The sequence below is a fragment of the Ascaphus truei genome, chromosome 10 (assembly GCF_040206685.1).
Source record: "Ascaphus truei isolate aAscTru1 chromosome 10, aAscTru1.hap1, whole genome shotgun sequence".
Classification (NCBI taxonomy): domain Eukaryota; kingdom Metazoa; phylum Chordata; class Amphibia; order Anura; family Ascaphidae; genus Ascaphus; species Ascaphus truei.
Genome location: NC_134492.1, coordinates 30,821,377 through 30,887,054, shown reverse-complemented (window position 1 = coordinate 30,887,054; position 65,678 = coordinate 30,821,377). Strand labels below are relative to the sequence as shown.

Here is a 65,678-nt window from a genome sequence, read left to right as displayed (position 1 = left end):
TCACAGCCACACGCACACATACACACACTGACACACACACACACACACACACACACACACACACAGACACAGACACAGACACAGACACAGACACAGACACAGACACAGACACACACACACACACACTGACACACACACACACACACACTGACACACACACACACACTGACACACACACACACACTGACTGACACACACTGACTGACACACACACACACACTGACTGACACACACACACTTACTGACGCGCGCGCACACCCCCACACCCACACACTGACTGACTGACTGACTGACTGCCGCACGCACACACTGACTGACTGAGGCACACACACACGCACACACTGACTGTGTGTGTGTGCGTCAGTCAGTCTGTGTGTGTGTTTGTGTTTCTGCGTCAGACTCACTGACGCGCGCGCACACACACTGACTGACTGACGCACACACAATGACTGACGCACACACAATGACTGACGCACACACACTGCATGAAGCTGTAAAGGAGGGAGGGGGGGAACTGGATTGATGTGAATGGGGGACAAACAGAGAGAGGGGGAGGGGTGAGGAGAGAGAGAGGAGCGGGAATATTACATCCCGGGCAACGCCGGGTCTCTCAGCTAGTATAAAATAAACGTAAAGAGAGGGTGCATACCATTCAATGATGGATTCAAAAAAAGGAACAACAGGACAGTCACTCTTATACTCCCAGAAAGTGAATATATATATCATTTACGTGAATCACTATCCGTATTTGAAGTGTGTGTGTATATAAATATATATATACATACAAATGAGCATACAGTAATATTTCCATTTGCTATTTGCCTTGCTATGGAGGGTTTTTGTCACTTTTTTACTCACATAACTTCACATATACATATATATATATATATATATATATATATATATATATATATATATATATATATATATATATATATATATATATATATATATGCAGTGGAAGTGTATTGTGTGTATTTACCTACACACTCACTCCACATTTCAGTAACATACATATACATCTAAATAATATTCACATATACACGTTTGCTATAAATGGAAATTATTACAATTTTACATTATATACACGTGCAATGAATGGAATAAACACTGTAATAAGTTTGAAATCGCCTATCCGAGCTGCTATGCATGGCTGATCCCTTTTCTCCAGCTTCCTTGAATGTACTACTGTATGAGGAAGATCATGTGACCAGATGCTAGTGCACGTTTAGAGAGAGGGAGGGCAGTGCTGCCAAAGGGGTGTGCCTGGGTTTGTGACAGGCATGAAGGGGCAGTGCCTTAGCAAATGCTTGTTAAAATAGAATACAAGAAAATTGGTCTTTCAAAGTTGTTTTTTTAAAACCGAAAATGCTAAAAGTATTTTTTCTTACTACAGAACTGATTATTATATAAAAAAACACACATGCAGGATATAGACTGAACTGCAGCTTTAAGAGCAGTCAGGTAAATCCCCAAATCTTTAGGGGGGAAAAAACAAACAGATAACCTCAGCTAGTAGGAGAGAGTACCTGGACAGAGAGGTGGTGGCTACATATGGGTCATCTACAGGTAGAATTGATTCTGTCCTCTCTCTGCTAAAGGGTGAGACTTAATTTTCCTTGTTGTCCCCATGGCAGTGGGCACCCAAAAGTTACATATCAGAATTTGGGGAGCCCTAGAGCTTTGAGTGCCATGGTTTAGCTCCAGCAGATCCCCTGGTTCATACAAAGGGGGGGGGGGGGGGGGGGGGGGGTGGGGGTGTGTGTGTGTGTGTGTGTGTGTGTGTGTGTGTGTGTGTGTGAGTGTGTGTGTGTGTGTGTGTGTGTGTGTGTGTGTGTGTGTGTGTGTGTGTGTGTGTGTGTGTGTGTGTGTGTGTGTGTGTGTGTGTGTGTGTGTGTGTGTGTAAAATACAATTTAAAAAAATCCTTTTTTTGGGAGGGGGGTATTGCTGTTGTAACATTAATGCTTCTAGTTTGAGCACTATGCAGCCCAAGTTTAGATCTCATAGTTTATGGAAACAGTTTAGTTAGCTGAATATTCCAAAGTAGACAACTACAAAAAATGAAAACAAAAACACCCATTTGTTTGTAATGTATCCAATGTGAGGATTACCACTAGAGAGTTTGCTTCATCTTGGATGATTTAGGAAATGATCAAATAAACCTTCTGGGATTGTGGAAAGGGCAATGTGTTATATAATCATTATTTAAATAAACCTCCCTGTGCACAGTATGCAAGTTTAGATCACCTAGTACAAAACTGTATTAACAAACAGTTGTACAAAAGAAGCACTCAAAAGAATTACCCTCTTCTCTTGGGTGAGCGGTCTTGCTTTGACGTTAACGTCGCAACTGAAGTCATGGGGGTCAATGTACTAAATTGAATGTTCCGTTACGATAGCACCAAGTGAAGGAACTCCACAATCTAACACCATCCAACTTTGTGTGTTTCATAATAAAAAAAAGTGGGCACCAGATGGTTACATAAGCGTAAGCAGCCAAAATACTTGTAGCTGCATAATGGGGCAAACATGTGATAATCAGCATATCTGCATCATTTTGCAGCCAAATTTACCAGGTATCCAGCAGGTGAAGCAGGCTCCAGCAGCTACTGATCTTTGAGACCAGCCGTCTCACAATATTAGGATTACAAGACAGGGTAATTTATTTATATCCCACAAGTGAATTATTTTAAGTTAATGCATTGATCTCAGAAGGTAGCAATGAAAACCCACCCAGAGACCTTATCCTTGAGCATTAGATCGAGATAGCTCGGCCAGGAGAACAATAATCTTGTGCATCAACGGGATACCACTTCAGTCTTTCCTTAAAGATTATCGTTAATGCTTTTGGTAGCTGACCAATTGTGATGGCTGTTGGGTTTATTATAATTTGGGGGAAGTGTACTCTATAAAGTGTTTTGTATTGAAAGAGTCCATCTCTTAGTTGATACCCTGGAGTTGATCGTAATTCCTTAAGGAGACAATACTAGAGCCTCCAGTTGCACCCGGCAATAATACTTGCCCACTGAACACAAAATGGCAACGATGTCAGGCTCAATAGAAAGCCGCAATTTCATTGCAAGAGGGAATTACGACTTTATTGGTGACCCACGGCCATATTTGTATCGTTGCTGTTCAAGAGCCGGCTTTTTTTATTTATATATATTTTTTTTTAATATTGGACTTAGCCATTTTATGTAGAAATAGATCTAAAATACCCTTGAACAAAAAACAAGTATTGTATGTGAAGATTTCACACGAGAGTGATCAGCATAAAAGAAATGCAAAAGGAGTTTGTTTATACAATAAAAAAAAGATGGGACACACCGAACCAAAGATTTGTAAGTAAAGAGCTATAAAATATCTTTGGCTAATTTAGTCTACAGAAGGGGACCGGAACATTCTAACCTTTAGATACTCCATGCTTTAATTTACCAAGCATTTTATTTATTTTTATCTTTAAGCGCTTGACCGATTTGATGGTGAAATTCTACTTGGCTGAATTTGGACGAATCACATGATCAAATAGTGACAAACATTAACACTTACAGTGCCCTGAAGACGTACCCGATACATAATGGGCCTTGGCAAAACAGTAACGCTTCCGACTTGACATGTACGTTATGGGACTTTTTCTCGTTGTTCAAGGGCAGATCAGGCTGACCAATCTCAGACAGAAGGAGCCCGCTCTACTTCTATGTTCGGCATCCGCAAGCCTGGTGGGATTGCTCCTGATCACGATGCCACGGTCCGCTGCTGCCTCTCCCCCCCCCCCCCCAGCACTGTAAAGGTTCACGCAGTCTGCCCGCCCCGCCCCCCTAGAGACAAACATGAAGTCATAAAAAAAGTTTCTGTTTATGTGCTAATTTCTTGCTTTTTTTCCTCCTCTCTTCAAAATTTTTATTTTTTTTGCCAAGTTTGTTTTTTTATTTTACTGGCGTTTTTTCACCATAACATCCTCCACCTTTAATGTGCGAGAGTGGCAGAGGCCAATTTACATTTTCCTGTGAAGCATATTGAGGTCTCCAATGCAAACTAGTGTTAAGAGGGCAGCTTTGCCAAATACAGCTGCAATGTAACTTTACAAATGGGAGTTATTTTTTTTAAATAGTGAGTAAAGGGGTTTGTCGCTTTAAAACAGTTTATTGTGCTGCCAAATCCTGCCAAATTATTTCAATGGTAACAAATCCCACCATAAAGGTGAAACAATGGTTGCCATTTGCTCTCCCAGTCCCCCATCTTCCCATGTGATAAGACAGAAACTTCAGCTTCATCAGATCTCAATTTTGCCATTTTGCTCTATCCCATGCAGCATGAACCGTCAGAGGAACCCACTCAAAAAGGATTAGGGAGTTTTAGGAGGGACCTGCAGGAATGTGGATTACGGTGTTTCAAAAGAGGACAATAAAGTACTTGTTTGAGGACATAATTATGTAGTAGGGCAATTTCCCTGCAGTACACAGTGGATCAAAGTCAAACCAAAATGCTTATTGCTGTGCGACAATGAAAACAAAATTATAAACGAGCCAACAGTGAGTTCATATAGGATTCAATGTGCACACAAATAATGGTGATCAGTATTAGTGCTATACTTCACCTTTTTTTTTTAAACAAATAAAGATTCCATACAGACATTGAGAAAAGATTTACAGAGATCCTATTTATTGCATACTCTGTGCATGCCTTCACTTAGCACATTCCTATGTTACAACATGTGTTCAACCCCACACAACCCATATCTACAATATATGGTTTACTACCCATTCTAGAGATCACCCCCAATAAAACAGCATAAAAGGTCATCCAATTACCAACTACATTTTAAGTTAATGTTTTATATGAAATCACACGGAAGGTATCAGAATGCAAAGTACATTGAAATATGTATCTGGGAAGAGTAATATGGAATATAAAATTCAAAACAGACCAGTCCAATGGACATTACCCTATGCAATAGCTTAGAACTGCCTCTGAATGGTGTTTGGCAGATGTAGTGTTTGTTCAGACTGAAGAGTAGATATTGCACGTGGACATAACGTGATAACGAAGGACGTCTTATCTTCTATTCGAAACATACTCTATTCTCCATTGGCATAATAGACAGGAATTTGGGTTAATCCCATACTGCCGTCTCAGTGCATTTGCTTTTTGTGTTTGTCCTCCATGAGATTTAAATGACAACTCAAAAATTAACCTGAGAATTTTTTTTTAATTATCATTATTATTTTTTTAGGACGCTATATTACGCTTTCCGTCATTATAAGACATCATATTGGAAGTTAGGACGGATTGCTAGCTCGAAACAAACATTTCAGAAGAAATATAGGAAAAGGAAGCTCAGTAAAATCAGGCATATGCCAACCACATCTTCCCCAAGGCAAGCCCTTAGAGAACATGAAACCTTATGGGGCATCTCTAACAGAGCCTTCAGGGAACAGGATTACATCCACTGGCCAAGAAAGTCACAGCAGCCGATTTCTGATGGATATTGTGTTACATTAAACAGTGCCACTGATTCAAACTCAGCTTCAACTCCAACTCGACAATGAGGATTTCATTGTACTTCTAGTACAGTACTAATAATTAAACCAACGTATGCACAATTGTCAATATTCTACATATTAAACATGATTTCTTTAGGATTATGCAATAGTTAGTTTTAAACAACTAATTTTGTATTTTTTTTTTTTCCGCGTTGCTTTCGATTTCTGCGTGTTCTTCATAATTATGAACGCAAGACACTTAAGATCCAAATTCAATTGTGTCGTCAGTGATTTGCTTGAAGTCGTAGTTGCCTCTGCCGTCCATGTGCAGATAGTACTGGGGGAGGGAAAAACAGTTCCATCAGTAATTGCAAAGAGCAATCTTAAATCACCTGCCACAGGTACATTCATCTACATGTAGCATTCCATTCATTGCTCCAAAATGCCGCACTGATCTGTAAAAACTTGCATGCAAACAATAAAAAAAAGCACCAGGCCAGCATAAGGATGGAAAGTAGACCATGTAGAAGTAGCCGTTAACTAAAGCTCAACCCCCTTATAACGCTGGGCTAGGGGTCCAAAGAATCACATTGCATTATAAGCGGATCGCGTTAGAAATAATGTACAATAAAGTATTTAAGATACCAATAATCGTGTTGTAAAGTATTCATAAATATGAAAATTGGGAGCCGCGCTTGCATCGTGATATAAGCGGATTCACGTAACGGGGTTGAGCTGTATTTACAAAAGGTTTATTATATAAATGAAAGATTTAAATACAGAAGTGGACACACCATCATTCTGTTAGGTACCAAGGTGTAAATTCGCTATTTGTCAACATTGGCAACAAGTAGCATTGGCCCCCGGATACCCGGATTGCTTGATTCTCAGTGTATTTATTACTGAAGAATTGGTTGACCAGATATCCAGCAGAAATCTTATAGGATGGCTAAACATCTGTACATTAAAGTGCTTCTAGTGTTTGTAAATACAGGGCAGGACCATTTCTGCAAATAAAGGCAGTAATTGTTCTGTAACCAATTACCAAAAGGTTTACAGAACATGGGGAAATAAAAAAAATATAGGGTGTGGGAATATTTTTATGCGTTTTACCCTCTACAAATGTGAAAAATAGGCTTGGGAATAATGAAAAGCAGTTTTTTTTTTTTACACTAATCCTTATCAAAGATATCAGTTTGCATGAAGAAGAAGGTAACATACTACTGGCATATTGACCCACTAACTGAGAAATATGGCCTAGTTGTTATGCAACAGGTATCTGTACCACATGTATCTGCTTAAAATGCAGTCAAGTCACTATTGCCCTGTTCTTTAAACACCAGGACTTGTGCTTGAAACACTATTTATGAAACTGTATACAATTTACTATAAAACGAGACAGTGTGTGCTCAGAATCCCTGGCTGCAGTGGAAGCACTGCATGCTAAGAGATAATGGGGAGAGACAGGGTTGCAGACCTGTCTGAGACGTGCATGTGCTCACAAGTAGTATTTTTATTTGCTATAAAAAGAACAAATTCTTCAAATAAATTGACAGGAAGAGGCTAGTAACTTCAAAAGAGTGCCAAATCAGTGAATGGTATTCAAAGAAACTTTAATAGTCTGTAACACAGCAACATGGCTTCTAGAAATAATTCCAACTGTCAGCACAAAGGAAGAAACCGAGGTCTGCAATTAACACCCCCACAAAAAAACAACTGATCGTCTTAAAGAGACCGGCAAGGCGGTGTTTTAATATATGTAGCATTTGATGACCTTTAATGAAAACTAATTACCTAAACTGCCAATCAATTTAATCTCCAGTGATCGATCAGCAAAGATCATGCTTCCCAGGGTTTACTAAATGGCTGCCTTCCAGTTTCAATCAATCCGTCAGTCAGTGTAAGGCCGTGCTTATACCCAAAGCAGCCGGGACGTGCAACGCCGCGTCACGTGAGAGGTTCAGCCAATGAGGGCGAACCGCTCACGTGACGTCACGGCCACGCATCGCCATGAGGGATCCTGCGCGCCCGACCGCCGCCGGTATAATCAAGGCCTAGTGTAGTAATACAAGAATACATTGTAGCTGCTAAGGTAACATTATCTATTGTTACAGTTTGCAGCGCAAACTGCCACAAATATTGACAAGAAATTATCAAACAAGAAAGTGTTACAAAAAGATGTTGCACTGCTGGGGAAGGGGGCTAAAGCCCACTAATACACGTCAAAGGATGCTCAGTATATTAAACCAAGCCTCCAGGGGGAAATACAAATACAAGATACACGATGCTGTCGTTCCAATAAGATTCTTATCCATAGTACAAAACAAATGTAATGTATGAAAAATATATACCTCATGGTGCTTCCACAGGGACTTTCTGTGAGACACGGTGAACAGAGTTATTCCAACCTAGGGTGAAATAAAACAAAATAAATGATTCAGCTTCCATCAAGGATACTTATCCTGGCACCTACTAGCAGATGATGCAAAAGGTTCACAGTTGTTTTATCTCTAAATGAGATCTTCATTAAATTAGTGTTCATATACAGCAGGGGTGGCCCCATTCCGGTCCTCAAGGGCCACCAACCGGTCAAGTTTTCAGGATATCTCTGCGTCAGCACACGTGGCTCAGTCAACTACAGCTGCCTGTGCTGAAGCAGGTATAACCTTAAAGAAGCCATCAAAGGCGACCGATTTTTTTTTTGTGAATGGAATATTTTTTTTTTGAAGGTAAATATATCCGGAAGCAGGGGGTCCATGGAGCGGAAATTAATAGGGTTCAGCTCCGGAGACCCCCTGCTTCAATTCTATATTTAAAAATAAATACATTTGCCGTCTTGGATTGCTCCTTGAAAACCTGACCTGTTGGTGGCCCTTGAGGACTTGGAGTTGGCCACACCTGATGCACAGCATCTGAGCAGGGCACAGTTATCTCTCGCTTACCTGGTGAACACACAAATGCATACGTTGACTACATTCATACAGAGCATTGTTTCGTTAACTTAATACAACGCAAACCACCTTTTAAACACATGACTTTTTTTTTCTATTGATGTGATGCCTGTAATGTGAACGTATCACATTGGTTAGAGCACCATCTGCTGGGCAGAGCACACTTGCAGCTAAAAAGTAACCCCTTTGCAGGCAGAGAAGACTGCAACGTATTGGGCTCTCATTATTTCGCTGCAATGCAACGTGTTGCAGGCCCCGCGGATGGCAATTCTGTCAGTTTGGCCAGCATATTTTGCAATTGCTAAACAAAGACTTGAAAGCTTATCAGGGCATGTTTCAAAGTCCCAACAGTCCATGCAAAACCCTCCTTCCACTCGAGTCGTCCACAAATTAACCGTAGGGTTTTATGAGCAAAGTTCGGCAATGATTAACATTACATGGAGATGCAGGAAGCTGGCTTTATTTATAGTTCCAAAGGGCACGATTCACTGATTACTACTCAGGATCCATTAACACAGCAAAACAACTTAGCGGCGTGAATTGCAGCTGCAGCAAATCTAGAGCACTCACCAACCTAGCAGTCTGATTTGTATTATTTTAATAGCTCTACATCCAAAACGTTAAATAGTAGGCAACAGTTATCCTGTGCACTTGCTGAAATAATAGTGAATGGTTCCTGTGATGCAGAAGTTATAACCATATGGTTAATTTCCCTCAATAACAATATTTATTGTGATTAAATATTCGACTAGGAACCAAAGGAAAGAACATTAAAGACAATAAAAACATAAGACATTATTCCAGAATGTTAACAATAAATTGGAAGGTATTTAAAAGGTTTAACATTTATTACAAACGTTCATGCTTTTCTAAATAAACTACATATTAAATTAAAAAACTCAAAAACGTGGAAGAAAGGAGATTAGGGGAATGAAGTAAAAACAAGGCAAAGTGATCACTGTGGCAAAGCAGGGGGGTGCCGCCATCTCTGTAGCAAAAAAGGTGGCGCCAACATCCCTGTGGCAAAGAAGAGGGGCAACTAAACTGCAAGCAATAAATAACCCTGAGAGCACAGATACTATATCTAATAAGCCGACTCCTGAGTGCAGTTTATAAAGCCCCTGGAAATATGCTTTTAATCTGAACAATATTTTCTGCAATATATTTTCTGATGCATTTGTTTTTTTAGAACATATAGTTGCTATATTGCGGTCAGGTCACCTACCTCCCTGCAGTGATTGTAGATGAAACCTTCTACATCAACACTAACCGCACTCGTGCATTCATCCAAAATAGCAAACTGTGGTTTGTGGTAAAATAATCTTGCCATCTGAAATAAAAGGAAACCGTGAATGTATATGCGTTATCTAAATGATGTTTATAGCATCATACAACAAGTACCACATACACTGGTCTGACCACTACTGGCATCATGTACAAATCCAGTATATTAACTTCAACTGAAATCATGAAAGGGAATCAAAGTGTACTGAGATTTGAAGAAACTAACAGACCTGTTTATCGCAGTGAAGTATTAAGTGTAAAATAGTATGGGCTTTATTCACTAAGCAGTACTACGACATAAGACCCTAACATCCATTTAAGTGAGGAGCCATACAGTACTTTACTGCGGTGCACTGTTAAGTAACCTGGCCCTACATATGTTCCTAAGATTCCCACAAAACTGAAAGGCCCCATTTGAGAAAGAACTAGAAAAGAGGACACCCCTAAACCAAAGCAATTTCAGTTATTTGGAACACTTGGGTGCAGCAGGAGCAGTGTTTTTGGTAGATGGAACAAATGGGTGTACAGTGTTAACGTGCCCACATGAAGACATACCGCCATCCTCTGTTTCTCCCCTCCGCTGAGCACGTCCATCCAGTCCTGAACACTATCCCAGCCTCCCTCACGATCCAAAATCTGCCCCAGCTGGACATTGTCAAGGTAATCCTTCAGCACCTGTTAAGTGAACAGACCGTGATCTACTTACAAGTACTCCTCCACAGCACTGCGGAAATACATAGATTTTGTATAGTGCCAACAATGTACACGTCCATTTACAAGGCAAACATAGAACACCTCCACTGCAGAGCAATTCATAGTGGACTCGTGTAGTTATACAAGGATGTATACAAGTAAACCCATAGAGGACATGAGTGGGAGGTATATGGAGACACTGGATGTAAGAGGAAACATTAAGGATCTCGATGTCTAGGTAGGATAAGCAACCCTAGGGAGATGGTGGTAGCGTCATGGTATTCACTATTATATACCAAGGTATTGGTTAGCAGACAATGTGAGATGTTGGCTTAATATGTTGATAAAGTACTGCAAACGATTGGTACAAAATTAAACATCCCTTTGTTTACCCAGTCAACGGAGTAAAGATTAAAAGCTATAGCATCAGATCTACTGGTTGGGGTGTACATTGTGTTATAAACAACTTTGATGCAGTAATTGAATAATTGGTGTAGCTGCCTCAAAGGTGCATTGCCATTTTATGGTAATATTTAAACTGCAGATTTCAGGAAATTACAAGGCTGTACCCATGGTACCAGATAAACAGGTTCTCTTCAGGTTCCTAAAGCTAAAGTCCACACAAGCATCAACTCCTCGGCCACAGTACCCCATTTGCTGTGTCAAGCAGCATTCCATGTGTATCTCCCTCCCCCCCACCCCCAGGTGGGGAGCCTGGGGTTACAGAGATGAACCACAATATTTATGCTTTGGGCACACCCTGCTTCCTAAGATACTTGGCTCCGTAGGTGCTGCCAGTGCTCCATGGAGATGTACATCTCCCGCCTCGTGCGGGCCAACATAGAGAAGCAACAGTTCTGTTGCCGCGGGAGATTTAAGCGTCCATATTGTTCGTCCAGCTGGACATGTTACTGGCAGGACCTACGGATTACGTATCACTGGAAACACGGGGTTCCCGGAACTGAAGTTAATGCAAAAGGGGGAAAAAAATAATAATAAAACCCTAGGTGGAATTGCTCTTAAAGCAACGATTGGAGATGGTCTTACCTTATCAGATATACCTTTGGATTTCTGGTCTTCCTGTGTGTCTGGATAGATGACTTGATCTCGCAGTGTGCCAATGGTCATATATGGTCTCTAGAAAGCAATGGGAAAATGAAGATCAAAGTAAACCACTTGAGAGCCTGATGGTTCTAGAACACATTGCCGAGCAGAGCAGCCCCCACTGCCAGGAAAGTGGTACATTGCTATTGTGTGGAGAAATACATGGAAGTGGAAAAGTAAACAAAAAGGTTTACCTGAGGTACATAAAACAGTTTTCCTCTCTCAGGTTTGGTTAGACTTCCGCCAAAAAGAGGCCACAGCTGTAAAACATAACATTTAAAACAAAAATGGTCAGTTTTATTTCTCACCAACTAAAATCAAATGCAACTTCAGGAAGCACAAAAATGTCATTTATTACGTTTCTTTGCACCAAACCCTCACATAATAGGTATAACTCCAATATTAGGTCCTGTCAGAAACGTATATGTAGTCAAGTGCCCCTGGCTACAGCCTTCTACTGGCCTCAACACTATAAATCCTGATAGGAACAGGCAGTGTTGGGGTTAATCTCCTGCGCAGGGCCTTGCCTGCAGTTGCAGCCTGGATAGGTACTATGTTGCCTTATCCAGGGCAGGCCTAAACCGGTAGTTGGAGTGTCATACCTGGGGAGAGTACTGACAGGGTCACATGTATACGGTGTGATGCCTGTCAGTATCTACACCTGCCCTGTTATGGGGTGGGGTTACAAGCCCTTCCCCACGGGTATAAAAGCCGATACTCCACCAAATTGAGGTGGGTTGATAATGGGACAGTGTGATACCCTTTTCCCTATCAGAAGGTTAAGGAGATTGGGAGGGGCTCTTTGGGCATCAAGACCCTGGGGTCTGCTCCAGGGCTGGAGGACGATTATGCCGGTGTACAGTAAAACTGCCGTTGGACCAACTATGGTGTGTGTGATTATTGGAATGGAGTATTGCCTGTAAGGACCACCCGGCATCGAGCAGGATCCTCATGGGATGGAGGCGTGCACAGTAAGAACCACAAGAAAGCCTGCCCTATCGCTGCTCCCAAACTCCAACCACAGAGCAACTCAGACCTCATAAACCAGCAGGTGAGCTACAGTACCCAGGGAAACACCCATGTAGTGGCCAGATCATCCGTATTAGGGGGGGGCAGGGGGCGAGGAAACAGGTGCTACATATATAATCACTATACATATTTAGCGGTAGTGATCTCTTTACTTTGTCACTCACAATGCAAAGCATCACCTTGTTGCTCCCACAAGTTTTACCTGAGCCGTCAACCCCCCAACCATCAAACCCAACCCCTCCCCACCCCGGTTCATGAGATCTGTAGTTTTTATATGTGCCATTTCTGACACAAATTCTCCCCTCATCCCCACAACTATAGCAGCTGGGCCATGATGAGACTCCTGATGAACAAACCTGCTTGTTGTCCAAGAATCAGGGAACCACAGACCAGCTCCGAGGGACCCCCAGTGCAGGCCACTTAACACCCACCACAAAAACCTCACTGCTGCTTTAAATGTTTGTTGGACTTTTGAGATACCAGTCTATATTATTAGTTACTGCTGTGCAGTGGCAGTTTATGCAGCTCTGATATAAATTGACTCACCTCTCCTAAGACACGGAAAAGAGAGCTTTTGCCACATCCATTTGGTCCACAAACGAGGACATTTGTACCAGATCTCACCTTAAAAAAAAAAAAAAAAGTGTGTAAATATTGTACTTTTTATCATAGACTGAATGGTGCCAGACAAACGTTAGCAAAGTAGGGATTGTTTAAATTAGTGAATACCGACACGTGTATAACGATAAAACCAAGCATTTCCCTTTCATCTGCTGTTCGGATCCTATACATGCCTAATGTACCTTAATAGTAACTGAGAAATAATAAATAAAATTAGTAAAATTATAGGGGAGATAATGGTTTAGTTGGAAACATAAAGCTAATGAATACTCTACAGCAGGGGTGCGCATACTGGGGGACACAAGGTAAAGTTTGGGAGGGCGCGGACGGTTGCAAAGGTCCTGCGCTCTTCCCCAATGCATTTAAATTAAATGCCGGGGGACCACACGAGGCCTCTGTAACCTCTACTTACCTAGATTCAACCGGCTTCAGGACGCGTGACCATGGCAACGCGGCGGCAAATGATGCCCCGGTTGCCATGGTAACGTGCCGTCAAATGCCGCCGCAGGTCACGTGACATCATTTGACGCCGCACCGAGTTAAAGGGGGGGGGAGCGTGACAACAACAGAGGAGAGCAGGCAGGGGGGGGGGCGGGGGGTGTCACAGCAAGAAAAGTTTGCACACTTCTGCTCTACAGCATTCCCAATTACTTGCAAAGTCATTCCTTACCTCAAACGTAAGGTCTTTAATCAAAACATCGCCATTTGGTGTTGCTAGGGGAACATGATCAAACCTATGAAACAATAATTGCATTAGCAAGTACATATTTATATTGTATAGGACAGAGATGCCCAACAAGTGGCTCGTGATGTGTCTCCAAGGGGTCCCACTGAATAACAAATATGGAATTTTGGACCCCAGGCAGTCAAGTGGGTTCATGAGCTGTGTTGGGACTGCGCTCAAGTTATCAATTACTGCAGGAGCTTCCAAAGCTGCGTCCCACAGTGCCTCGCGTCAGCCACTGCAAGGCATTGTGGGGTGTGCGCTTTCGGAAACTCATGTGGTGATTGACAGCTATACCATCCATGCTGCCTGCACACACAGATGCGGTTTGGGTCCTTACCATGCCCTCGATCACTCTATAAACTCAGGACCTTATACAGCTCGGTTCAAACTGTTTTGTTAGCAATATTTTGGCGAGTAGGCAAAAAGGTTCACAGAAAAAAAAAATATATGTTCTAGCAGAGGGTTCAAAATGTTGAGAAGCATAAATATAAAGAAAGATTAGATTTCTAAAATATTTTCAGTGAGAGGTCTTCACTGGCTTACGGGCACATTCCTGTAACAGTTTTGCAGCTGATCTACGTGGACAAAGTAGTCGTAATAATTGGTCTATCTGAACTGCAGTAAAGTCTTAATTTTTTATCGCAGCTCCTACACAGTAGAATTGATATGAGAATGAAATGATGCAGATTGTAGCATGTAGAACTGAGCTTTTCAACTGGCAGCAGCGGGACATATCGTGCCCACGAAGAACCTTGAAGGAACTGGTGTAAATTACCGGGAACAAGAGTCCCAGTGCACTGAAACACTAGTAGAATAAGGTCATGTCAATTCTTACAAAATGTTAATATAGATTTTTGAATGCTTCACAAATTAAATTACATTAAGTAGCTAAATAGTAGTTGATACTGTACTAAAGCTTTAGGTATCATCTGTGCTTTCCATCCCCAAACATTGTTCACTACAAATGTTTTGGTTGTTGCAATTCAGACAGTGAAAAGCAGCATTGTAGGTACAGGGGTGCGCAAACTTTTGCAGCTGCGCCCCCCCTGCCTGCTGCCCCCGGTGCTCGCGCCCCCCTTACCTACGTTCCCTGTGTCAAATGACGCCAGGGGGGGGGGGGGGGGTGTCATGTGATGTCAAATGACACCACATTGCCATGGCGACGTGTCAACAGCCGTCTGAATCTTGGTAAGTAATAGGTTGCAGAGGCCTCACGCGATCCCTCGGCATTTAATTTAAATGCTGTGGGGAAGAGCGTGGGGCCTCTGCAACCACCGTGCCCCCCCCCCCCCCCTTACAAAAATCTCCCGCGCCGCTGGTGTAGGTTACTCTGGTTAATTTTATACGATGGGTTTTTTTTGAGCGTTTTTTTACTCAAGGGGAAAAAAAACAGGAGTGTATTTCACTTGGTCGGTGATGAAAGGGGAGAATGTATTATGTTCTCATGTTGTAGAGGCCATCAAAATACCTGCATTTCATTCTAGGCTAATAGCTTAAATACTCAGTCAAATACACTACAGTCCATTCACTCAAAAATACATAAATACTCAAACATATTGCAGAGCAAAATTGTCTTCTAAAAAGCCTCCAAAATGCAGAACTGGTATATGCCATACTTGTGCACCTGCGAGTGACCAGTCTATTAAGACAGTTCTTCCTCCATTAGAGAGGGTATGGGAGCTTTTTGCTGCTACAATAGTGTTAGGACTTGCAAAAGAGGGGATACGTTTGGGGTGGTTTGCAAGCTTAAAATACTTTGGCCAAAGGATTTAACGAAATGACCCTCACTTATCAAGAAAAACAGAAGTATTTAACCATATAATTTGTCATATTGGATGTAGCACTGAGGCTTTTTGTCTTTTGTTGTATACATTAGGTCACAATACCAGCTGCACTCCTTGTGACACAAATCTATATGGTGCGGTGGGTTTGGGTTCTGAGCTTGCAGGTGTGTTGTGTGTTTATTTAAAAACTTACTTGATAATTTTGTCCGCATTGATCACTTTCCCACTTCCAGGTATTAAGGGGATTATTCCTTGAACTCCATCTGCACCTGCAATTTCAAGGGGAAATTGGTAGAATCAAAATTTGAAAGCTACCAAGCAATGGATTATGCTAGTCAACGAACCATGCAATGCGGTTACCTTTGTCTTGAGAAACCATTGTGCGTTCATATTTCCCATTATTCAAATCCTTTAGTACTTGCATTAATTCCGTAATCCTGGCTGTGAAACTACAAAAATCAAACAAAGGATTTTTGTTTTAGGGAATCAACATCATATTGGTTTATGAAATTCTAATGGTTTGCAACACCCAGTTTGAAATTTTATTAAAAGTATGACTTTACTAAATTATAGTACAAGAAATGTGTGTTCAGATTTAAAACTAGATTAACAGTCAGCAGTTACCAATAATAATCCATCACGTAAAAAAATTATTTCGGAAACAAATACAAATAAACTGGTCACAAAAATAGCTTTTCTTCCAAAACCTACAGATTTCTGCTGCAATTTCACATGAACTGAGGAGCACAATACTGGCAAAAAAAAATTAAAATAAACAGCATCTTAATCACAAATTCACAAAGGCTGTCCTGGGAAAACAGTTTTGTATCCATCATGACTGACCCAATAAAATAAACAGTCAAGAACTTTGTTTTTTTGCATAGGAGAGCAAAAGTGAAGCATGACCTGGGTCGAGGATATGAAAGCATACGTAGCCTGCCAGCCACCACAGAAAGCGCAGCTGCTTTAAAAGTACAATATGTGCACTGTAACACTATCTCATATTTGGAAGATTCTGAAGCAACTACATGGTACAGAGAAAGGTAATGTATTAACTTTACGGGTAAGCGTGTATTTTATTAACACGTATTATTTGTAAAAAAAAAAAAAAAAAGTAGTAAAATATGTCAAGATTCCGACCCGCATGACATCTCAAGGAGATTTACTAAAGGGCCCTATTTACTAAACCTGGCACAAGAGACCTTTGCGCCCATTTAACCTAGGGATCATCACAGCTTACGAAAGCTGGCTCTAAATATAACAAAAGTGTAACTATATAATAAAAAAAAATATGTTTGAGGCCAGCATGAACCTTTCCAGGCATGTTATAATATGTTAGTGATTCACAGTCATGCGATTTCCGTTTTCTCCAGGACAAATATAAGTAGCAGAATAATACATTGCTAATAAAAACAGAAATTCTTAACACGAGTAAAGAAACTCACCCCGATAATCTTGTCAATTCACGGCCTGCCAGCACTATCCTGCCAAGAGCCTGGGACATCCTCAGCAACATCCGTCCGCTCTGGTAGTAATCCTTTGAGACCGGAAAGAAACTGTAAGATTGTGTTGCTTGTGAAGTGTACCTTCGTTCCATTGACTTTGCCCTGTGCCCACACTCACCTCCAGGAGCTCAGCGTGTGTGCTGCTCAGGTGACGCGGGTGATTCGGAGTCAGGAAAGGGCGGCTGACCACCAGGTATCCAACCACAGTGGCAAGGTCTGGAATATTGTAATGAAAACACAGACCTCAAAACAATCAACAACCTGCGCAAAGTGTTCGACACTAAATACTGCTTCAGGATGTGGTTTTAGTTTAAGATGCTAAAGAATTAATCTTGTAAAGTGCGTCCTACATAGCAACATTTATTTTCCTTATGTAGCACTGAATGTATGTAGCGCAGTATATACAGTCGAATTTGGTAGGCACAAAGTGCCTGTCCTGAAGAGCTTACAATCTAAAGCAGGTGTGGCCAACTCCAGTCCAAGGGCCACCAACAGGCCAGGTTTTCAGGATATCAGTGCTTCAGCACAGGTTGCTCAATAAGTGGCTCAGACAATGATTGAGCCACCTGTGCTGAAGCACGGATATCCTGAAAACGACCTGTTGGTGGCCCTTGAGGACCGGGATTGGCCACCCCCTGAGCCAAAGGATTTTTTTTTAAAAAAGGGACTTGCCCAAGATAACAAGGAGCCAACATGGGGATTTGTAGCAGGATTCACCTGCAGCAGTCAGCACAAAATTGTACATGTAGAATTACAACTTTTACAAACATTTGTTGTTGGCACCGCCCTCACAAATCTCTTATGATTCATAACACCGATGCACCCCCTCCCCAACCAATGATTATGCTTATTACATCTGAAACAAAATGTGATAATACAAAACGTGACATTTACAATTTCATTAAAAGTGTCATCATAACAGAGTTGTAAATGTTATTTTAAATCTCAAGCAAAATTTTTTTTAAACCAAAATAAAAGTAAAAAATTATATGTGTACTGCACTGTTATCAGTGTGTTCTCACCATACTCAGGGGTTCTCAACGCCTTTACTCAAGACCCCAATAGTAGGTCAGGGTTTCAGGATCTCTGCTTCAACACAAGTGGCTCAATAGTCCCAGCTTCAGCACAGGTGGCTCAGTCTTTGACCGAGCCAATTATTGAGCCATCTGTGCTGAAGCTGGGATATCCTCAAGACTTGATCTGTTGGGGGGGAAGGGTTCTTGAGGACTGGAGTTGCGAACCCCTGCTACTGAATAGATGTCAGAGTAAAAAGGGTGACTTACATTTGGCAATAATACTATCTACAAAGCCCATAGAGAAACGGAAGACGATGAAGTTATGCAAGTGCTCCACCTGTTGGGATAAAAGCAGAAGATAAGATAACGCACAGGTAAGGGTGGAAAGGTTGAGACGTTAATACAACTATGTTTAACAATCAAAAAGGTGGCATTGCAGGAGGCCTTACAATGTGTGTGTGATTTACCATAAGATGATTTCTGGACATTTCAGCAATTTTGAAGTGCTAGTCAAAGACAGCACATTAAATACAACACAAAATATTACATTTATGGTATAAAAACAGACCCCTGCAAAACGTATGGCAAATTTACTACCTAATAACTGTTGAATACAAAAAATACAAGGGGCAAAAATAAATGCACACAGCATAGCAGAAGTTAGGAAAACATTTTTCACGGTTTCCAATTTTATTTCTTCTGCCAACCCAAAATTAGCTGGTAATAAACCAAATGATTAACATCGGGACAAACCTCTATGCATGTTTAACTTACCAGCTTGTTGAAAGCCAAGTGAATCGTCTGTTTTTCCCTTTTATTCCCATTGTAAAAGGCAATTTCCTCACTAAAAACAAGGAGATAATATTTAGAAATGTGCAGTTCTAGAAACCACCCACACAAAGTCGCAGACACATTTACGGTCTGTGCAGACGTCACGGTCTCATTCTCAAGTGCACGATTAAAATGTTTTGTTTTTTTAAAGTTGCCAAAACTTTGCTAATCTGTTATTTCAAAATTGTGATGCCTAAAAACCAAGGTGTGCGAGTGTCTTTGGGTGAATTTACATTTGTGCATTTGCATAGTGGAAAAGATTGGAGGGAGGAAAAAAAAAATTAAAAAGAAGAAGACAGACACAGTAAGTCCATCAAATTCAACCTATGCTAAATTTAGACAACAGATGCATTATCCCATATTTGTACTTACAGTATATTGATCCAGAGGAAGGCAAACAAAAAACCCCAGTGAAATATCATTTAATGATATCTCATAAGTGGAAAAAAAAAATTCCAACTCCAAATATTGTCAATCGGATTACTCCCTGGATTAACATCCTTCCCCATGTTAACTTATTTGGTATATCCCTGTATACCATTCCTTTCTAAAAAAGAAGATGTCCAACCTTTTTTTTGTTGTTGAAGATATCTATTGTATCTGCCATCACAGCCTCCATGGGTAATGAATTCCACATTGTAGCTGCCCTTACTGTAAAGAACCCTTTCCTTTGTTGCTTGTGAAATCTCTAATCCTCCAACCTTAAGGGATGCCCCCGAGTACTTTGTACTGTATAGTTGTTTTGAAATCTCCTTGTACTGTCCCCGAATATATTTGTATATAGTTATCATATCCCCTCTTAGACGCCTCTTTTCTAATGTAGACAAATTTAATTTAGCTAGCCTATTTTGTTAAATCAAATTATCATTCCTCTATTAATCTGGTGGCTCTTATCGGCACAATTTCTAGTTCTATAATGTCTTTTCTATGGAGTCGTGCCCAAAACTGTACTCCATATTCAAGTTGTGGTCTTTCTAATGCTTTATAGGAGCGGCATAATTATGTTTACTTCTCTTCCAACCATTCCAAGATAAGATCTTGTTTGGCTTTGCAGCTACTGCATGGCTTTGGGCACTATTGCTAAGCATGCCGTCTACAAGCACACAAATTCTTCTCCATCAAAAGATTCTCCTAATTTATCACCATTTTATTTGTAAATTGCCTGTTTATTTTTATTTTCTCTTTTTTTGCCATTTAGGTAAAGAATTCTTTTTTTTTTTTTTTTTAGAGTTGATCTTACTTTCTATTGCAATCCTTTTTTCATTTTCAATTTTTGCTAATTTTATTGCCCTATGGCAATTTTGCTAAATTTCTTATAATTCTGATATGATGCCTCGGTCTCTTCTGAATTTTAAAGCAGCAGTTCAAGCAATATCATGCATGTGTGTTTTTTTTTTTTAATAAATCAGTTATGTACTATGAGAAAATACTTGTAGCATTTAAAAAAAAAAAAAAAAAGAATGTTTAAGACATTTTTAATGTTTCTAATGTAGGAAGCATTTCCAAAGTGACAGCCCCTTCCCCCTCTGATAGGCTCTAGCTCTCGAGACCCGCCCTCTCTCTAGCAGTGCACCAATTGTATCTAGTAACAGCCCAGTCAATCATATTCTAGGAACTACATTGCCCAGAATGCTGTGCAAGAACTGAATAAAATAACCCGGAGCAAGTGATCGATTACAGGAGAATGGATCGATCTGCAGCTTAGCTAATCACTTGTCAGTGTGCAGATTGTATTGATGCACATATTGAATGGAGAAAAAAATATATATTTTTAAAAACGGCAGCTTTAAGAATCGAAACGCCTGCCTCCTTTTCCTCCCATACCTGTTTATTTAGCCCCATTAGTTTAGACTTGTTGCTTTTATATTTATTACATATAAAAGGGTATACACTGGTAAGTGTGCTTTTCTAACAATGTTTTAACGACTGCCCATTTATCTTACACACTTTTCCCTGCAAAAACAATCCCAATTTATTCCTTGTAGATTATTCCTCAATTTATTAATTATTGATAAGCGTACTCTATGGTTTGCCAATAGCGTTTGTTGCAGGGAAATTGGCTTTGGGCAAATTTTTAAAAAATATATATATTTTTAAGACAACATCTTTTAAAGCAGCAATCCCATGCCACCCACCCCAATTTAAATTTTTTTGGTAACTTGTTTAGAACCAGGGGATTCCTCCAGAGATGACGGCATAGGGGTAGGGTTCTTCTCCCTCTGTATGTGCTATACAAGACATCGAGATGGAGAACCGTGCTATTTTCAGCTCAGGGACCCCGTTGTGCCCCGATTCCGGAGATACTCAACAGTGAATTTATTGGAATGACTGCTTGGTTTTTTAAACTGATTATGTCGCGGTTTCCCATTATTTCAAGATTCGGCAGCAATTTTATTACCCCTGGAGGGAGATTTAAATTCAGTAACTTTACCATTTACCTGTAAGTATCTCTGGAAACAGGCAAAGTGGGTCAAAAAGCTGAAAATAGCTCCAAGATACCCACCCGGTTTTCTTTTCGGTAAAATAAACGGAGGGTTAAAAAAAAAAGTTAAAGCGATAATCCCTCCTAGACAACAGGAGATTTGTCTAAAAAAAAATTAAATAAATAAAATGTAGCATTGGAAGAGTACAGTCACTTGGCCACAATGAAAACTGCAACTTTTTATTTAGAAACCCAGTTAGGATTAAGCAGAACCAACATGTTTTTGAGTAAACAGAAAATGCCACAAAAACACAGAATTTCTAAATAAAAACTTTTGAGCGTAAAAACGTCCCATACGAGTTTTACTATAAAGCAATGTGGAGTTCCGACTTAGCTGGCAAGCAGAAAGCTCTAGTCTTCTCACAATTGTTACCTACCAGTTGGTAATGAGTCGCGAGTTGACATATCGGTATTCTCCTTCATATCTCTGCTCAGCAATCGTCATCTTACCAATAGGCCTTCTGAGGCGTGTGAGGAAAAGGCCTGAGATTATCAGGTAAGCCATCATGCTCGCTGGACCCTATCAAAATATGAAATATTGACGATAACTGTCCAATTTTGTATCATTCTTAAAAACAAGTATTTACTGTTCTACAGAAATGTATACATTGGTAAATTATGATAGCTATTTCATATAGCGCTATTCTCCCAATGGGACTCTTAAGCGCTTCACAATTACAGTATAGTGCGAGGAACGCAGCACACAGGAATTTTTACAGACCGTCCCCGCCCAGAGGAGCTTAAAATATGTGATTTTGGTGCCTGAGGCAAAGTGACTTGCCCACAGTCACAAGGAGCAGACACCGGGATTTGAATCAGTTTCCACTGATTCAAACTCAAGTGTCATTGTTATCAGGGTCAGTGTCTCTACTCACTGAGCCACTAAATACAATCACTTAAAAAGGAGCATGGGTGAGAAGCAGGGGGTCTCCAGAGCTCAACCGCATTCATTTCAGATCAGGGGACCCTCAGCTTTCTATACATGTTAATAATAAAAATAAATAAATAAAAAAGGGGCTGTAAAAATGTTTCTGTAGGAGGCAATTGATGCTTTAAATAAAAGACAGAGGGACAGATATTTATATATATAAATATAATTTAAAAAAAAAATGGAGATTGCTTCAAACAAGGGGTCCCCCTGAAATTCGGCAATATTACCTGAGCTCCAATTGAACTGGTTAGCTTAAAGATGTACAAAACGATGTCCAAAAATGGCTGTAAAAAAAAATAAAAAAAAATACAAAATGTTAGTACAGTACCAAGATAAGTCTTTATTTTACACAATCACATGCAAGTTATCTACTACACATACTAATGTCATTTTATTAATTTTATCCACGTGTGTACCAGCTATTGATGTTTTGCCTTTAAATGTCATCAGCTATAGGAATGAGGGACAGACATCCTGTGAGTAAAGCAGGAAGAGGGTGGCTAAGGGATTTTAGGGCTGCCACGGAAACCTGAAGGCTTTAAGACTAGCTGCATTCGTCTTTGAAGAAAGTACAGGCTACATTTGGTATGTTGACATTGCCTTTTGTAGTGGCATGGGGCCACTGTGACTGCATTAGTAAACAGTACAATGTTCAACCTGTAATACAAACTTCATTCCGAAAATAAAATAAAACCTTAGGGAGTCATTGATCATGTGATGGTGGATACCCCAAAATAATGAAACACCTTCTTAAAATACACTTCTTTAGTTATGCTTATGTTTGCCAATTATATGTAACTGATCAGAGTCCGTATATGTGCAATTGAGATGGCAAAAACGTAAGGGTATTGAATAATTAATAAGCCACTTTAAAGCAACAATCGCTGACACTCACCATAGGGGAGAGGGGTGGGGGGGAGGTGTGAGAGCTGTTTCCTTTATTTTTTTTACCTTTCAGGGATATTAAAATGGCCACTGCCATCCACAGCTGATGCCAGTGAAAATGAACTAAGCAAAAATGTAATATTTTATGGTGTAACTTCATTTTTATTATGGGGTAATTGCTGCTTGCATTACAGCAAGCGACAGGTTCGAAGTAAAAAGTAATTTTTGTATTGTAAAATGTGCATTGACGTCAGGTGCAGTGGCATAGCTTTAGACTGCGCAAAGCTTGGGGCCCTTCCTCTTGGGGGCACGCTCTCTAGGGTCCAATCCATATTTAGGGACCAATCCATATTTGTCCCGGCATATTTGCCAACTGCAAGTGGCAAGCAAAATTTTGCCGGGGAGGGTGGCCCTTCCATGTCTACCTACGCTACTGGTCAGGTGCCTAACCCAAATTCTTAGGGGGAAAATAAATCTTAAATTAAACACAAATATTTGGAAAACACCAGAGCCCCTCACTAATCACAGGTTTTAGTCTAAAGGAATTTGACAGAATTGCTAAAAACTAACTGCAGGGTTCAGACAATCCAGCATTTACCATTTACTTGCCAACAATTAAATACTGTACACATGTAATTACATATCAATAATCCCTCCCTTACACACAAAAGGACGGTAAATACAGCCATGTAGGACCTTCTTGCCACATCAGACATGAAATACTGCAGAATATACTGTACTACCATACAGGGGGGCTGTTACCACCGACTAGATGGAATTTGCTCTACCAACGTGGTGTTACTGGGACAGAAGATACAAGAGATGCAGCACATGGATCCAGGGTAAGTGCACCCAAAACATACATTGGACATGGTCAAGTGCTAAGATAACTCACCTTGCTTAAGTTTGAATACAAGTCCACCACACTGTTGCAGAATCTCTCAACATCTTGCGTAAGGAGTTGATCTGCGTTAGCTATCCTGTTGTCCAAATTTCCCATTTTGTAATATGTAAATGATCTAAAAGGTAGGAGCACAGGTGGAATTCCATCAATGTCTGGCTTCACACAGATTGTATAAATAAGAAATCAAATTGCCTTTTGCATTTCTATTATGTGGAAATACTTCAGTGTTCTAAAAATTGGGCTAAAAAGCATAATTTACCTAGATTTAGGACCACTTGAAATGCCCACACTGTGCTCATACGGATTACAATGGCCAGAGTTTATTATGAACATTCTTCTTTCCATAGTGAAGTAATAATGAGAATTCAAAACAGCACAAGTCTATAACAGTAGGGACTCACTTTAGATATTCATCATACAGGTACTTGGTTAGTCTTTCCCGGAAACACAATTTAAGCTCATTCAGGCCATACTTCAAGAAATTATTCACTAATGAAATCTGTAAATAAAGAACAGGTTACAATTACAAATATACCACACTATACTACTAAATCAAGAATGGTACAAAGTTGAAGAGACACTTCAAATGTATTAGTTAGTTAATAAAATGGGGAGTGCCAACTAAAAATTGTACACACACACACACACACTAAAGTGCATCAATACATTAGCCAAACGAAATGCTTTTAGCGCAGTGCTTAAAGTAAAAATATAAAGTTCTACAATGCTTCAAATCATACTTTGGTCTTGTATTTGCTTTTACTTATACTGCATTGGACAATCTCCACTATATCCCTAGTGGGTTAATGAATGAGTTGGCATTCAGGGAAGCAACTTATTAATAAGCAAATATGCATCTCTAACACATACATCAAGCATTGTTTAGGGGAAGAAAAAAAGAAGCCAAGTAGCAAATAGGGCCTGAGGTTTGACAACAGATGGGAAAATGAGCGATTAGGTGGGCCGAGTGGTTCCTCAATGCCATAACATTTGAATGTTTTGATAGTATGAATAATTAGTTAGGTTAGTCATGGCATACTAAGTGATGGATGTTTTGTTACAAGGAGGTAACATCGCCGTATTTTGTAGGGTTTCATTTCAACCACCACACTGTTTTTTCAAGGTTCTGCATGCATTGATCTTTCCTACAATAAAAGCTGCTCCCCTTGAGGTACCAAGTCGGCAGTAAGTGGAATCAGCATTTGGCCATGTATGTAAAGTTGTCTAATGAGAGGTAATGTATTTTTCATGTTTTTAATTGTAACCATCTATGTGCTGAAGAGGCCTGCATTGCTAATCAATGCGGTACAGAGCACTCTGGGAGCACAGGGATTAAACCAGCTCTCTCCAGAGAATCGCAGGAGAAAAAGCTGCTCATGTGATACTTCCCAACACAGACACTGCCAGGCACAAGCGTTTCAGGCAGCTTCAAATGCCTAATCTGCAGGTTATACATTTCTCATAATTAAACAAAGAATTAAACAGAAAACCAAGAGACATTAGGAGCACTTACGACAGGCATGGCGGCGATAAAGTTCAATAGGTATCTCCTAAATTCCTTTCTGCTGCGGCCAATGATCGCACTGCAAACCACCACATGCATAAATGGTTAATGGCACAACTTTGCAGAGACACTATCACATACTTACACAATATCCCATTATAGCATAGCTCCTTTCAGTCTACATATGAACACAATGCTGCTCTCTATCGCATCTAGTACAGTGTTTCTCAACCAGGGTGCCAGGGAACAACCCTGGTGTAACCCAACCATTTGCAAAGGGTGCTGCGGCCTCAAGGAAAAAGCTCTGCTGGCTGCTAGGCGGCACATCCTACACTGGCTGATCTAGTCTGTGATCCTCCTCTACTCAGCACAGAAGGGAGAGAGGAGCGTCTCCATCACCAGACAGTGCAGGACACACATGCTGAGCACCTTACATGTTTGAGGTGTGTGGGAAGGTTGGAGGAAAGAGGGAAAGAGTGAGGGCTTAGTGTGGGGCGTAAGTAAAAGGGAAAGGGGGAATATGAATTGTAAGGGTGACTGTGGAGTGTGTAAGAAAGAAGAGGCTGATGAGTGAAGTCTTAAGAGCAGGGGTGCCCCTAGACTGTGTGCGCTTGTGTTTTGAGTGCAAGCGAAGAGAAGATGAGGGAAGAGCAAGGTGCACCAAGTTTTTAACAACCCTTTAGGGGCGCCCCCGCTAAAAAACATATGGTTGAGAACCACTGATCTAGTGGGATTCAGAAAATTGTACTATGCTTCAAATAATTTTAAACCAAAAATAAATTATTTCAAACATTGCAAGACATCAGCTGTAGCTTATCCCCACTTAAAGCAACAAATATAGCAACACTATTCTGTTAACAGCTTCACTGTTCTACATGCTGCGTCACAGCTCTGCAGAGCAAGGTCTGCTACATCAGGACCGGCACACGCAGCAAATGCATGCTTTCAAAAGCCTTTGTATTTCTGCCATTTTTTACCAGTGGAATTGCAGCTATGTACAGGAAAAAATGCTCCATGAATACCGATTTACTTCGGCTTATGATTCCACTGAAAAAAAAAAAAAAGCAACATAAAAAATAAATATTTAGATTTTTTAGGGACAAGGACAAAAAGAAAATGCAATATATGCAGAGAACCCCAGCCAGGACACTTGCATAATTTGAATTACACATTACGACCCACCCCACCCCCCCTTACAAATGCAGTTGTGGTACACGGTACTTGCATTTTTAAAAGAGAAGACAGGGACAGAGCTGTGCTCTTTAATTTATCATTCAATTGCCTGAGAAGAGTTTTTTTTCTGGTCACAAAGCTAGAACGTAGGATGCAACCTACATATTATCTCTCTAAGTAAGCAGCAAAACGCATTGCAGGGAATGCAAAGTTGGAAAGTAGATGTGCCAACATTTACCAAGACCAACGGTGGCTCAATGATTTGAATTTAAAGCAAACATCAAGTTAAATTAAATTAAAGGTTATTTAATCAGCCGCACCAGACCACATTGAATAAGCCTCTATGTTTTTTTTTAAATACCCTGAATGTCTAATTGCCTGTTGATTAAGAACAATATTGGTATCAAAACACTTTGAATACGTTTTCTCCTCAAACAATTACTTTAAAAAATAATCAGCACATCCGCAATATTCTAGGGGACGTGGCTCCCTCTCCGGGTTCATAATGATTAAAGTTGGCCATCGGGCTCTGTAAAATATAAAGCTTATAACTTTGCATATCTAAGACCCTTGAAGTAGGAGTGCTGATTTCTACTGGTATTAGAATTGAATGCCAATGTTTTAAATTAGCACTATAAAGGGGTTACATTTAGGGGCTTCATTCCCCCCCCCCCCATGTGCAAGTAATTACTACAACGGATTGGGCCAGAAATAAACAGACTGATAAATTAATGAATGATATACGTGTAACGGAATGTGAATGATACAGGTGCGCGTGTTCAACTTGCTAACCAATGTCAAATTAAACATATAGATTGCCTGACGCCCCATAAATCAGTTTGGGTTTATTCCTCAGAAACCTGCTTTTTTAATTGGTCTTTTAAGATTTTTCATGAAGGGATAGAAGAATGGATAAATAGACTTAAAAACTGTCAAGGTCGTCTCTGAAGACTTGTTTTGACTTCTCAAATTTGCACTCCCATTTTCTGTTTAAAGAAGAAAAGGGAATTTATTTTTAAACTTTTGCCTTACCTTTCTGGTTTAGAGTATAGTTAATGTATTGGCATTTCTAAAATGAGATGCGAAAAGCTCTGACCCATTGTTTGACAGGTTTAGGATTTATTGAAATTGGGAGAAGTACCACTACGTTACCAGATGCTTTGAGCACATCCTTAAAAGCCTCACTAAACATAAAAAAAACCTGATACACATCCACGTTATTAAAGGTCAGAATGTGAGCGGAGAATAAAGAAAAACGGAAACCGTTTTAAAACTTTAGCAAGTCCGTGTCAACTATTCTAACAAAAAAAAGCTTTGTCTATCTTCGGCAATTTTTATATTTTTTCCTAGAAAATAAAATTAGGACAAGTTAAATAAAAAAAAAGTGAATCCTAAAATTCTCATCTTAATTTATGATGGACGTATGTACAAAAGTATCTACTACTACACTTGTTAGAACGTTTGATGTTCTCGTTGCTGAATATACAAGTACCTTTCAATAAAAGTGCCATTCTGAATCATCCAAACATCACAGTACGTGCGTGCAATCAGCATCACAGCTATAAATGCCAGATAACCGCTCTGAAATAGAGAACTGACAATTCAGTAACCACCAGACCAGTGGTGCTCAGCTCCAGCCTCAAGCCCCCCAAACAGGTCAGGTTTTCAGGATATCCCAGCTTCAGCACAGGTGGTTCAATCAGAGGCTCAATCGAAGACATACAATAGGTCTATGCAGCAAGAAATGATGTATACGCCAACAGAACAACAAGTATTAGCTCCTCACCTCCTTACAGAAGGTCCTAGGGACTAATATTCTTATGATCCGTCCAATTCTTGAGAAGAAAACGCTGTCAACCACTGCTTTTTCTTTCTTTCCCTCTTTCTGCAAAATCAATAGAGGGTCACAAACAAATAATACATGGGAGCAAGCAGTATAGGCATGTTGGATCTGCTTTCAACAACATGACAGGTTGTGGAGGTCTGTTAAAGATAGATGCACATTGGTAATGTATTCACGACTCATCGGTAATCCCCTCTACTCATGTACAAGCGAAAATAGAACTCATTTGCTTGCAATGCAATATGATAATCTGCTGTATTCATATACTGCCGCACTATTTAGCTCTGGTCTACATAGCTTGCATTTCATAGACCCTTTGCAAGGTAATTTCTAGTATCTAGGCATAGAGCTACATTATTCCAGGTTATCACTACTACCTACATGTAATCACAATCAACCTAAATATACAAGGTAACAAAACACATAACAGTTTATTTTCCATCTCTCCGAATCTTGGACCCAGCCATATACACACCTGCTCTCGCTCACGCCTGCCTACCACCTCCTCCGTCCTAGCTAATAATATTAACCCATCTAATACCGACCAAACTTAAAACACGCCACTTAAATGAAGCATCTCAATAGCCAGAACTCATGGCTACTGTCCCACATCCACAGTCACTCCTACCAACCATGGGGGTCAAGCACTGCCTTTTCCTGCACTTGCCTCACCTGCTGTCTCTGTAACTCTCCCAATATACGACTTAGATTGTTATCTCTCCGGGGCAGGGATTTCCTTTCCTATTGTCTCACTGCTGCACGTATTGTATTATTAGAATTCTTTTTTTGGATAGCAGGTAGATCATGAAAATCCACCAAGATGATTACAAAAGACAAGGAGTACAATTCTAATATAGTAACTAGTACCGTTTTACAGGAAGTATCAACAATACTAAAAATAGACCATGTGTTCAAATACTGTATTAGTTCATTTGATTGCATTAACTATCTGTATGCTCAAACTGGTAACCCTTTAAAACAAAAAATTGGCCTTAACACCATTTGTTCCATAAGGATAGCACAGTTTCTACATAAAGTGGGATAGTTGATGTCTTCTAACAAGACTGGGTGAAATTCTGTTTGATGTGCTTGGTCTTAACGAATAATAATTCATGTTGTTGTTATACAGCAGCCTGCCTACAGAAGTATTTTATCGTAGGTTACCATCTTATTTTTAAACCTCTCATCACTTAATTTCTAAAGTAAATCCAGGCCTCCACTTAAAGGGGGCATCGCAACACTTTACAGTCAGTTTGAGAACAACTACAATTAAATACAATCATTTTTTACATAAGAGTCCGGCCGGAAAAGCCAGATTTAATAATACATGGTTGCATTAAATTAACAGCGGTTATACATTCAATTTACATGCATTTCATGGACTGTTAGAGATACGATTATGGGCCTATGTAACATTTAAATACAGGATTAAAATTGTATATGAGGTGGTACGATAGGCCAGCAATGTGTGGTTAGAAAGGCCCTGCCTCAAGCAGCTTACATTCTACAAGGCAGGGTAAGTTTAAACATTGGGCGCATGACCTATGGCTAGAACAGATTTTAGAAGTAACTAACATATTATAGGTTGAACTCTATGGACATGTCTTTTTAAAACCTCATCTTTTAGATTACCACAAGAAAATAAAAACATAGCTAGTATGATACCTTACTACAAATTATTTATAAGGGATGAGTTATGAAGCAGTCTTTAGTAACCAAGTTTGGAATGAATGCCTTATTAAGCCGTCATTATAATTGCGGCGTGCGTTTGCACGACGTCAAAACAAATGAATGTTTTCAATTGACCGCACGCGTACAACACGTCCAAGCGTGCACATTTTGAGCAGGCATCTGAAATTGATATTGCTCCGCGACGGCCGCGTCACGTGAGCGGTTCAGCCAATGAGGGAGACACCGCTCACGTGACGTCATGGCCACGCCTCCCAATGCAGGTTTAGCACACGCGACGTCGTCACGAGGTCGCACGCACAGCCGGAGCAAGAATAAAATCGAGGCCTTAGATGGGTATTTGTCCCTCCACTCCAAAATAAGCCATACAGATTAGGTTATTTGCAGTTTTCTTTTAGACAAAACGACTAAGCTATAACAAACCATTAAAATGGCTCAAACTATGATACAGTTGAAGTACTTTCACTTCATTTAAAAAAAACATTTTGCTGTTAGTGGGACTCTACCTTTAAATTCCATATCAATGGGAGATTCACCACCTGGTTATGGGTCAACGTTCCTGATCCGGCGTTATTCTCATTAAAGTCAATGGCAGTTAACACTGGATCGGGTGTGTTCGGCTTGATGAATCTGCCACCATTAAGGGATGTAACCTGCTCTCGTGGTATTTTCATCACGAGTCTCCGATGGTTTTAATTTAGCATGAATTATAAGTGTATATTGTTGGACATTGCATTGTTTAAATCAGAAGAATGAAAGACCCCATCCCTCCCTCCACACCAACACAAAACTTAATATCCAGTTACCTCATTGTTCTGTATTAACGCCTTTCCACTTTTCTTACTGTAGTGAAAGAAAACAAAAATGCATATTACAATATATACTTTCAGTAAACTATGTTCTCAGACAAGATATTAAAGGACAGTTTATATTTGATAGCCATTACAAATTAAAGAAACAGGTTTAAGATTAAATATTAATTTGTATGTATGTATTTGTTTGACCAGCAAGTCCAAATAACTGTTCCTAAACATTGATTCAATCGTTTTTTTTATAAAATTTAATATTTTGTGTGAGAGAAGGCAGACATGTATTACATAATGACAGACCTGCACCAAGGGTTAAGAAATATGTATTACATAGTTAGTATAGTAACAAGTAAAAACTTACATATCATAATAAAAATGTCCAGTAGCGGCCAGTGCATGAATGGTGGGTCCAAAGGGATAGGTAGGTGCAGGAGGTATTAGCTGGTACTCGCAGATCAGTCCCGCGCGCTGGGGCTGTGCAGGAGGTATTAGCTGGTACTCGCAGATCAGTCCCGCGCGCTGGGGCTGACTTGCCCGGCAAGGCTCAGTTCTTCTTACTTCCGGGTTGCGGCTGTTGCAGGACCCGTATGGAGCTGCCCTCCGATCGCCTGTGTACTTCACGTCCCACTCGAGTGAGCAGATAGAACCAGCTCAAAGCTTCACACAGTGCATGTTGGTGTCCAGACGTTTGGCTGTACCAGTCCCAGTTTCTCACGAAGCTTAGAGCTGGTTCTATCTGCTCACTCGAGTGGGACGTGAAGTACACAGGCGATCGGAGGGCAGCTCCATACGGGTCCTGCGACAGCCGCAACCCGGAAGTAAGAACTGAGCCTTACCGGGCAAGTCAGCCCCAGCGCGCGGGACTGATCTGCGAGTACCAGCTAATACCTCCTGCACCTACCTATCCCTTTGGACCCACCATTCATGCACTGGCCGCTACTGGACATTTTTATTATGATATGTAAGTTTTTACTTGTTACTATACTAACTGTGTAATACATATTTGTTAACCCTTGGTGCGCTTCTGTGTTTTTTCCATTATCATCTGACGTCAGAGTCTTCCTACGAAAGCTATCAGTGGAGGAGGGGTGCCTCCACATCACAGCAGCAGCAAGAGGGGAGAGTTGATCTACTTCAAGATCTCATCTAGGAAGCATGAGCGCGGTTTGACTTTCATACCTATAATGACAGACCTACAGTATAACAGCGCATTGCTTTGCGGAGGCAGATAGAACTACTGAGACCTATCCATAGAATTCTCCTCCGGGTACTTACTAACTGGGGGATAGGATTACAAAACTGTCAAATTCATGACTTCAGAGATCAAGGGAGCAAAACAGAGCACCAGAATATATTGCAAAAAACACTATGATCAAAAGATAAGATGCACATGTGTCTAAGTAATGACACTTGGAGGGTTTACCCATTAAACTGTGATAGTATTCAATCAGGGCACTCTCGTGCAGGTTGACTTCTATGGGAGCTTCCGTGATACAATGCCCTAATGGGCACTTAGATTAATAAATAACCCCCTCAAGCTCCCAACCACCTTGTGTGCCACCTAGTACGGGCTTGCATGCCACGGGCCCTTGTGTCCTACCACCTGTCCCACCAATAAAACACAGGGTTTGGCGAGTGAGCTTGTGGTTAAGGCAGGTGTAGACAGACTCTGGTTCAATACCCAATGATCAAATCCCTATGCTGATCTATGCCATGGGCTCTAAGTAAGACTAAGTTCAAAGTGGCATACTACTTATAGAACTTAAAATGCTGGCAGTTTATTCATTCATAAACCGAGCTAGATATCTATGGTTATCTAGATGGCCAAAGTAATGTAGCAAATTTGTATTGCGCAGTGTCACATTTAGTGTTGTTAGAAGCATAAAGTGCATAGTCACTCATCTTTCACCTAGTTTTACATGAACCTGTATACACTACCTTTGACCGAAGAAGACAACAGACAGTTAAAAGATTGCTACTCAGAGAAGCTTCTCCGAGCACTTATTGGTATTGTGCTTATGCTAAATTAGAACACTGCATAACTGCCAAACACAGTCACTGTAACAATTGGGGTCGGCTTCATGAGCTGGAGTCAAAATCATCTCGCCCAGGACAAGTGGAAAGTTGGGGTGATGTGTAAAGCTGAAAGACTGCAGTTGCTGCAGAACCTCTTTGGAAGAAACCGTTGACAATTACAACCCTGCTTCCCGAAGTCACCCTCCACAATGCTTTGTGTAGAACTATGCAAGGCATTATGGGGCATGACTTCAGGAATTTGTGGATGAAGTAACACTTATAACAAATACATTATGGAAATGCCTCTTTAATAGATCCCAAAAAACTGTCAATCTGAAGAATTAGCAGATTATACTTGGTAATGCAAATACTGGATACCAAGGATTTTTCCAACTAGGATGAAAACTAATAAAATAATGGAATCTGTACCACAATGCATTGCTTTACAGGCACCAACATACTGGCAGTTCAAGACGCAATCCCTGTTACTCTGGTTTAAAAATTATTAGTTTAAACAATCAATAAATATACAGCTATATCTTCAATTTTTTGGCAACAGAAGACGATTTATGCAGTTTCCTTCATAAGAAAGTCTTGAGTCAATATGTATAACATAACTTACAAGCTCAACTTTAAAAACACCATTGTGTCTGCTTTAATTTATTTTTTTTAGTACTTCCCATTCCGGTATTACCAGGTTGCAACTTGAACGGCAAATATGGCAAAACTAGATTTAATTAGCAGGACTGAAACAGTAAAGCTGCCCAAACAGTTCTGGGATATTTAATGTAAGCACATCTCTGCATCATGTGCAATGACAGGATTAAGGGGATTATGCATTTAACTAAAATAGTGCCAATCGGGGAACTGTTGCACAGAAACTCTGGTTCTTGATTTGAATGGGAGTTTTTGTGCTTTTAGTGCCCTGGCTGGGTGTTATGCATTAGACTAGAATACTGGCATAGACTGTAATTAGGCTTCATGGTCAGCCTTACGTACCAACGACTGAGAACCACGAGTATTAGGAATGCCAAGTAGTTATACAAATCCCCAATAGGAAAACAACAAAAACGAATGAAACAAACAATTGAAGTTGAGAAATATCACTTAATGGGGCAAAGGTTGGACATCTTTTTTTTTTTTTTAGCAAGAAAAGGTATACAGGGATATAGCAAATAAGTAAACATGGGAAGGATGTTGATCCAGAGAGAAATCAAATTGCCAATTATTGGAGTCAGGGAGGAATTTATTTTTCCTTTTATGAGATATCATTGGATGATATGTCACTGGGGTTTTGTGTTTGCCTTCCTCTGGATCAATAAGTATAGATGTAGGATAAAGTATCTGTTGTCTAAATTTAGCATAGGTTGAATTTGGACCCATGTCTTTTTTCAACCTCATCTACTATGTAACCCCTCCTAGGACCAAAGGTCAGGTCAGTGACCTGTTTAAGGGGCTACATCTGGATGAGTGATGCCTTTTTAACCACATCTGACATCTATAAGGAAATTAAAATCATGTAAAAAATAAGTTATGTAATCATGGCCGATTTCATCTGACTGCTCCCTTTTCTCTAATGTCCGTGTGTGATCAGCAGGTTTGCACACAGGCAGAAAATTCTCTCCCCGAATAATTTTTTTTTAATTTATAGCTCTCCAACGGGGGGGGAAAAAAAACAAACATGTGTGGCTGGTTAAGACTGTGACCAAAATAGTTTTTTTTGTTTCCTGGTGTGATTGAGGCAGACTGCAAGCTGATCTAAACCCATGTGAGATAAGGCTACGCTTATAGTGCCGGCGACAGCAATGCCGCGTCAAAACAAATGCATTGCCGCCGTCGCGTGCGCCTATAGTAAGCGCGATGCGACAGCACAACGGCTTGGTCGCAGTCGCTGGAAGTCATCTCAATTTCATTTTTCCAGCGACCGTAGCGGCACTATAAGTGTAGCCTAAGCAGACAGTATGAAAAGCCTTCTGATACAGAACCATTTGAGAGGCCTTTGCTTTTTCGCATAACCAATACTTAATCTCTCCTCCCTGTATTTCCCCTCTCCTATTGGGGACTGTATCCATAATGGCAGAAATACATGCTTGGTACAATATACAGGCATACCCTGGTTTAAGGACACTCACTAAGTACACTCGCGAGTAAGGACATTTCGCCCAATAGGCAAACGGCAGCTCGCGCATGCGCCTGTCAGCACGTCCTGAACAGCAATACCGGCTCCCTACCTGTACCGAAGCTGTGCGAAAGCGGGGAGACTATAGAGCCTGTTACAAATGTGTTATTTACATCAGTTATGCACGTATATGACGATTGCAGGACACTACATGCATCGATAAGTGGAAAAAAGGTACTGCTTCACTAACTACATTTTCGCTTTACATACATGCTATGGACCCATTGCGTACGTTAATCCGGGGTGTGCCAGTAATGCTTAGCAGAAGCAGTTGTCCGTTTTCTACACCAAAGCATAATATATTTCCTATTTGTTTGAAGTGGGTATAATCTCTCCTACCTCTGGCAGTCTGTATCTCGCCTGTGCCTGACACACCTGGCTGTGAGAATGCAGGAAGCGGGAGGGTGCATGGTTACATCCGAGTAACGTTTTCATTTATATTTCGGTGTACACTTTTCTTTTTGTATTATCTTGTTGTGTTTGTAGTTAGTATTGAATTTTTATTTATGTTTAAACATTTTGAAGTGTCTGTGTGTGTCTTGCCGAAGGGTATAAAAAGCTACCTAATCAGTGAAGTTCTGGTTCTTGATGAGTTGAGACTTGGGTATGGGACTGAGCTGGTTGTACCAAACTGCCTGTAGTTGGACATTTTATTTTGTTCCCGTTTTGCATGAAGAATAAATTATCTTGACTTAATATGAAAAAAAACAAAACACATCTATGCCTGTCGATTGAGCCCCCTCGCAATTTGTTTGATCCAAAGCCCCTAAAGAAATGAAATTTGTAATGGACTGCCCCCAAAATTATAGCATTCAAAATGTGTCACTTGCACTGTTAGAATTGTTTAGTGAAGCCAATTAGATTTATACATTCTTTACAAAAGTTATTCTTCCTGTCTGGCTACCTGCAATTGCACCATTGAAACACTGGTATACTGTACTGAAGCTATTATAAAGTGGTCCTTTTCTACATTACCTTTTGCTCTTGACAATCTACCAGCACCAGTTTATTGTCCTTAAAAAGATCTTTTGAAATAAATATGGATAAATACTCATTAAGCAACTAGTTCTTGGTTTAAACCAACTGAAATCTGCATTTAAACAGTAAGCTGCAGAATGGGAAATAGGAGTATTCGGTATTTCACGGCAAGAAAGTCTAGAAATGCATTTGTTGACTTGGTCATTCTCTTATTGAACATCCATATCTACTTCTGATCAAATCATCACTCTCAAAATAAGACAAGAATATGCGTAACGATACTGCTTTAAGGACCATTAACCCCTTCATTAATATAAAGTAAAATGAAAAGGTGGAATGAAGTTACAAACCGGTTATTCAGTTAACCACACTACTAGGAGGCCAACCCACTACAGCGATTCATCCACCATTATCATCTTAGTTTTGGCAACAAACTATACTTGCACAAGTACATCTTTAACAGCTCATATGATATGATGGTGCAGGGATATGAAAGAGGAAACATGCTTTGTCATGTCTGCCATTCACTAGGTGTGGCTGTGTAAGGTAGATAGATCAAACAGCAGAAGAGCAAATCTATGCTTTGTGCAAGAAGCATTCATTGCAACAGAATACAATAGATACCTATGCAAGTTGGTTGCAACTCTACAGCAAATTTATGCAAGAGGCAGCTCCAGATCTCAGGTGACTTAATAGTGTCTGCGCTTCCCTCGGTTCATGTCTCTCCTTCAAGAAGCAGTGATGATGATGATGGAGGAGGGAGAGAAATGGAGGAGGCAAAGGGGGAGAGGAGATGAGGAGGAGGAGGGGTATAGATGATAATGACGACAAGGAGGGATGGGGAGAGGTGAGGGATGAGATTGCGCTCCCGCTCTATCTTTTTCTCCTGCGCCCCCCTCTCCGCCCCCCCCTTACTTTGGCTCCGGCGTTCTGGGCATCATGATGTCACATTGCGATGGCGAGGCGTCTCCAGAGTCCATCTGAACCAAGGTAAGTGAAGTTTACAGAGGCCTTCGCCACTTTCCTGGCAATAAATATAATTGCATTCAGGAAGCGCGCAGGCCCCTGTAAACCCTCCCCCCCACAGCCCGCAGATAATCTCACGCACCCCCGAGATAGAAGATCAGGGAGAAGATGGGAGGGAGAAAAAAATTCTAGTCACTATTAATATTAATATTAATGGAGCCCTAAAAATGTTTTTTTGCCCGGAGGCCCGCAAATGTCTAGCTACCCCACTGGATTCTACAGGTCTGCAGATCAAAGCGCATGCGCCAACTACGGTGTCCGCGCGCAGTCCAAAGAGCTCCAGGTGCTTACATGAACTTCATGAGGTTCATGTAAGGACCTGGAACTCTTTGGACTGCGCAGACATCGTAGTCGGCGCATGCGCTTTGATCTGCAGTCCTGTATACCAGATGCGGGATCAGGAGAACACTGCACCGAAGTGCGGAAGCTGGCGACATGTACCGGAGGCGGTTATTCACAGGAGTTCATTGTCACTCACTTTTTAGTTTAATAAAATATCCTTTTATATCTGTATCTGCGGTGTTGTCTTCCCTCACATGTGACCGGTGAGGTTATAACTGTGGAGAATCTGGAAGGGAGCATTAGCCGATTGCTGCAGTGAAGGAGCAGCGTAGAGGAAAGAAACCATTCTATAGATTTAGTACCACACATGGCCGTGTGAGTATGTCTATAGATTATATTTTATATCACTTGTTCCATTTTTACTATCATTGTCGATTTGTCAGTGATATCTCTGACTTTGCATTTCTATATTTTTTTTTTTTGCGCCCCCCGCTCTCTCTTTCATATCCTACACCGAGGAACGTGGTAAGACCCTCCCTGGGGCTGAGCACAACCCTATATTCTGGGCCAGTATTGTGTGTCGGAAAATTATATTTCATATTTGTAATTGCTTATATCACTGTGCATGTACTATTGAGAAGGAGAGCACCCCAGTCTGCCTATACCATACACTTATTCAATAAGCTCTGATGTGGCAGATTGCCTGAAAATACCCAAGTCAATGGGAGTTTTTGCACTTCAACTTAATTAATAAGTCCAACCAAAGTTTACTCATTCAGGACTTTGCTTACACTAGGAATCATGGTTCGTAACATTTCACATGGCTGTTTAATCACTGTTCAGGTTGTACAGAATATTATTAAATCCCATTATCTTTGGCAATGACCAAAATCCAACGTGTAACAGGATACTGCAGAATGGACTTTGGATTCCAGCAACAAGCCCTGATTCTATCACCTAGGTAATGTGACATACATTTCTATTCAGGCATAATGTGCGTAGCCTGCAAATGATTAAAAAAAAAAATAATAATAAAATAATTAACTAATAATGCTACTATTCTTACAAGTACACAGATTGACATAGGCCTGGCTGCACTAACCAAAAATATCACATGGTATGTGCTATAGCTTACTTCATTACGTGTCTTAAATAATCATGTACAGGCATACCCCGCTTTAAGTACACTCACTTTAAGTACACTCGTGAGTAAGTACATATCGCCCAATAGGCAAATGGCAGTACACGCATGCGCCTGTCATCACGTCCTGAACAGCAATACCAGCTCCCTACCTGTACCGAAGCTGTGCGCAAGCAGGGAGACTATAGAGCCTGTTACAAATGCGTTATTTACATCAGTTATGCACGTATATGACGATTGCAGTACAGTACATGCATCGATAAGTGGGAAAAGGTAGTGCTTCACTTTAAGTACATTTTCGCTTTACATACATGCTCCGGTCCCATTGCGTACGTTAATGCGGGGTATGCCTGTACCTAAAAAGCCCCTTATGCCCAATATAACCATGCAACCGTCAGTATCGTTAACTCTTGAATCACACTGTCCGGCACAGAAGCAAACAGCTATTTCCAAAGATTCCATCTGCATGCCTCACAGTCTCCAAGGTCATTCTGCATTAACACTACAAATATAAAAGGTTACAGAAATGGGTATGAAAATTAACAAAGTGTGCCGTAGTTCACTAAAATTTGCATTGTAAAGCTAAAGCAAATAAAAAATGCCACTTGTGAGCACATTCACGTCTCCAACCCTGCCTTTCCCCATTATCTCTTAGCATAGTGTTTCCACTGCAGCCAGGGATTCTGGGAAGTGACATGCAAATGAGCATAGTGTGTCACCGTTTACTTCACGTCGATTTTAAAATGGACCCATAGTAAAGCTAGAATCAGGTTACACACAAGACAGAAAAAAAAATCCTTTATCAAAGTGATCCACAAATAAATAGCCGGTTTGCTATAATACAGATCGATAAAGTTGTGAACCTCAGAATTAAGACTGATAACAGTGCCACACCTTACAGTGATTCATGTACTTTCTGCAGGCTGCGCCAGGTTAATGATTTGTACGCGCACTTAAGGACCTCGCTGTCAATGAAGATGTTGCATCACGATAAGCAAGTTATGAAATTTGTCCAGAAAGATTACACCCATGAAGAGGAAAACAACTGCAAAATGGGGACACTCACTTTGTTGCAGTGTGTATTTATTGCCCAAGAATATTTATCTATATATAAATGAAGAACAACCTTTTCACTTTGTATTATAAATGTTTCTATATGAAATGAGTGGAAACTCACAAAAGTATTACTGGCTTTCTTAATAAAATGCATTCCCAGAGAGTAATCTTGCACAAATATGTTTTTTTGACCTACTGGGGAATGAGGTGTCAATAGTAAATAGATAAGTTGCTGACCATTTGACCAGTGGAAAATCAAATGTGGTTCCACCTCTACACCATGTTAGTAAAATAAAACCGTTGAAAGGTGAGTCCTAACACCCATCCTGCAGCAATTACAAGAACGGCATGAGATTTGGGAACTTTCAGAAATATAAATGTTACTTACTATTTCTTAGTACAGTTTTACACAATAGAGATTTTAAAAACAGACTAGTGGCACTATTTCTAGACGCTCTAAAACTTTAGCATCCAGCAACTATAATTATTTATATGGCGACACTAGTCAGAAAACCAATACTGCTGTTTAATGAATGGAACCCAAAAATTAGTGGGAGGCTTCTTTTCTTTGGGACCATATTGAAAGGACAGATCTGACTTGCAAAGTCAGAGGTGTTTGTATGCACTGGTGGCATCACTTGACGGTCAATGAACACTGTTTACTTCCTTGGACTTCAGTTCAGTTATAAAAGTAATATTAAGAAGCAAAGAATCATGAGACACAGTGTTCCCCTGATAAGTCACCGGCACTTTCTCAGAGGAGGTAAAAGTTCCATCTAACTCAGTGTTTTTCAATAGGGGTTCCAAGGAACCCTGGGGTTCCCCGGGCATCCCTTAAGGGTTCCCTGCAATTTTCTGGTAATTTGAAAATTGTATCAAATACAAAAGAATTCACAATGGCTCTGATCATAGACGCACTATTAGAGATGGTTGGGGTGTTCCCAGTGGCGTAGCAAGGCATTCGCAGGCCCCCCCGAGCAATTTTTTTGTAGTTTGGCCATGCATGCACGACCGGCACATGCGTACTGCGCAATCATTTTTTCCCTCTGCTGCACATGCACAATCACCACTTGCCGGCTGCTCGTTCGCATGCGCAAATCGGCAAGCTCCGATCGCGCATCTGTGGTAAACAAGTGCCGATCGTGCATGCACAGTAGAAAAAACCCCGATCGCGCATGCACAACTGCAAAAAATACGCTGGAGAGTGGGCCCCCGGCTTTAGCTACCCCACTGGGGGTTCCTCAGAATTTCACTTAGGGTTCCTTAACCAAAAAAAAAAATAATAATAATAATAATAATAATAATAATAATTGGAAAGCACTGGTTTAGCTTGTAGACAAATCATTATTTTGAGGTTTAAGGGAGCAATCCGTGCTGGATGGTTTTTTTTGGCAATCACCTGACCCATGGAGTCCAGAGGAACCAATTTTTAGCACATTGATATCCGGTTCGGGATATATTACTCATTTTGTCCAGGGGGTGGGGATGAATATTTTGCTCCCGGACAGCGTGTGTGAGAGAAAAAAAAACAAAAAAAAAAAAAACAATTATATATATATATATATATACAAATATAACTGTATGCTCATCTGCATGTCTTAGGCAGGTCTGCAACCCCGCCTTTCCCCATTATCACCCAGCATACAGCACTTCCACTGCAGCAAGGGATTCTGGGAATTGACATGCAAATGAGCACACAGTGTCACTTTTTGCCTCAATAACCATTTTTAACATGGTTCCCTATAGGCTTAAGCTTGCTGCATGGTCACAGCTTTGAGCACATATATATATATATATATATATATATATATATATATATATCTCATTGTCGTTTCAGAAAGCTGTAACATTGACTTTGCAGCTTTCTGTTGGTGACACGGCAGCCATGTTTGCAGTTTTTACTAACCAACATGGGTTTGCGGATGTCAGGGGGACCCAAGGTCAATTAAGCTTTATAAAAAAAAAAATTAAGTGGTTTTTGGATATTGCTGCTTTAAAATCATTCTACTGCAGTGTCATTCATCTTTAAAATGAAAGGATTATTCTCAGACTGGAAATGTACCAAATCCGTTGGATTCTTCTAAAGGTTACAGTACAGCTGATTTGCAAACAAAATGTTAGGTAATTTACAAGTAAATAAAATCTAAACATAAAAAAAGACATGTGATTATTTTTCCTAAACTCAGTCAAAACAAAATGCTGCTACAAAAATAAAAAATATATAAATATATAAATATATATATATATATATATATATATACACACACACACACACACTATAAAAAAAAAAAAATGATGTGTGCATTGAAAAATGAACAATCCTTGCTTCTCTGCTGTAAAAGAAAGGAGACATTCTTCCAAATGTATGAATGTGCAGCAAGAGAAAAGCAGAGGCTGTGTGAGCCGACTGTTCCTTAATGTGCTACTAATCTAACCTCTGTCTTACAAAAGCTGTGGTATGTGAAATAGCCACTGGTTAGTAATACAGAAGGGCATCATACGGTTATAAAGATATACAGATAACCGGTACCTTGGATGAGAGGTCTTTGGACACCAGAGATGAATTGTCAAGTAAGCCACATTGTCTAACTAACAACTGCTGGATTTTAAATATGTATTGACAGTGCATCACATATGTAGGAGCGCAGCTGAGCAAGCTACAGAGCCTCAGTGACATCAGAACACACATCGATATTCCATTCTGAGCAAGCACAGAGGTCACCAAATACCTGGTAACAAGGCCAGTGAACAAAATTGCAGTAGCAAATGAGAAACGCCATCTTACCAGTGTTTGAAGATAAACCAGACAAAAAAGTACAGGCCTAATGAAGTGAATTAGGCTGTGTTAGCCCCATCTTCATATGCCTCATTATCAATATAAGTACTTCTAAGTACTCAATATAAGGCCCCTATGCAATATGGAGTGAAGCAGTTTCCCAATTCTGTAAGAGTTAACCTCCATTCAAATGAAAAGGATGAAAAATTATCTCCAGCACAAAATAGCAACTTCACAGCACACTGATTTAGTTGCGCTGGCTGATGTTAGGAACTGTAGCAGGACTGTTACATTATCACCTCGCAATCATCGGTCCTATCCTCCAGTATGTCGTTAGAAATCAGACGTCCCATCTCCAAAAGCAGCTTTATTAATCAGGTTTCCCAAAAGTGACAATGGAGATCAAACAACCGATTAAGAAAATTCCACACCACCTTAAAAAAGGTATTAGGTAGCTTGCGGAAATACTGTACAGTGAACTACGAAGATAGCAACACCTGAAGTGCTACAAAGCCTATAACAGTGCAAATCCAGGAAGGTAAAAATCAATTGGGGTTTAAATACGCATGGTGTTATACAGCATCCTCATAATTTTCATTCACTTGTCTAAATCTGATGTCACGAACACCCCGGCACTACAGAAAACACTAGCATTAATCTGCTTCTTCTCTAAGTAGTTCTACGAATGGTCACTGTAATGGAATATACAATACACTTCATTTTAAGTACCCAATCACAACCAATTACAGCAAACAATAAAAATGCAATATCTGATATTGTACATATTTTTCCATTCTAAGGCGGAAAAACATTTTGCATTATCATCCCAGACTTCAAATGTCTCAACCGTAAAGACATGAGAAACAAACTGGTCAATATGTGGTCAGATCTCCTGCATGGACTGTACATTTAAAATAAAAAAAGATAAAACGCAGAAGAGTTTCCAAGGCCAGCTTTGTTTGCTTATTTTAAAGCGAACCAATACTTAGCGGGCCCTTGGAAGTCTGCTGCTTCATATGCCGCTCCTTCATTTGGCTGAACGCATAAAATGATAACAGTCTGAACTCTGCACCACTGTCAGATCTAAGATTGTCCTGAGGAACATGCCCAGGAAGAAACCGGACCTTGGCTGAGGCCACGTGGATAAAAACGTATTTTTGACAATAAATAAGTACCTTTAAATGTACAATCCCACCTAACAGGATAAGGAGGCTGACAAATAAAAATACACTAAGCCATAAAACACATTCTCTACCACTTTAATAGTTAGAATTAAATAATGTTTCACAGCCATAAAAATGTAGGCCAAAAGCATTGTGATAAGTATACTAAGCAGTAGAGTTACGCAGTTACAATTCATGACCCTCAATGCTGATGGTCCTGCACTCAGAAAAGTTGACAGGTCTTTCCTTATCCTCATATCTCTGTTTCAGGTGATATTTCTATACGTTGATAACTATTAACTTATATATATGTTTTACTTCCCATTCAATTTTTTATTTTTACTTTGTCATACTGTAAACTTGTCCTTTTATTTTATTTGTAATGCTCTGTACACTCTTTAAACTTGGAAAATATTTTAATCTAAAAAAACAAAGAGTTACCAAATCTTATGCTGATAAAGTACCACAGCTCCTACACACCATGGGAGAGAATGGGCTGCATATTACATGCTCCAGAGAAGACTTCATTTATTTGGAGACAATAGCAACTCATTCATTCTCAGGACCAATGCAGACATACACAACCACTGAAGTCATAATTATACAACAACGTGTCTCATTTGTATGGTTCATATTACCAGATTTAATTTATTTCAGTCATTGCTACAATACTTCAGCACTGCAACACTAACCTCACAAGTGAGATTACCACTAAATTATACCAAAATACATTTACACTTTTTGGGGTCTTGGATGTCAGTGTATCATGTGACAGCTTTACCAAATGCTTGCTACTATACTACTGCAATAACACCTGACTATGGGTAGATCAGCATATCCTATATGTTCAAACAAATCAAAGACGTAGTAGCAGTAGATACATGTGCGTGTGTGTGTATATATATTCCATAATGAGAATGAAGTGTTGACAACCCAGACTACAATTCTCCTAAGAGCCTTATGCAGCCTTATTTTCCACTTGTGAAGGGTTTTAACAAATATTGGACCATACTACTATTTGAGATCTCCCTTCTCTTGTGGTTTAGACATACAAGTCAAAGGACCACTTATATCCAGTGTCGCAGACATGTGATAAGCAGTATGTGGTGGGGGTAACATGTAGTGGGATTTCTGGGCCACAGATGACCTCTTTACAGCTGAAGGAGTTACTCAGTTGTAATGTCACCGCCTTTGAAGTGGGTGACCCGGTATGAATCCAAGTGTCAGCTCTCTTTGTGACCTTGGGCAAGTCACACCATCGCCCACATGCCTCAGGCACCACCTTCATAGATTGCAAGCTCTACAGGGCAAGAGACTCCTCGTGCCTGCAAGCTTCTAAATAAAGTGCTGCATACACCTTCAGCTCTACATAAGAAAAATATATGAGTATGCTACAGGAGCATCAAGCATCAGACTATTAAAGTCTATAAGCCCCTGCTGAGGTGTTGGGGCCACGGTCCCACACCCACGGCCTCTGGTGGCGAGTGTCCGTCCGGTGCACAGTGTTTGCACCAAGCACCCTGCCCCCCCGCCCCACATCTCACCTGGCAGCCGCCCTCCGCCACTTGCCGAGCAGGTACAGCAGGAGGAGCGCCGCCCCGGCCGCCGAGGAGTTACGGGCAGTCAGGTACTTGCTGTACACCGGCGCCATGGTCACCCTCCGCAGCTGCACAGGAGGAGGAGAGGGGAAGCCGGTCAGGGGCCCGCGGCATGCTGGGAACTCTGCTAGCCCCGCCTGTGACTCCGCCCGCCTCTGCCATCACCATGGAAACAGCTTAGTGCTGCACAGGCCTCACTCATCTCACTCGCCTCACAGGCCTCACTCACTGTGTAGGAGGAGAGTGGTGATGCAGACACCTAAAGTCTCCCTTTTTCTATTAGAGATTTCCTTTTATTTAATACACATTTTTGTTTAATAATGTTTCATTGATAAAAGTCCCTCCTCTAAATAAACGGCAACGAGGGATTGAGAGATTTCTATTCCCCTCCCAATTATTTATATGATAAGCGCATTTATACTAAATGTCTGGAGAGAAGGCAGCAAGCAACCACAAATCCCACACTTAGTACTCAGTAGAAAGTTTAAGGTGTGAAGTGTTGGAAATGTAATGAAGTGAAAGCACTCACATGTATAACACTCCTGGTTTTATTTAATTTTTTCTAAAACCATGTTGTTGTTGTCCAGCCTGCAATGCATTGCAAAGCCACTGAGGGTGCAATAGGGTTAAATAAATAAAAGCAATGTCTGACATGTGATGATTATTTATATTTAGATTGTACTATTTCGTGTCAAAGAGCTTTATAACGGTCCCCAAGAGGCATTTGCACAGTCATGTGTTGGAACTGTGTTAGTACAATCCTGAAGCTAATGAAATGGCCCTATAATTAAAAAGGGGGGAAAAAATATACTTATCAGAGACAGAATGATGAAATTAGACTGTTTGTGAGCCAAAATTCGTCAGTTTTGTTTGAGGTCTCAAATCTATACCCAATGGTTTTAATGGGCAGTTCTGAAAGTCTACATATGTAAAAAGAAGACAATGTCCAGCAAATATCCCATCGAGGCAATAAGGAACTTGGACACTTGTTTTGAATGGCCAGATAAGGGGAACTGATGCTTTTAGATCTTTTTACGAGCAAGGGCCATACGAACAAAAAGTTAAGTAAAATGCCATAAAACGTAGTTTCCACGAGGCACATCTCATGCAGTGATGTTGCATTAATCCGTATGTGGTATATTTTAATGCAGACTAAGGCTACGGCCCCAGTATTAACTGCTGCACGCCACCTGGCAGCGCATGCACAGATAAAAGCTGCGATTGGCGATCTGTAGGGGAGCTAGGGGATGCGCCGGGGGCGGGGCCATGATGGGGGGGTGCGGCCATGACGGGGCATATCTGCCCTCCCACTGGCTGCCCGCCGTACACGTGATCGCGTTGCGGCACGGGAAGACAAAATTCTTGTCTTCCCTGCCAGCGTACGCGTCATCGCGCTTTGCACGCCCACACACACACGGCCACTAGGGCCTGCCCCAAAGAGGGCTGTGCTGTGGTGTGTGGTGCGCATGCGGTAGTGCACGCCGCAGCGGTCACTGGCCTTATTAATACTAGCTGAAAGTACCCAGCGTTGCTCGGGAATTCTAAGAAACCAACCTCATCCCCTTCCCCTCCCTCATCTCCCATATATCACTTTCACTGTCTCCTTTCAGTGTAAACTTTATAGCTATCTGACTTATTATGATGTCACCAGTATGATATCACGTGCCAAATATACCAGAGACTCTTACATCCACCACCAGTCTAAGTTCTTTCAAATCTAAGTGTAACGGGTTTCCCCCCCCCCAATCGCAGATTATACTGTGGGTGCGGGGAAACATACAGTGTTACTCGGGTGTGGTGCGTTACCTGTTGGCTCACAGGAGGGCTGAGCTTCCGCCACGGGGAACCTGGGGCAATTATAACACTATGGGTAACCACTTACTCGGTGCAGCGCTTCCACCTGCGATGGCTCCCACCATAGGGGGAGTGGTTCCTCGCAGGACACATACAAATAACCAATACACAGTGATGTATAATAACTAGTGACTGTACTAACAGGCAAGACAACATATCACGGCAATACCATAATAACCTGTGTCCCTCTCTAGAGGAGACACTTACTGCGTCGCGCAGGACGCTTCCCCAACACCAGGTGATCCCACCCAGTGCCCCGAGAATCCTCACCCAATGTCCCGCACTCTTGGAGAGAACGTGGGTGACTGCGCAGTCACTATTAAACTAAGGGCCCGTTGGTGCACGTGTTGACTTAATAGTACCTGCCCGAGCACTCCCGTGCTCGGATCTCCAACTGGCTTCGCAAAGGATCCGGCGACCGAAGAACACCGGAACCACCTCCAGGACGATCCCACCCGGAGGACTGCTGCAGCCGCAATGATGAACTGCACCCACCTTAATGCACGGAGGCAGCGCCCGCTGAGTCCCTAACTGACTTCACTAACTACCTGGACAATACTGTACTATAGGCCGTCCCTACAGCACAGCAACCTTGATGACTTATGGGGAAACTCCTAGGGGCCTACAGGTGTTAATAACCTGCCCCACTCCCCTAACTCTTCCCAGTCCTGACTATTACTTAACTGGTCCCAGCGCCTGCAGCAACAAGCTGTGACCCACTGGATGCTGCAGCCAACATGCTGCGCAATACTGTTCCTGCCTGTCAGACCTCACAGCACTGACAGCCGTGACCCTGACCAGACAGCACACTAACACTAAGGGCAGCGTCCCTATCTTGGGCCATCCCTATTCAATTACCCACTAACCTGGTGGGGAGTTGGGGCCTACCTGGAGTGTGGGTACCTATCTGGGTGCAGGACCTGCACTCGCTCCCCGCACCCTTCCTTCCCTCACAGCTCCCTGGCTCCAACTGTCTAACGTGGTGCAAGCGTGTGAAAATGTATCCAATCTGCAGGTACATCTTAAGCCCTATTGGCTCCCTGGCATCACGTGGGGCATGCAGAGGCTCATGGGACTCGTAGTTCCTGCTCAGAGCCTTCCCTGGTAGGCTAGGCCTTCGCGGGCTTTCTATCCACTGCCCTGTGCCTGCGTAAGCTATCGGGGGCTGCCGTGACTCTCTCACTACCTTCCCTACTCTCACGCGACTTCTCCCTAGCTCTGGGGCCTTACCTGCGCCTGCGCGATGACTGCGCATGCGCGAGTCTCTCCTCAATGGCGGCGCTTTCTTCGCGAGCCACCGGGACCCTAGCGACGCGACCGCGGCCTTAGCAATGGCCCGATCGCGTCCCCGGCAACCGGCCGCATGCAGGGGAAGACGCGCTGCTCCCTGCTCCGGCCCCCACCCTTGGAAGCAGCCGTCGGGTCCGTCGGCACCCGCGACCGCACTGCAGAAGAGGAGGGGGGTCTCCAAGAGCCACGGGAGCTCAAGGCTACACTCTCCCCTTGGTGAAAAATCCAACATCCCCGCTTGGGGAACGACATAACCTGGTACACAGTTATACAATGAAAATGCAGTGCATATGTACAACTTATCACTCGTGACTCTACACAATAGGGTACAATGCAGGTCACATACAATACCCGAGGCCAGCTGAGCATCAGCTGCTTGCTGAGACCATTTGTGGGGTGCCCCTAACGGATCAGGTGGGGGTACCTCACTTTTGCGTCCGTGAGCCTCCCCCAGAAAAATCTCTCGGCGAGCACACTCTGGGGTTACAGTCACCGGTTCAGTACTACTTCCTCCCCCTGGTGGAAGGAATAGTACAACGTCTCTTAGCCAGGCCTTTACCCGGCCCTCCGCGGCATGGATGCGGTAGGCCAGGAGGCCAGACCTTTCCCGCGGTCCACTACGTGGTGAATGAAGCGCTCTTTTTTGGGCTTAAAGGAGGCAGCTTTCCCTGAATCTCTCTCCACACAGTCTTTGTCCCTACATACTGGCGAGGCTTCCACTGGGAAGCGAGAAATGGACAATGTCTCTTTCCTCAAAGTCTCTGTTTCACCTGGCAGGGGGTAAAGGGTAGACACCTTACCACGGCGGTGATTCACGGTGGCCAACAGGTCCTCGGGGACGCTGTCAGTTCCCACCTCGGCTGTATCGGGACCTGTCCACAACACTTCTGGGACAGTCCACTCACTGGCTTGAAACTCGGGAGCGTTGGATCCCAGTCCTGGGACCATTTGGGGTGGAGCGCACCGGCTCTCACTCAGATCAGAAACCTTAATTCTGGCCTTTTTCACAGTCACCTCCATCGGAGCCTGTGGGGAGTTAGTAGGTTCCTCACTACTCCGCTGGCTCGCAATTGGCTTCTCTTCATCTGGAACACTGTCAGGTAGGTAGGGGTCCACTCGCACCACCGGACAGCTACCTTCTAAGGAGGACACCTCCGCCAGGACGCGATGCAGAGGGGAGCCATTCGCCCTGGTGACCAGACGTAAGGAGCTATCGTGCTCCGCGGTCACCTGGAGGCTCACCCCCAACACCCCTGGGGCAGTCAACTCACCCTTGTCTTCGTTCGGTACGGGTCCCCATTCTAAGACCGATGGTACCATAGGAATAAGCCGGACAGGCCATTGTAGGGCCCACGGGCCCACAGCAGGGTCCGCAACATCGGGATACACCTCCTCTAGGGCACAAGGGCCCACATCAGGCTCTGTATCCGCAGAAATAGTTGGTTCGATGACTTCACTAGAGTGGTCCGCCGGCAGGCGCATCACCACAAACGGTTGGTCGCTGGAATCACTAAAGAAAGACGGGGGCATAGACACCTTACACTGTGATTCCTCCGTCTCCTCTGTATCACCGCTGGGGTGGTTCGCGGGTAGGCGCATCGCCACTGATGGTTCGCTCGGTTCCATAGCTAGCCGGGCAGGTGATTCCTGCTCGGGAACCGGGTCTAGAATGTTCACGTGGGCACACGGGCCCTCCGAAATCTCTATGAGAGGGGTAGATGGGTTAACTATACAGACCGGCTCCTCGTCCTCTGCTGGTTCTTCAGGCTGGGGCATAATAGGCTTCAAGAAACATATCCCGCAGCGGGCACATTCGGGCTCCCACGCCAGTTCGCCTTTAGAACAGTCACAGGTGGTACTAAAACATCGTATATACGCTGTTCCTTCTACCTCGGTTGGCTTGAGGCCCAGCGGGAACTGGGATAGGCCGACTCCCTCTCTACAGGCTTCCTGAAGGCAGGAACACATTAGCGCGGGTGTATCTATTCCGGGAAATTTCCGGGCCACATAACCGTTAGAGTGTAACCCCTTGCAGTCTATTTCATTTCCAAGGGGAAAATAATCTATGTCCGCCACAGTGCCCTCCTCCTCTGACGGTCCTGTAGCCCCCAACGGCACGGGTTGCAGGAGCTGTACCCCGCAGCGGCCACATACGTGTCCCCAGGCCAATTTAAAAATGAGCAGTCAACTTTGTTACAGAAACATTCTAGGCACTCCTCCTCGTTCGCGTCGTCCAACCGACCTTCTGTCATGTACGTCAAGACATTAAAGTCCATACTACCTGACGAACTCAATGCTTCTGTTATACACGGACACAACAAAAAGGATACGCTCCCGGCCTTAGTCTGCCAGACTCCATACGACGGAGAGCGGGTTTCTCTGCATCGGGGACTTTCTTTGATGGGAACAGCAGTTACTGGTTGAAGCTCACGGTGCTTGCTCCCCCTGGTGGAATTTAAAGGAGGGGCGGCACACTTGTTCAAGGAGCGTTTCGGGCTTTGCACTGTGCCACTCAGTTGGCGAGGTGGGGCTTAGGTTTTCACGCCATTCCCGGACGGTTTTCTGCAAAGTCATTCTGCGCCTTGAGCGCGGCACCACGTGCACTCTGCCAACTTGGGGAAAGTTGCCATGGCGCGGGGTCAGCGTAGACTAAAGGGTAACCCTTCGGAGGGCACTCAGGCATAAACAACGTGGACGGGGCCTCAGCCAGGCATATATCATACGTGGGGGTCACCACAAAAAGTATCGATCTCCACCGGGAGGTAGGGTCTTGATCTTCATCTAACATACAGGCATACAACCACCCGGGGATTTTACGCATATGCTTACAGACTTCTATATCTGATAGATGTGCGGGAAGGCCTCCTACGGCCACCACACGGCGGGGGCTAAAATCTTGCCTCAAAGCCCAGGCAAGGACCTCGCGTCCAGACTTGACAAACATGGTGGACAAAAAAAAAATAGGAATTGGACAATTTGGAAAAATTGAAACAGGGCACCCCAGGTCTATCTCAGCAGCGCCTCCAAATGTAATGGGTTTCCCCCCCCCCCCCAGTCGCAGATTATACTGTGGGTGCGGGGAAACATACAGTGTTACTCGGGTGTGGTGCGTCACCTGTTGGCTCACAGGAGGGCTGAGCTTCCGCCACGGGGAACCTGGGGTAATTATAACACTATGGGTAACCACTTACTCGGTGCAGCGCCTCCACCTGCGATGGCTCCCACCATAAGGGGAGTGGTTCCTCACAGGACACATACAAATAACCAATACACAGTGATGTATAATAACTAGTGACTTTACTAACAGGCAAGACAACATATCACGGCAATACCATAATAACCTGTGTCCCTCTCTAGAGGAGACACTTACTGCGTCGCGCAGGACGCTTCCCCAACACCAGGTGATCCCACCCAGTGCCCCGAGAATCCTCACCCAATGTCCCGCACTCTTGGAGAGAAAGTGGGTGACTGCGCAGTCACTATTAAACTAAGGGCCCGTTGGTGCACGTGTTGACTTAATAGTACCTGCCCGAGCACTCCCGTGCTTGGATCTCCAACTGGCTTCGCAAAGGATCCGGCGACCGAAGAACACCGGAACCACCTCCAGGACGATCCCACCCGGAGGACTGCTGCAGCCGCAACGATGAACTGCACCCACCTTAATGCACGGAGGCAGCGCCCGCTGAGTCCCTAACTGACTTCACTAACTACCTGGACAATACTGTACTATAGGCCGTCCCTACAGCACAGCAACCTTGATGACTTATGGGGAAACTCCTAGGGGCCTACAGGGGTTAATAACCTGCCCCACTCCCCTAACTCTTCCCAGTCCTGACTATTACTTAACTGGTCCCAGCGCCTGCAGCAACAAGCTGTGACCCACTGGATGCTGCAGCCAACATGCTGCACAATACTGTGCCTGCCTGTCAGACCTCACAGCACTGACAGCCATGACCCTGACCAGACAGCACACTAACACTAAGGGCAGCGTCCCTATCTTGGGCCGTCCCTATTCAATTACCCACTAACCTGGTGGGGAGTTGGGGCCTACCTGGAGTATGGGTACCTATCTGGGTGCAGGAGCTGCACTCGCTCCCCGCACCCTTCCTTCCCTCACAGCTCCCTGGCTCCAACTGTCTAACGTGGTGCAAGCGCGCAAAAATGTATCCAATCTGCAGGTACATCTTAAGCCCTATTGGCTCCCTGGCATCACGTGGGGCATGCAGAGGCTCATGGGACTCGTAGTTCCTGCTCAGAGCCTTCCCTGGTAGGCTAGGCCTTCGCGGGCTTTCTATCCACTGCCCTGTGCCTACGCAAGCTATCAGGGGCTGCCGTGACTCTCTCACTACCTTCCCTACTCTCGCGCGACTTCTCCCTAGCTCTGGGGCCTTACCTGCGCCTGCGCGATCACTGTGCATGTGCGAGTCTCTCTTCAATGGCGGCGCTTTCTTCGCGAGCCACCGGGACCCTAGCGACGCGACTGCGGCCTTAGCAACGGCCCGATCGCGTCCCCGGCAACCGGCCGCATGCAGGGGAAGACGCGCTGCTCCCTGCTCCGGCCCCCACCCTTGGAAGCAGCCGTCGGGTCTGTCGGCACCCGCGACCGCACTGCAGAAGAGGAGGGGGGTCTCCAAGAGCCACGGGAGCTCAAGGCTACACTCTCCCCCTGGTGAAAAATCCAACATCCCCGCTTGGGGAACGACATAACCTGGTACACAGTTATACAATGAAAATGCAGTGCATATGTACAACTTATCACTCGTGACTCTACACAATAGGGTACAATGCAGGTCACATACAATACCCGAGGCCAGCTGAGCGTCAGCTGCTTGCTGAGACCATTTGTGGAGTGCCCCTAACGGATCAGGTGGGGGTACCTCACTTTTGCGTCCGTGAGCCTCCCCCAGAAAAATCTCTCGGCGAGCACACTCTGGGGTTACAGTCACCGGTTCAGTACTACTTCCTCCCCCTGGTGGAAGGAATAGTACAACGTCTCTTAGCCAGGCCTTTACCCGGCCCTCCGCGGCATGGATGCGGTAGGCCAGGAGGCCAGGACCTTTCCCGCGGTCCACTACGTGGTGAATGAAGCGCTCTTTTTTGGGCTTAAAGGAGGCAGCTTTCCCTGAATCTCTCTCCACACAGTGTTTGTCCCTACATACTGGCGAGGCTTCCACTGGGAAGCGAGAAATGGACAATGTCTCTTTCCTCAAAGTCTCTGTTTCACCTGGCAGGGGGTAAAGGGTAGACACCTTGCCACGGCGGTGATTCACGGTGGCCAACAGGTCCTCGGGGACGCTGTCAGTTCCCACCTCGGCTGTATCGGGACCTGTCCACAACACTTCTGGGACAGTCCACTCACTGGCTTGAAACTCGGGAGCGTTGGATCCCAGTCCTGGGACCATTTGGGGTGGAGCGCACCGGCTCTCACTCAGATCAGGAACCTTAATTCTGGCCTTTTTCACAGTCACCTCCATCGGAGCCTGTGGGGAGTTAGTAGGTTCCTCACTACTCCGCTGGCTCGCAATTGGCTTCTCTTCATCTGGAACACTGTCAGGTAGGTAGGGATCCACTCGCACCACCGGACAGCTACCTTCTAAGGAGGACACCTCCGCCAGGACGCGATGCAGAGGGGAGCCATTCGCCCTGGTGACCAGACGTAAGGAGCTATCGTGCTCCGCGGTCACCTGGAGGCTCACCCCCAACACCCCTGGGGCAGTCAACTCACCCTTGTCTTCGTTCAGTACGGGTCCCCATTCTAAGACCGATGGTACCATAGGAATAAGCCGGACAGGCCATTGTAGGGCCCACGGGCCCACAGCAGGGTCCGCAACATCGGGATACACCTCCTCTAGGGCACACGGGCCCACATCAGGCTCTGTATCCGCAGAAATAGTTGGTTCGATGACTTCACTAGAGTGGTCCGCCGGCAGGCGCATCACCACAAACGGTTGGTCGCTGGAATCACTAAAGAAAGACGGGGGCATAGACACCTTACACTGTGATTCCTCCGTCTCCTCTGTATCACCGCTGGGGTGGTTCGCGGGTAGGCGCATCGCCACCGATGGTTCGCTCGGTTCCATAGCTAGCCGGGCAGGTGATTCCTGCTCGGGAACCGGGTCTAGAATGTTCACGTGGGCACACGGGCCCTCCGAAATCTCTATGAGAGGGGTAGATGGGATAACTATACAGACCGGCTCCTCGTCCTCTGCTGGTTCTTCAGGCTGGGGCATAATAGGCTTCAAGAAACATATCCCGCAGCGGGCACTTTCGGGCTCCCACGCCAGTTCGCCTTTAGAACAGTCACAGGTGGTACTAAAACATCGTATATACGCTGTTCCTTCTACCTCGGTTGGCTTGAGGCCCAGCGGGAACTGGGATAGGCCGACTCCCTCTCTACAGGCTTCCTGAAGGCAGGAACACATTAGCGCGGGTGTATCTATTCCGGGAAATTTCCGGGCCACATAACCGTTAGAGTGTAACCCCTTGCAGTCTATTTCATTTCCAAGGGGAAAATAATCTATGTCCGCCACAGTGCCCTCCTCCTCTGATGGTCCTGTAGCCCCCAACGGCATGGGTTGCAGGAGCTGTACCCCGCAGCGGCCACATACGTGTCCCCCAGGCCAATTTACAAAATGAGCAGTCTCCTTTGTTACAGAAACATTCTAGGCACTCCTCCTCGTTCGCGTCGTCCAACCGACCTTCTGTCATGTACGTCAAGACATTAAAGTCCATACTACCTGACGAACTCAATGCTTCTGTTATACACGGACACAACAAAAAGGATACGCTCCCGGCCTTAGTCTGCCAGACTCCATACGACGGAGAGCGGGTTTCTCTGTATCGGGGACTTTCTTTGATGGGAACAGCAGTTACTGGTTGAAGCTCACGGTGCTTGCTCCCCCTGGTGGAATTTAAAGGAGGGGCGGCACACTTGTTCAAGGAGCGTTTCGGGCTTTGCACTGTGCCACTCAGTTGGCGGGGGTGGGGCTTAGGTTTTCCCGCCATTCCCGGACGGTTTTCTGCAAAGTCATTCTGCGCCTTGTGCGCGGCACCACGTGCACTCTGCCAACTTGGGGAAAGTTGCCATGGCGCGGGGTCAGCGTAGACTAAAGGGTAACCCTTTGGAGGGCACTCAGGCATAAACAACGTGGACGGGGCCTCGGCCAGGCATATATCATACGTGGGGGTCACCACAAAAAGTATCGATCTCCACCGGGAGGTGGGGTCTTGATCTTCATCTAACTTACAGGCATACAACCACCCGGGGATTTTACGCATATGCTTACAGACTTCTATATCTGATAGATGTGCGGGAAGGCCTCCTACGGCCACCACACGGCGGGGGCTAAAATCTTGCCTCAAAGCCCAGGCAAGGACCTCGCGTCCAGACTTGACAAACATGGTGGACAAAAAAAAAAATAGGAATTGGACAATTTGGAAAAATTGAAACAGGGCACCCCAGGTCTATCTCAGCAGCGCCTCCAAATGTAACGGGTTCCACCCCCCCCCAATCGCAGATTATACTGTGGGTGCGGGGAAACATACAGTGTTACTCGGGTGTGGTGCGTCACCTGTTGGCTCACAGGAGGGCTGAGCTTCCGCCACGGGGAACCTGGGGTAATTATAACACTATGGGTAACCACTTACTCGGTGCAGCGCCTCCACCTGCGATGGCTCCCACCATAGGGGGAGTGGTTCCTCACAGGACACATACAAATAACCAATACACAGTGATGTATAATAACTAGTGACTTTACTAACAGGCAAGACAACATGTCACGGCAATACCATAATAACCTGTGTCCCTCTCTAGAGGAGACACTTACTGCGTCGCGCAGGACGCTTCCCCAACACCAGGTGATCCCACCCAGTGCCCCGAGAATCCTCACCCAATGTCCCGCACTCTTGGAGAGAACGTGGGTGACTGCGCAGTCACTATTAAACTAAGGGCCCGTTGGTGCACGTGTTGACTTAATAGTACCTGCCCGAGCACTCCCGTGCTCGGATCTCCAACTGGCTTTGCAAAGGATCCGGCGACCGAAGAACACCGGAACCACCTCCAGGATGATCCCACCCGGAGGACTGCTGCAGCCGCAACGATGAACTGCACCCACCTTAATGCACGGAGGCAGCGCCCGCTGAGTCCCTAACTGACTTCACTAACTACCTGGACAATACTGTACTATAGGCCGTCCCTACAGCACAGCAACCTTGATGACTTATGGGGAAACTCCTAGGGGCCTACAGGGGTTAATAACCTGCCCCACTCCCCTACCTCTTCCCAGTCCTGACTATTACTTAACTGGTCCCAGCGCCTGCAGCAACAAGCTGTGACCCACTGGATGCTGCAGCCAACATGCTGCGCAATACTGTTCCTGCCTGTCAGACCTCACAGCACTGACAGCCGTGACCCTGACCAGACAGCACACTAACACTAAGGGCAGCGTCCCTATCTTGGGCCGTCCCTATTCAATTACCCACTAACCTGGTGGGGAGTTGGGACCTACCTGGGGTGTGGGTACCTATCTGGGTGCAGGAGCTGCACTCGCTCCCCGCACCCTTCCTTCCCTCACAGCTCCCTGGCTCCAACTGACTAACGTGGTGCAAGCGCGCGAAAATGTATCCAATCTGCAGGGACATCTTAAGCCCTATTGGCTCCCTGGCATCACGTGGGGCATGCAGAGGCTCATGGGACTCGTAGTCCCTGCTCAGAGCCTTCCCTGGTAGGCTAGGGCTTCGCGGGCGTTCTATCCACTGCCCTGTGCCTGCGCAAGCTATCGGGGGCTGCCGTGACTCTCTCACTACCTTCCCTACTCTCGCGCGACTTCTCCCTAGCTCTGGGGCCTTGCCTGCGCGATCACTGCGCATGCGCGAGTCTCTCTTCAATTGCGGCACCCTCTTCGCTAGCCGCCGGGACCCTAGCGACCGCGGCCTTAGCAACGGCCCGATCGCGTCCCCGGCAACCGGCCGCATGCAGGGGAAGACGCGCTGCTCCCTGCTCCGGCCCCCACCCTTGGAAGCAGCCGTCGGGTCCGTCGGCACCCGCGACCGCGCTGCAGAAGAGGAGGGGGGTCTCCAGGAGCCACGGGAGCTCAAGGCTACATAAGGCTGTCCCACATTTTAATCTGGTCTGTAACTGTTTCATTCGTCCATAATATAAATGATCTTTAACTGCATAATGCTCATTATGTAACTGTATTTCTAAACATGTATTATTTGTCTTAACTCTGTGCCCAGGACATACTTGAAAACGAGAGGTAACTCTCAATGTATTACTTCTTGGTAAAACATTTTATAAATAAATAAATAAAAATATATAGCTGACCAGGTACAAGACCCATTAGCCGACAGTGGCTGTAGTAACTCACAGAATGCACCCCCTTTGGAGTGTTCAAGGGGATCCAAACTATGACAGTTCGCCTTATTTTGATACATAAAGTAATCCTTAAACACACAATCTCAGCAATCTCTAACTTCAGAACCCCCACATCATATATATACATTAGTGTCAAAAGGAATGCTACTGAGCGTGGCCAAATGCATACAACAAAAGACAAAAATACTCAATGCAACACCCGATGTGACAAAATACATAGTTAAATACTTCAATGTTAGTATTCTCATGAATAAGGGTCATTTAGTTAAACCCTTTGGCCAAAGCGTTATAAGCCTGCAGCCACGTCACGGCATGACAGTATGCAGGTCTTAACACTACCTGTGGGGAGGGGTGTGCTTAAATTTAATTTTTAAACTGGTATCAGTTGATTGGAGGTTAGTGGCCCCTCCTCCCAGGGTTTAAGCTCACCCCTCCCCACTTTTTAAGGAGCAGGTTTTTCCATGTTCCTGTGCAGGACAGGTCCACTGGGACCATTCTCCCTCCACTGTAGAGGTAAATGAGAATGTTCACAGGTAGTGTTAGGACCTGCATACTAGTCATGCCATGAAGTGGCTGCAGGTTTACAACACTTTGGCCAAAAGGTCTAACTAAATGACCCTTATTCATGAGAATACTAACATTGAAGTATTTAACTATGTATTTTGTCACATTGGGTGTAGCATTGAGTATTTTTGTCTTATAAAGTAATCCTTCAAAGTTTGGTGGCTCTAGGATAAAGTGTGTGGATTTGTATAGCCGGAAAACCAACAAACTTTCTGAATTATAGTTGTAGCCCCCTGTAAACAGAACGGGCTATATATCTTTCTCCTACTGTGGTAAGTCCTGTTAAGGGCAGGCGCCAGTAGTAATCATGGGTTTTCCCCCTTCACACCCTGCCCTGAGTGATAGATGCAGGCCCCTGACTCTGCTGTAGGCAGAGTGGTGGGCACCCTTATTCACTGGGTACCACGAAGGTATGGACCGCACCAGGTTCTTACTCATCCGTAGCAACATAGTTGATTATTGGTGGGCGGCAGGTGCCTATACTCCTCAGGAGGTGGCGGACGAAATAGACCACAGGTATAGGGAGATAGAGCAGAAGATAATTCTGCCCAGGGGGCCCAGTATTTTGTACGATGACATTGCCCCTACAGAACCAGAGTTCTGGGTGCTGCCAAGCAGGGCGGGTCGCCATAAGAAACTCACGAAGTTGAGCAGAGCAGACAGAGCCATAGTGGCTAGGTACAGACAGTCTCATGGGTACGAATACCCCTATGTGCCTGAGCCTATAATGCAGGAGATTGAGGAGCAAAGAGACAGTTGGCTCCGAGAAGCTGTGCAAGAATATTTGAGGACAAAATTTGGTAAGGCAGGTTACCATAATGAGGACCGGATCAGTGAGTTGGTCAGGATCTGGAGTATAGGACGGTGCATATATATGCACAGTGTAATATATCGGCCAGAGCATGGGTCGGTACAGTCCTTCTTTGTGACCATTATGGACCACAATGGAAGAAAAGTAAGGAAACCTGATCCGAAGCATTACTATTAGGGTTCTCCCCGTTGGGAGTGACCGGGTTTTCGTGATACTACCTCATGTGGTATATGTTATACTTAACAAACTGCCATGATGTGTTTTGTTTCCCAGGTGTGTTCACCGCAGGATGGTACTGCTAAAGTTAGGTCCAAGTGGGGACCATTGGATTCCACCAGAGGGAGAGTGTAGCCCCCTGTAAACAGAACGGGCTATATATCTTTCTCCTACTGTGGTAAGTCCTGTTAAGGGCAGGCGCCAGTAGTAATCATGGGTTTTCCCCCTTCACGCCCTGCCCTGAGTGATAGATGAAGGCCCCTGACTCTGCTGCAGGCATGAGACAGAGGGGAGGTCCTGCTGACATCATGAGGGGTGGGGCTGACTCTATTTAGTAGCCAGTTCCTGTGAGGACGTGGGCTTTGTTATGTGGGAGTTGGAGGAGAGAAGTTCTGCCCTGGGACCAGAAGAGAGAGGCTACGGTCCTATGAGTTTGGAGAGTGAGCAGAGCTAGAGTGGACCAATGCCCCTCACCCTACTGAGGGTGTGTGGCAGGACGGCCTGTAGCCGAGGTCAGGGAACAGTCCACACGTGTAGTTTCAGGATAATGAAAAATGTTCAATGGCTTTATTTCTCCACAGTAACATAACATGCGGGTACACTGTCCCTTTAACAAAATAAATCCTGCTCCACGATGGGAGAAAAACTGACTAACACAGCAGACCTATCTAGCAGGCTGGCTGGCTAAACCATAACCAAACCTTCAGAGTCTTTTAAGCAGTCATGAAAACAAATGAAACAAATCTTACTTTGGCTGCAGTAAGTAGTGTGTTGTATCCTTCTGGCTAGCAGCACATCTATCCATGTGCTCTTGTCTGAGGGAGCCAGCTACTGCTGGTAACAAGATCCTTTTCTACCTTTCTGGCTCTCAGGTGTCAGCTTACTTCCTGACTACCCAAGTTCCACCTGAGTTAACCCTTATGAGTGCTGGATGAAGCACTCAGACATATGTCTCCCAGGTGTAACTAATAGGAGTTGACTTCACTCTGTCACATACCTCCCCTGTTTGTGTGTGGCTAGTGTCCCACACGGCTGAAGCCCGACCCTCCACTCCTTCCCTTGACAAAAAATCAGCATTTCCATGGTCCTTTCCAGGTCTATGCTGAATATCAAACGAGAAGGGTTGGAGGGCTATATACCACCTGGTCAACCTTGGATTTGTGTCCTTCATGGTGTTTAACCACTTCAAGGGCGCATGGTCAGTGACCAGGGTGAAGTGTACTCCGGCGACATAATGTCTCAAGGCCTCAATTGCCCATTTTACAGCGAGGCACTCCTTCTCAATAACGGAATACCTCACTTCCCTTGGGAACAGCTTCCGGCTGATGAACAGTATGGGGTGTTCAACACCATCAAATTGCTGAGACAGCACTGCTCCCAGTCCTACCTCTGAGGCATCCGTCTGGATGATGAAGGGCTCTTTAAAATCTGGGCTCTGAAGAGCGGGGCCCTCTGACAGGCACTTTTTTGGCATGTCAAAGGCATCTTGGCACTCCCAAGACCATTTAACTTGGGTTGGGGCACTCTTTTTTGTCAGATCTGTTAGGGGTGCAGAAATTTCCGAAAAATTGGGGATAAACCGCCGGTAATACCCTGCTAACCCCAAAAGGGAGCGGACCTGTGTCTTTTGTCTGTGTGGTGGGGACATCCTTTATGGCGGCTACCTTGCTAGCTAATGGCCTTACTATCCCTCCCCCAACGGCATAGCCCATGTACTTCGTAGAGGATTTACCCAGGGCACATTTTTTTGGATTTGCAGTGAGCCCGCTTCTCTTAAGGACGTTAGGACTGCCCTTAACCTTTTTATATGAGACTTCCAGTGTCTGCTATAGATGACAATGTCATCCAAGTAGGCCGCGGCATATGCCCTATGGGGTCGTAGTACCTTATCCATTAACCTTTGCAACGTGGCTGGAGCCCCATGTAACCTAAATGGCATAGTGACGAATTGGTATAAACCGAGAGGGGTGGCGAAGGCAGTTTTGCATTTGGATTCTTCCGCTAGAGGTATCTGCCAATATCCTTTCGTGAGATCTAGGTTGGAGATATACTCTGCTTTACCAAGCGAATCAAGCAATTCATCCACCCTAGGCATTGGATATGCATCAAATCTGGATACAGCATTTACCTTTCGCAGATCTACACAAAACCTCACCTTCCCACCTGGTTTAGGGACCAACACGATAGGGCTACACCATTTGCTGTGGGACTCCTCGATCACGCCCAATTTCAACATGTCTATGATCTCCCTCTCTACCAGGTCTTTAGGCCCTCTGGCAATCTATACGGACGGGACCGTACTTTTACGCCAGGTTCTGTCTCAATCCTATGGGACACTAAATCAGTCTGCCCTGGCAGCTTAGAAAAAACATCTGAGAACTGGTCACATACATCAAGTTGGTCTGACCTTTGTTCCGTTGTTAACTGCTCTCCCATGGGAACCTGATGGTCAGTGTACGTACTACCCTTTGGAAGCTTTGGACTCAAATCCGTCTCTCCTTCCCGAGGGTGAATGAACAGCGATCTCATCGTTTTCCAGGGTTTCAGGAGGTTCACGTGGTAGATTTGTTTACCCTTCCTGGACCCTGGTTGAGAGATCTCATAGTTCACCTCCCCGGTGTGGCGGAGAACTTGGAAAGGACCCTGCCACTTCGCAAGGAGTTTACTCTCTGATGTCGGTAGTAGTAGCATCACTTGGTCCCCAGGTTGGAAGACCCCCAAGCGAGCATTTTGGTTGTACTGCCTCTCTTGACGTTCTTGAGCAGATTTGAGGTTTTCCTTCGCAAACCGACCTATCATGTCTAGGCGGTTTCTAAGGTCTATGACATACTGAAGGGTATTCTTGGAGGGGGAGGGCTCCTCCTCCCAGGATTCCTTCAGTAGGTCGAGAATACCCCGAGGTTGGCGTCCATATAGGAGCTCAAACGGGGAGAAGCCTGTGGATGATTGGGGAACTTCTCGTACCGCAAACAACAGGAAAGGGAGAAGTTCATCCCAAGCTCGCTTTTCAGTGTCCACAAACTTCCTAAGCATAGACTTTAAAGTACGGTTAAACCTCTCTACCAATCCATCAGTCTGAGGATGGTAGACCGAGGTCCGGACGGATTTTACCTCCAATAACTTCAGGACATCCTGCATTAACTTTGCCATGAAATTTGTTCCCTGGTCAGTTAACATTACTTGGGGAAGTCCTACCCTAGAAAACAGTTCTAACAGCCTGTGAGCAACCTGTTTAGCAGTGGCTGATCTCAGAGGGAAGGCCTCAGGATATCTGGTGGCATAATCAACAACAACAAGTATAAATTTATGTCCCTTCACAGAGGGTTCTAAAGGTCCGACCAGATCTACCCCAATTCTCTCGAATGGGACGGCTACCAAGGGTAGAGGAACCAAGGGAGCCGGCTTCTGTCCTTTTTGGCTAGTTAACTGGCATTCAGGACATGTCTCACATAGTTTCATGATGTCACCATGTATGCCTGGCCAGTAAAACCGGGACGAGATGCGGTCCGTGGTCTTATCTCTGCCCAAATGACCACCCCATGGGAGAGTATGGGCTAGGGTGAACATTGTTTTAATCAACCCTTTAGGGACTAGCATCTGTTGAATGACCTCCCCTGTTTGTGTAACCTTATTCACACGATATAGTATGTCATTCAACAGTTCAAAATGTGGATACACTTTTACACCTTGTTCATCTATTATCTTGTTGTTGACCTGTACCACCTTCTCATATTGTCTAGCCAGACCTGGGTCCTCCCTCTGCCTCTGACGGAAGTCAGGAAGATCCAGGGCTGGCAACACTCCCGTATCTATCTGTTCCCCACCCTGGTCATCCCCGGCCATGACCTGCAGTCCTTTGGGCTGACTAATGTTACCAAAAGTCCCAGCCTTTCTTAACCAGTCCTCTTTTTCCGCACGTCTCTGTTTACGTGTCTTTGGGACATGGTGTCTACGGGGGAAAATCTCTGGGGAAAAAGGGAACAAGTCTCCGGGCTTCTCCGGTACCAGAGAAGTAGGCTTTGTAGGAGTAGGGGCCAACAATGTTTCGAGGTAGGGCCAGTCTCGGCCAAGTAGAACAGGAGCAGGTAGCCAGGGGGCAACTCCCACTGGTAGGCTAGCCTCTTTATCCTGGATATGTAGTAGAACGTTCGCCGTCGGGTATCTCTTTGTATCCCCATGGATACACTCGATATTCCAAGGAGAGTCATAAGATAGTCTATTGCTTGGAATTAGGCCCTCTAGGATCAGGGTTTTTCCAGAGCCCGAGTCCAGCATGGCGTTTACTTTTGTCCCCTCCAGAGATGCTGGGACTAACCACGGATTGTGGTCCCCTCGGAGACAACCTGTGGCAGTGGTTCTGCCATATGAACAGTCCATCTCCTCATCTCCTGAGTCCGCAAACTTGGTCGTCCGCGGAAGCTCTCGACGGGGCTCTGTGTTTGGACCTCTCCGCTGTTGGATGGGGTCCTCCGTTCTGGTTGGTGGGGTTATCCTCTCCACCGGGTGGGTGACAGGAGTCCAGGTTCTCGGGGAATACTGTGGGTGGTGGCCTCCCTTGAGTGATCCAGTGGCCTCGGACCCAGGATGGGCGTCTCTGCGGGAGTTTGTACCAGGAACCCTCTGAGATGGGAAAGGGTCTTCCGATCGGGTTGACTGGATCTCCCGAGCTGGCGGGTTGTAGACCCCTCGATTGTCTGCTCTCATGCCTCTAGCATCACCGGAAGCAACTGGTGTTTGCACGGACCGTTCCCAGCTATCCTGTTCGGTGTCGTCACCAAGGAAGTTTTCCACCAAGCGGACCGCTGAATTCAGGGAAAATGCAGCATGTCTTTTTACCCAGGAGCGGGAGGAGGGGGGCAGTACCTGTATGAACTGGTCGAGCACAAACTGTTCAAGGATCTCTTCCTTGGTATGCTTCTCCGGTTGTATCCACCTGGTACATAAGTCTACTAAGCGGTGGGCTACGACCCGGGGTCTGTCTTTGTTTGCATATTTGACTGTCCGGAACCGCTGTCGGTAGGTCTCTGGAGTGAGGCCTAGGCGATCCAGAATAGCAGCCTTTAGTTTCTGATAGTCCATGGCCTCGTCTGCTGGAAGAGCCTGGTAGGCTGCCTGAGCTTCCCCTATGAGGAGTGGAGCCAGAGTCGTTACCCAGCGATCAACTGTCCAGCCGTGGGCCGTGGCTACCCTTTCAAAAGTGAGGAGAAATGTCTCTGGGTCTTCGGTTGGCTTCATTTTATGCAGCATCACCGGTGGGTTATTTGGAATAGCTGGTCTGCCTGGGGCTGGGCCTTCAACTAGCAGTTGGAGTAGCTTTTCTTCCCGCCGGGCCTGTTGCTCATCTTGCTGGGCCTGTCACTCATCTTGCTTGGCCTGCCATTGTATTTGCTGGGCCTGTTGCTCAGCTTGTTTCTCTGCTAGCTGGAGCTGTTGCTCAAGGAACTGAGAAAAAAATGTCTCCATTTTTTTCTTCTCTGTGTGGCCCTTCAGATACAGGGGCCGTCCGACATCCCACTTCTGACACCACTTGTGGCAGGACGGCCTGTAGCCGAGGTCAGGGAACAGTCCACACGTGTAGTTTCAGGATAATGAAAAATGTTCAATGGCTTTATTTCTCCACAGTAACATAACATGCGGGTACACTGTCCCTTTAACAAAATAAATCCTGCTCCACGATGGGAGAAAAACTGACTAACACAGCAGACCTATCTAGCAGGCTGGCTGGCTAAACCATAACCAAACCTTCATAGTCTTTTAAGCAGTCATGAAAACAAATGAAACAAATCTTACTTTGGCTGCAGTAAGTAGTGTGTTGTATCCTTCTGGCTAGCAGCACATCTATCCATGTGCTCTTGTCTGAGGGAGCCAGCTACTGCTGGTAAAAAGATCCTTTTCTACCTTTCTGGCTCTCAGGTGTCAGCTTACTTCCTGACTACCCCAGTTTCACCTGAGTTAACCCTTATGAGTGCTGGATGAAGCACTCAGACATATGTCTCCCAGGCGTAACTGATAGGAGTTGACTTCACTCTGTCACAGGGGGTGAGGGGGAGAATCTGCCCCCACCCAGAGGATACCCTCTGAGGTGGGCATTGGGGGTATTGAG

The 65,678-nt window shown here is 44.1% G+C and overlaps 1 protein-coding gene across 2 annotated transcripts; it reads right to left on the bottom strand.

The window, feature by feature from the left end:
- Positions 1-5,542: 5,542 nt before the first annotated feature.
- Positions 5,543-45,581, bottom strand: ABCD3 (ATP binding cassette subfamily D member 3). 2 transcript variants are annotated; one of them, XM_075616447.1, is made up of 23 exons: positions 45,411-45,581; positions 31,247-31,283; positions 28,695-28,793; positions 28,401-28,489; positions 26,713-26,782; positions 24,633-24,730; positions 24,223-24,346; positions 22,670-22,726; positions 21,889-22,031; positions 18,973-19,042; positions 18,466-18,535; positions 17,301-17,398; positions 17,123-17,214; positions 16,038-16,126; positions 15,871-15,946; positions 13,837-13,900; positions 13,092-13,169; positions 11,711-11,776; positions 11,460-11,549; positions 10,275-10,394; positions 9,661-9,765; positions 7,836-7,892; positions 5,543-5,821 (listed from the first exon to the last, which is right to left on the bottom strand). In XM_075616447.1, the coding sequence occupies exons 1-23, from the start codon at positions 45,515-45,517 to the stop codon at positions 5,744-5,746; spliced, it is 1,977 nt and encodes a 658-aa protein (XP_075472562.1). In that variant the 5' UTR covers positions 45,518-45,581; the 3' UTR covers positions 5,543-5,743. The 2 variants fall into 2 exon arrangements, with proteins under 2 accessions (XP_075472562.1, XP_075472561.1); XM_075616446.1 differs by lacking the exon at positions 26,713-26,782 and adding an exon at positions 25,745-25,814 and having other exon boundaries at positions 45,411-45,580.
- Between the last annotated feature and the right edge of the window lie 20,097 nt (positions 45,582-65,678).

Bases quoted from the DNA above. Each gene is read 5' to 3' on its own strand.
- ABCD3 (XM_075616447.1), bottom strand. From the start codon at position 45,517: ATGGCGCCGGTGTACAGCAAGTACCTGACTGCCCGTAACTCCTCGGCG. The intron at 13,170-13,836 runs GTAAGGAATGAC...TTTTTTTTTAAG, and splicing joins TTAAAGACCTTACGTTTGAG to GTGAGATCTGGTACAAATGT. The intron at 9,766-10,274 runs GTATGTCTTCAT...CTTTTATTTCAG, and splicing joins GGGAGAAACAGAGGATGGCG to ATGGCAAGATTATTTTACCA.